Source organism: Saccopteryx leptura, chromosome 3 (genome assembly GCF_036850995.1).
Source record: "Saccopteryx leptura isolate mSacLep1 chromosome 3, mSacLep1_pri_phased_curated, whole genome shotgun sequence".
NCBI classification, from domain to species: domain Eukaryota; kingdom Metazoa; phylum Chordata; class Mammalia; order Chiroptera; family Emballonuridae; genus Saccopteryx; species Saccopteryx leptura.
In genome coordinates this window covers 106072152-106141560 of record NC_089505.1, presented here as the reverse complement: position 1 = coordinate 106141560, position 69409 = coordinate 106072152, and the positions used below count along the sequence as shown (strand labels likewise).

Here is a 69409-nt window from a genome sequence, read left to right as displayed (position 1 = left end):
AGGTGAATGTGTGATGTGAGCTGTCGTGAGATGACGGGGAGAGGTGGGGACTGTGGGGGGCTGGAAAGTGTGCCCACATGAAGGCAGTCAAAGTAAAACAGCAACACGGTTGACGTACCATGTGATCACAGGAAGCACTGAGAGCTCGCAGGCCCTGCTCTCCTGAGGCAGAAAGACAGATCACTTGCTCTTTCTCCTTGTCCCGCTGTCTCCCACACACGGCCCTGGTTGGGGAGGGGAGCCTGCAGCACCCAGGCTCAGGAAACACCTTGAGGGTCCTCTAAGCCTGGCTCTGAGAGGCGGCTCTGAGAAGCAGGGAGTGGGCCCGGCGGGCCCTGGGAGTCACAAGGTCCCCTAGCCTAGCCTTTGTGCTGGTTTAGTGGAGATTTCATCTGAACTCCAGCTGCTGCGACATGCACATCGCCTGCCTGCCTCCTGCTTTATCTGTGGCTGCTGGTTTTCTATCTCCCAACTCCAGCTGCTTCCCCCACCCCCTCTCCCTCCACGAAGCAGAGTCACTGACCACCAGCTGCTGTCCACACCCTGATGCAGCCTTGCCAACTTCTTTCAGCCTTCATAGAAGCCGAGAACCAGCTTCTACTCGTCCCAGCATTTGAGTACCAGCTCTGCCGCTTACTGGCTGTAGGTTCCTGGGCAAATTATTCAGCCTCTCAAAACCTCAGTATTCTCACCTGTAGAATGGGAGAGTAAGGTAATCCAGTCTTGCGGGTCACTGGGTTGTTGGAAAGGTAAAAGGGTGTGCTATTAAGCAGGGGCTCAGTACACACCTCTCCCCTCATTCCCAGCTCCCAGCTCTTCTCAGCGCAAACCTGGCTTCCTGGGTTTGTACCCTTTCCCTTCCAGTAACCCGGGAGGCCTGTGGACAGATATCTCTGGACGCACGCACTGTGCCTACCCTCACCCCTGCAGGGGAAGCCTCCTTTCCAGACCTAACAAACAAACAGGATGAAGAGACGGCACCATCAGGGCCTGAAAAATGGTATAAACCAGGACCCTTAGGTAACTCAGAAGAGGGACTGATCTAAAAACAACAGCATAACAGCACTAGAAAAAAAAAACATTGAGGAATATTTTTATAATTGAACAGGTACTGTAACTTAAGAGATCAATAAATTCAAGCATTTTTAAAAAGTGGTGGGAAAAACAACCCATCAGCAAATCAAAAGATACACTGTAAAAAAAATAGCTACCACTTATGTTACTGACAAGAGAGTCATTTCCTTAACATGTAAAGAGCACCTTAAAATCAATGAGAAATAGATCACCAACCAGCAGAAAAAAATAGGCAAAGCATCTGACAGTTTATAGGAAAGGAAATACAAATGGCTTCTAAATACATGAGAATATTCTCAACTTTACTGATAAAACGAGCTGAACTGCAATGCAAGCCGCTTTGCGTCTATTATACTGGTAAAGATCAAAGAGTTTGATAACTCGCCGAGTTGGTGAGGATGTGGGAAACACGCACCCTTTTATAGTGCTGGTGTGAGTATACCTTGGTACGGCCTCTCTGCAGGGCCATTTGTCAGTATTGACCAAAATTGGCGTGCCCCTATTCTTTAACCTAGTAATTCCACTGTTAAGAAATTTATCTTATGCATGCATTCAAACTTGTGAAAAGGAGGCATATGCGATGAGACCAATTACTGTTGTGTGTTCATAATTGCAAAAACTTGTAGACAATCTAACAGCCACTGATTAAAGTTTTAGTTATGAGATAACCACCCAAAGGAATACTATGCAGACATAATAAAAAGGGAACACTGTTTATGTACTTAGATGGAACAAGCTCCCAACATACCATTCAGTGGGAAACACATAAACTATGCTACCGTGTTTGGCAATGATATGTATAATGACCTACTGGTATATGCGTAGACATCTCTGGAAGGAGATGCCAGAAAGCAGGTATTACTATTACCCCAGGGGAGGGTACCGGGATAGCTGTTGGACAGGGGTGGAAATGATGCCAATTTTTCACTTTATATCCTTTTGTATATTTTTAATTTTATACCATGCGCATTTGTTATCTATTTGAAAATGATTGTAAAATACTGAATGACGGGGGCGTTACTTTACCCACAGGGGGAAGGGTTGATGGGAGAACCCCAGGCAGCCCGAGACGAAGAGGCGGCGAGGGCGGAGCGGGTCTGCACCTGGGACTCATCTCAGCATCTGTTTTCAGTCCTGAGCAGCCTCAGCAGGTCCTGTGTGGTGGCGGCAAGTATGAAGCTTTCAAGCCTGAAGCCCCCATTCCAAGTGTATTCCAGGCAAACCAGTTCCTGACTGGAGCCCTCAGTTACTTAGTGTGTCTGCCTGGGACAAGCACAGCACCCGCCCTGTCTCCCTTCCGTTTCCCTGGACATCACCGCTCCCCTCCGCCATTCCTGGGAAGCCCCCCCCGGGGAGCAGGGCTCAGTCTCCCCTCCTGGAAGGAGCGCACGGCAGCCACGGTGCTTAGCAAAGTAGCTGAGGGGTGGGGTGGAAAATGTCAACATCAGATTAGCCTGATGGGAAATAGCACACTTCTCCAACCACAAACACCCCCACGTTTCCCTCCAGCACAAGGGGGGTTTCGGGGGAACGACGAGGTGCTGAGGTGGGTGATAGATCAGTGACACCTTGAGATCTGGTGCCCCCAAACCCCTCTTGGTCAAGGTATCCTTGGGGAGGGGTGTGGAGAGCACCCCTGCAGGGCTCTGGGCCTCGTGGCTGTCCCACTCGGAGGGATCCGGAAGAGCTTTGTCTCAGAGAAGGTCTTGGGCGTCGCTGGGGAGCTGCAGGTGGTGGCAGCCCCTGGTCGGTGGTGCCGAAGAGTGGACCCTGCAGCCCTGGGGGCCACTGAGAGCGCGTGAGCCAGACGGGGCTCGTTCAGAGTCAGCTTTAGGAAGTACGGTCGGCAGGGGAGAGGCGAGGAACCGGGGGGAGAACGCATGCCTCCTAGAGGTCGCGTGGCCAGGGCAACATCCTCATTGTCTTCATCCTTACAGTAACTCAGCAGGAAAGGCCGACCTATTGTTATGGCCGCTTTACAGATGAGAAAACCGAGAGGGGCAGGGAGACTGGCCCTCAGTCACACAGCTTACGAGGGGCAAAGGTGGGATGTGAACCCAGGTTTGTCGCCTGTCAGGGTCTGCGGACTTCCCCTACATCTGATACCGCTCTCTGACGGAGGGGCCCGCTATTTTTAGATCACCAGTTTCATCTCGATTATTCCTTTTACTAAGAGGTGGTATTGTTGCCCCATCCCTGTGATGTTATTACTGGTATTGTAACTATTACTGGCCTTGGTCTTACCCAAGGTAGGTTTTGGCGGGTCACTGGGGCTGCCACCTGCAGACCCAGCCTTGTTTGGCCTCTGGGATGGCCTGACCGGGCGGGAAGCGCCCACTCTGACGTTCTGAGTGGGGGGCTGGGATCAAGCGGGTGCCCTGCTCGAATGGCGGCCCTTTTGCCGGCAGGACCTTGGTCTCGTTCATGGCTTATCTCCAAGGCCTACCACAGGGCCTGACACATAGTAGGCACACAATAAATGTTTGTCAAATGAGTAAATGATTGATGCGGCCACCTGTCAGATTAGCATGCTCACCTATACTCTCTGATGAGGACCCTGGAACAGACCCAGGTTCCCTCGGCCATAGGCCAGCGGCTGATCTGGGCGCGGGGTTGGTAGCTGCTGGGGCATCCAGAGGAGGGCTGGCGGCCCTGGAACAGCGGTGGTGCTGGCCTGGAACAGCGGTGGTGCTGGCCTGGAACAGCGGCGGTGGTGGCCTGGTACAGTAGGGTGGTGGTGTCCTCTGGTACAGTAGGGCCTCGTGGCCCAGCTTCTCAACCTGCCCAGGGCCGTACCCGGAGCCGGCAGGGAGAGGACTTGGCCACAATCGGGCTCTTCAGCCTGCAGCTGGCCAGGGACAGAGCTTTCAGCAGTTGTTGAGCGTTTATTGGCAGCGCTGTAAGGGCTGCAGTCAGGAGGCCTGGCTGGCTGGCGGGGCCTCCCAGCTGTTTACCCAGCGCTAAGGAATTTGAGAGTAGCAACAGCCCAGTCGGGCTGGAGGGGTCCAGGCGCTGGGTCCAGCTGCTCAGAATAGGTAACCTGCTGGCCCTGGGGCCCGGCCGAGGGGGGCCAGGCTTCCAAGAGGATGGCTTTGGACCCCTCCCTGATAGGACAGACAGGGAAATGGAGATTCAAGTGGGGAAATGATTGTTCCCAAGTCCCACAGGGAGTCTGTTCTCCGGCCTAGACCAGAGGCCGGGCCGGTGGAAGCATCCGCATCCGAACACAGTGACTGAGAACGTTCACTTGCTGAAATACCCTTGTTCATATGGGTCCCTGTTTACTCTCTCCCCTTCTAGAACATTCACCCATGAGAACAGGGACCTTGTCTATCTTCTCCACATTTGTGTCTCAAGCACCTAACACAAACCTCTTGTTGAACGGGTGGACAAAGTCAGAAGACCCTGGGTGCGTTTCTGTTCCTCCCATTGCACGGTATCTAGAGAAAGGGGGGTCCGAGCTGGAACAGGGGCTTATGCCGTCAGGGCCCCCACATTCTCTCTCTCTCTCCCCTCCAGTATCCTTTGGCTGTGACTTTTGTCCTCACACTTCCTGAGTGGCCGCTGCTTCCCTGGACGTCGTGCCTGTGTTCGTGGCAGGAACAGGGGAGTGGGGACGAAGGGTAGAAGGCATGTACTTACTGAGTCTGCCCGTTTTTAATCAGGGTAACCGTTAATTTCCTAGAAGTCCCTGAATAGTACAATGGCCGGAACCATAAAGAGTAGTGCTTTGCCTTTTTTTTTTTTTTTTAAACCTCTGAGAGGGATATGCCCCTTAGTAGCGCCTATCACTTTTGTTGTGTGTGATTGTTGTTGTTTTTATCTGAATAAGGAAAAATCCCCTCTCTGGGGGGAATGCCCGAATGAAGTCGTTCTGATGATGGTGTTCATGGCAGGTGTGCTCCAGTGGCCACCAGCTTCCCAGGGACCTGGATCTCCGAGGTTCTCTCCGAGGGTGGGGCTGACAGCTGGCGGGAGCGAAGTGCCGACCTTCTGGTCTGCACAGCCGCCCTGGGCACAAGGTGGCAATTCCCACTCCAGAGCTCCAGAGCGAGCAGAGGCTGGGGAGAGGCTCGAGCCTGGAGAAAGGGGGGTGCCCAGCCCCAGGGTAGGGCTCTGTTCCCCACAGACTGCGCCCTTTCTGTCTGTGGTGACAGCATTCCATAGCCTCCTGCCCAGGGGTCTTCTGCCTTCGGAGCCATGACAACATGGACAGACCAGGATATGGTGTGGTGTGGCCCTGGGCACAAGCAGTGGCCTCTGAACGCCTGGCTGAGAGGCAGCGTCTGTGATGGGGTGTGGGACAGACAGCCTCAGGGGCCCCTGCTGGCTGTGGGACTGACTGGCTGGTTACTGGGGGGGGGGGGGACTGCTGTCCCCAAGGCCAGACCTGTGGTCTGTCCTTGCAGGCGGACCCTCTGAGGGACAGGAGTAGGAGAAGGAGCCCGAGGCTGCATGCTCGGGTCCCAGCCCCCAGTGAGCATGCGAGGCTGGGGGGCAGAATAAGGGGAGGGAGAGCTGTGTGATTGCTTGGATTTTCCAGGCTGCAACCTCAGGTGTCGCAGGTGGGAGTGAGCTAGGCGGTCAGGGCAGCGGGGAGGGAATTACAGGCCAGTGGTCTGGCAGGAAGCTTGCCCTTCAGTCTTGGCAAGGTCCAGAGGGCACCCAGGAGCTCCCGGGGGAGGAGAGCCCTGGCACTATCTGCGGCTGCACCACTCACACGCCTCCCGAGCAGCTGTCCCCGAGCAGACCCGTGTTCTCGTCCCGCTGCTGACCAGCTGTGCCCGCCCGGTGGCAGGCCACACTGCCCTTTGGGCCTGCCAGACGCTGATCAACGCCTCTTTGCTGCCTTCCTCTTTGGGCGGGGACAGGGGAGGCTCGGCTGAGCTAGGAGCTGGGAAAGGGCTGAGGTAAGGACAGAAAGGCTCACAGCAGCGGCCATCTTCAAAACCGCCCCTCCTGCTGAGTCCAGGCTCTGAGCCAGACCCTCTGGTAATGGAAAGGACACAAGACTCTCCAACTCTTTGTTTAAATGTGAAACTTGGCAGAGCCGTGGGTTTTAGTTTAACCTTCAGGCACGTGGGTGAAGAGGGAAGTTCTGGCTTAACAAAGAAAACTCGTTAAGTCACTTCCTTTGAGACACTTAGATTATCTGCTGCCATATTAATGTTACCCTGACAGCAAATGATTAAACAAGACAACCAGCCAGAACTTCAGCATCACAGACCATTTTGGATGAAAGATGACTTTCTGGGATATGCGAATCACCCTGAAGTCAGTGAGTGGGTCTTCAAAGACTCCTTTGTCAGAAGTAACATTTAGGAGGACAGTTTCACAGGCAATTTCAGCTCTGTCTGGCTCTGACCATGGAAACATGGAACATGTCCTCCTCGTCTGAAGTTTTTAGGGGCCCACCAGTTGAGAAAGAGCGTTTTAGAAGGAGTCTGGAAGAGCTCGAGACTTGTCACTTGTAACAGGAAAGGGCGGAATAGAAGTAAGGGACTTGTGCGATTTTGCCCCTCCCCCCTCCATGGCATTTTCTTATTGAATCCTCATAAACTGTGAGTGGGTTTGATTCCCGCCCTACACAGGAGGAAATGGAGGCTCAGAGAAGTCAACAACTTGCCTGAGCTCACACAGTGAGGAGGTCAAGGGCAGCGCCTGTGAGGGCGGGGGGGGGGGGCAGGGAGGGTGCTGTGGCTTCCGTGGGGTGTGCTCAGGCTCCGGTGTCAAGAGGCCCGGCTCCACTGTGCACTCTGCTGAGGAGCTGTATGCGTTTACAGTTGCTGCTGTAACAAATTAGCCACAAAGCCAGTGGCTGAAACCAACAGAAATGTATTATCTTATAGTTCTGGAGGTCAGAAACCCAAAACGGGATCCAGGGGTCACCAGAGCCACAGTCCTTTTGGACAGGAAAATCTGTTCCTTTGCCTTTTCCAGCTTCTAGAAGCTGCAGGTCTCCCTAGGTTTTGGCCCCTCTCTCTCTCCATCTTCAGAGCCAGCAGGTTAGCCTCTTCTGAGATCTGACTCTGATATTTCCACCTCCCTCTTTCACACATGGGGACTCTTTTGACTTCGTTGGGGCCACCTTGATATTCCAAGATAATCTCCCTATTTTAAGATCCTTTACTTAATCAACCTGCAAAGTCCTTTTGCCAGGTAAGGTGACATATATTTATAGGTTCCAGGAATTAGGATGTGGGTATTTTTGGGGGGAGGGGGTTTTCTCTATTTTGCCTACCATAGTGGGCTTGGCCAAGGGGCATGATCTTTGAGATAACAGCCATCCGTTTCTCAGGAGGTTTGGAGGAGATGAAAATGAACAGGATTGGGCTTCCATCCATAGGAAGTGACTGAGGCCACCATCAAGGGACCACCAGCTGTTCCAGAGGCTGGTGACCCAGTGAGAAACAGGTGATCCGTCAGAACTGTGCTTCTGGGAGGGAGACAGTGCCTGGGAGATGCCACTGGCTCAGGGAGAGGCTGCCCGCGTGGTTCCTGGCTCTTCCTGCAAGCGTGGCCCGGGACTCAACATCAGACAGATCAGGGTTTAAATCCCACTCTGTCCCCTCCCAGCAGCCCGAGGATGGTTGGGGGCAGGGAGGGGAGCAGGGGGAACTAGGAAGGGAGGAAACAAACAAACATAACCTCATTTCATGTCACCAAGGTGGAGCTTCCGCCTTTGTTTTGCAGATGCGGAAACAAGGCTCAGAGAGATCAAGCATCTTGTCTGAGATCACACAGCTACTGTGGGATTTCTCACCCACCAGGATTCCTACACTGGTGGTGCCCACTCCACCTCTGTGGCTGCCACATCTGCCTGCCTCTTGGCCTGTTGCTGCCTTGGTATTTTTTTTTTAATCAACTTACTGCTTTTTAATTTTTATTTATTTTTTTACTTACATGTATCTGCTTTAAATAGACTTTATTTCTTTTTTTTTTAATTTTTAAAGACTTTATTTATTCATTTTAGAGAGAGAGAGAGAGAGAGAGAGAGAGAGAGAAGGGATGAGCAGGAAGCATCAACTCCAATATGTACCTTGACCAGGCAAGCCCAGGGTTTCGAACCGATGACCTCAGCAATCCAGATTGACGCGTTATCCCACTGTGCCACCACAGGTCAGGCCTGAATGTATCTGCTTTAAAATGAGACCTATATTACTCCCATAAATAGAAAAATCACAGAATTCATGAGCTAGTTATGTGTATTTTTATAACACACATAGAAATGAATCTATCACCATAAAAATGAAGTGTTCATCTGTATAGCATGTAAAATGATCTCACATTCCAGCAGTGGGTTTTGGCCTTCTCTTTGGGAATTGTCCCCACACCTGCTCTGATTTCACCAAATCATAGCATTATCAATGGCTATCATTTATTATGGTATTACAGTTCCAAATGGTCTCCTAGCATAATTAAATCCAGACTCTTCAGCATAACCTCAGGGACCTATTGGTCCCCATTTCCTCATCTCCAGTCACTCTGGTCCTGGTGTTCTTGGGCAAAGCAGAACCTTGCTTGTTGAGTTAGCTACCCGGCCAGAAGGTGCCGGGATTTGAACCTAAGCTGTGAGCCTTGGAGCCCAAGCACTTAACTACTACACTCTACAATGTGTACTCTTAGCAAAACCTATGATGAAAAAGAAACAGGCTTGAAAATGAAGCAGGGAAGGGATTGGCTGGGCCACCCCAGAACCTCATACTGGCACAGCTCCCTTCATCTCATTGGAAAACAGAGGAAGTTTTGATTAAGTCCACCAGACAAGTTTTGTGGGTCCAATAGAGTAACTCCTGTCAAGGGAGAGTAGCTTAGAGACCTTTTATTACCTCTCCTGGGGCTGAAGTTATGGACAGCCATAGTAGCCAATCCCAACTCCAGGATTGCCTGTGTGGGCAGGACTTCATGGCAGGCTCTGCAGGGTTCTCCACTGGAAGCTTTATTTTGCAAGTGAGCTCATTCATTGTCTGGACAGAGCAGACTTCCTGTAGGCATTTTGCAAGTGCGTTATATATTTTCTTCCCTTATTGCAATATGGATAATTTATCATCTGAGAGGGAGTCAAGATCCCCGTGTTGCTTGCCTAATAGTCACGGTTTATTAATTCCAACCTTTCCCAAGAGTGAGGCAAAAATAAAAAAATCCCTGATTGCCTGTGAGCATTGGAGGCCTTGAGGCCCACGAAAGGGGTTTCCCAAATGGCTGTGCAGCACTAATGACCAAGCTATAGGAAGAGCCTCTCTCATGGCCTGACACACAGTTGATGGATGTGCTTAGCAATGACTCTTCTGTGCTGGTTTGGACAGAACTTGGAAAGAACATGCTTCTCTCTGAGGATTGGGGGCAGAGGGAGAGTAGAGGATACGACTTCAAAGGGGCAGCCTCTAGAACCAATCAGCCCTGGTCTAAACCTCTGTTTCTCCACAAGCTAGCTGTGTGGCTTCGGACAAATCACTTCCTGCCGCGGACCAGCGCGGCTCCTAATAACGGTGCAGAATTAAAGAAACACACTTATTAGGAAAAAATGGGACCGGGAGGACTCTTCCAATACTGATGGCAATATCCGAGTGCCCCATAGCCCCAGTTTGCTTTATTGTATAGCCATATGCAAATCAAGAAAGTCCTTGATACAAAGTTACATATCCAAGGCTAAAACAGGAACCCCCCCCCCCCACCATGCATAAGTGAAATCAACCAACATCTGAACAAACAAAGAGTAAGAGGAAGAGCATAAAAATTGCTTCCAGCAACTTAAGCAAGCAAGTGAAGTGGGTGCAAATACTCAGCATCATAGCCAATATGGAGGTGGAGGGGGGAGAACTTAGCCTTTTGCTAAACCTCGAATCTACAATGGCTTTTTGCCATTTATGGTCCACAACAACTTCCCATGGCTGCACCCAGGTTCTTCCCCTGTAAAATGGGGACAATAATAGTACCTCCCTCGCCCTGGCCGGTTGGCTCAGCGGTAGAGCGTCGGCCTAGCGTGCGGAGGACCCGGGTTCGATTCCTGGCCAGGGCACACAGGAGAAGCGCCCATTTGCTTCTCCACCCCTCCGCCACGCCTTCCTCTCTGTCTCTCTCTTCCCCTCCCGCAGCCAAGGCTCCATTGGAGCAAAGATGGCCCGGGCGCTGGGGATGGCTCTGTGGCCTCTGCTTCAGGCGCTAGAGTGGCTCTGGTGGCAACATGGCGACGCCCAGGATGGGCAGAGCATCTCCCCCTGGTGGGCAGAGCGTCGCCCCTGGTGGGCGTGCCGGGTGGATCCCGGTCGGGCGCATGCGGGAGTCTGTCTGACTGTCTCTCCCTGTTTCCAGCTTCAGAAAAATGAAAAAAAAAAATATATATATATAGTACCTCCCACAAAGGGTTGAGGTGAGGATTAAAGGATTTAATCCAGGAACACGTTTAGAAGAGGTAGGAATTAGTCGACAATAGTTATTTTTGCAGCCTGCCAGACCTGGTTTGAATCCTGCGACTAGCACTAACTACTGTGAGATTTGGGATGGATGTCTTGATCTCTCTGGACCTCTGTTTCTCTATCTCAGGGGTCCCCAGACTACGGCCCGCCGGCTGCATGTGGCCCCCTGAGGCCATTTATCCGGCCCCTGCTGCACTTCTGGAAGGGGCACCTCTTTCATTGGTGGTCAGTGAGAGGAGCACATTGACCATCTCATTAGCCAAAAGCAGGCCCATAGTTCCCATTGAAATACTGGTCAGTTTGTTGATTTAAATTTACTTGTTCTTTATTTTAAATATTGTATTTGTTCCTGTTTTGTTTTTTTACTTTAAAATAAGATATGTGCAGTATGCATAGGGATTTGTTCATAGTTTTTTTTTATAGTCCGGCCCTCCAACGGTCTGAGGGACAGTGAACTGGCCCCCTGTGTAAAAAGTTTGGGGACCCCTGCTCTATCTGGACATGGTTTGGTAACAATTCCTGCTTCCAAGGGCGGTGGTGAGCGTCCAGTAGGCAGGACTGTGACACTGCTTAACCCCAGCCCTGACACACGGCAGGTAGGTGCTGACGGTGTGAGGGTCTGCCCTCCCGGGAAGCCCCTTCTGGCAGTGGCAGGGGGCCCGCTGTGGTGCTCAGAGGCAGGCTGCCCTTCCCAGCTGCCCCGCCCCACTTGTGAAGACCTTGCTCCTGCCTGTCTGCGGGGCAGGAAGGAAGTGAGGAGGGCAGCCTGCAGCTTCCCCTTTTCTGTCCTGCTCCAGGACCGGGCTTCTTCCCCCTCAGTGCCTCGGAGGAGGGGACAGCAGCACCATGGCTTCCAGCACGGCCATCCGCCAGACTTGCTGCTGCTTCAACGTGCGCATGGCCACCACCGCCCTGGCGATCTACCATGTGGTGAGTGCGGGGCCGGCCCAGGGAGACCGTGCGTGCATGTGTGTTTGTGTGTGTGAGAGAGGGTCCCGTCTACTGAGCCCCCTCCTACTGGACGGCCACTGCTCACCACCTTTCTGTGGGATTCTGCTTGAGTCTCAGTGTCCCGCTCTGTCGCTGCGGGGGAGGGGACTGTCGCAGCCACCTGGGCAGAGCAGTGGGAGAAGGAGAGGTGCTTATTGCAGGAGAACCCAACTCACATTCTCTTTGAAGCTTGGTTTCTGCCTCTGTAAAATGGGACAAAATTGCAGCCACAGGGTCATCCGGGTATGAACAGAACCTCAGACGGGAACGTGCGTTGGGAGGCAGCAGCCTCAGGAGACACGGAGGCTGGGACTGCTGCCAGGATGTGGGGCCAGGCCCCGGGTGCAGCCCGGCTCTTCCCCGCAGCGGGGCCTGCGCTGGCAAGTGGGAATCTGCCTTTGTGCTTCTCACGGGAGGTTAGAACCGTTAGTTTACAGTTCGGGCGAACCACTGCCTTCACCCCCTCAGGAAAACTTGAGGCCTTGTGCTAACGGACAGGGGGTTTGCCTGGCCCAGTCTGTTATGGGGCAACCCGAGGGGGACGGGCCCAGCGGTTCTGCTTTGGAGGCTAATGTGCACCTCCTGGATGTGGAGCCTTGACCCTGGGTCAGTCACAACCCTCTCCCCAGGGCCAGAGGTCCCCCCATCTCCGTGGCTGAAGGTCAGGGTCTCTGCTCTGTCCTATTTAAACCCCCTCCCCCACTGCACAACTCCACGCCATACCCAGTTCCCTCAGGCCGGGGTGCCTTCTTCCAGGGTGACTCATGGCCTGTGGTTAATGGTGCTCTCATGAGCCTGGAAGGACTTCCTCAAAATTAACCGAAGTCCGCAGACAGGGGTGGGCTGCTGTAGACGCTGCAACCCAGCTGCCTCTGCTTCCCGTTGCAGGCTGGGCAGGCAGGGCTGGGGCAGGAGCCTGGCCTTCAGAGGGCAGCGCCGGTGTGCAAATCCTGGCCTCACCCCTTCCTAGCTGTGCAGCCTTGGGCTACTTGCTTAACCTCCTTGGCCCTCGGTTTCCTCCTCTAATCAATGTGCATACGGCAACCTCTGAGAGGCTGCTTGTGAGGATCAAGGGTGCTAACTGCTACAGGCAGTGCCTGCCACAGCGTGAGCACCTTCTCATCAGTCCTGTGCATCAGACACGGAGCCTCCTGCCGGCACACCTGGAGTCAAGCTGTCAGACCCAGGAACGCTGGTTTTGGGAGGAGCTCGGAGGTTGCCCTGCCTACCTTCTGTCAATGCAAGGGTGATTCTCAGAGAAGCAATGGCCCCTGGGCTGTCCCCACACCAAGTCCTTAGGGCCCCTTCAAGCTCTAAGATGGTGCAGCATTCTCGGATGGACAGTGTGGTACTCGGAGAAGGCCCCATGGGAAGCGGCCCCTGGACCCTCACCCACGCTCTACCGCTACCTGGATCCTCACCCACACTTTACCACTACCTGGCTGTGTGACCTCAGACAGGCTTCTCTCTCAGGCCTCAGTTTCCCTTTCTAAGATGAAGGGTGTGGAGAGGGTGTGGACTAGCTCAGAGGTCTTCAAACTTCAGTGCCCCCAGAGGCCAGACAGGTCAAGCGAGTGAGAATAGCAGGGCAGCTGGACCCACGGTGACCCGGGGAACCCATTCTGGGTCCACTAGTGGCTGCTTGGTTTCCACTGATTGTTGCCATGAAGGAATGTGGGCCCTGGCAGAGACTTCTGATGCTTAGAGAAGCAGGGAACACAGGCTTTGATATCATATTTTCTGATGTTTCTATGTTGGCGACTGATTCAAGGTAAAAAAAAAAAATCACTGTGAAGGCCAAGCGGGACCCAGCTGCAGGCTGCCCAGGCCAAGAGACTGCCCTATCAATTCCAGACTCTGTGACTCTCAGGGTTTCTCTTTGATCACGCCATCTGAGGTCCTCACCTGCACATGACATCAGTGACATGACATATATGACATGAAGTGATATCAGTGCCTGTCCACAGAGCTGGAGAATCTGTGGGCAAGTGACCAGGGAAGGCTTCTTGGAGGTGGCGCTATGGGCAGAGACATAGAGTTGGGTGGTGGAGAGTATGGATGGGGGAGCAATGGTTGTGCAGAGGTGTAGAAACTGAAGGACAGCGGCTTGTGCAGGTGAAACTACACAGACCAACCGGGCGGCTTCAGGTTGGATAGCAGGAGGTGGGAGGGGCTTGGAGTGACAAGCGGAAAAAAATATGGACCTTCACTGTTGATATTTTGGGCTGGAGAATTCTTGGTTGTAGGGACTGAACTGGGCATGGTAAGATGTTTGGTGGCACCCATGGCCACTACACACAAGATGCCAGTAGCGCCCTCCAGTTGAGATAAACCAAAATCCTTCCAGCCCTTGCCAAATGTTCCCTGAGGCAAAATCGCTCTCAGTTGAGAAACAGTCCATGAAGTGAGTCGTAGGGAGCCATGGGGTGCTCTAGAACAGGAGGCATAAGAAGAGAGGAGAAGCTGTACGACTGGCTCAAGCAGTCACGTCTGGGCTGGGTCCTTAGGTGATTCCAGTGGGGGATCATCCTCCTGTCCCCTCTGTGACAGGTGTCTGCGTCTTCCCAGAAAGGGTGGGGGCTGGGGGCTTTCCTGTGGCCCAGCAGTCAGATGCCAGGTGTGATATCAGGGCCTTGGACATCTGGATGAAAAAGGAGAAGCCACTCTCCAGATGTGTCAATAGTATTGGGTTGGTTGCCATCTGGAGCCAGTCAAGGGTGACAACCCTGCATATTGAGAGCTATTCGTGGACTTGGCCCCTCTGGGGAGGGTTAAATCGAGCCCTTGGTGTCTTGAGACAGCCTCACACATGGAGTCATCAGGAGCGTTATTACTGGAGGACGGTCCAGTGTCCAATGGCTGGAACGGCCCTTCTCAGAATTTTTCTGGATTTGGGTAGAAGATTTCCTGAGTCACAAATGATTCTAACCCAAACTTACATAGGAGAGTTAGAGAACTTTCTTATGAGACTGATGCGCTGCCTACTGCGCTAAGGAGGCAACTGAGTTAGAGAACTTTCTTAAAGTGGTAACCTTGGTCTTGGCTTGTCTGACAACCCAAAGCATGTCCTAAGTCAATGGCAGGAGATGGGGACCATATAGAAGACCCCTCTGCCCAGGAATTTCTCCCTCCCGAGCCTCTTTTCTCCAAGGCACCTTGAATTCCATTAGGAATGCATTTCCTGAAACCCCCTGCTGTGATTTCAGCCAGTGAGCAACAGGATATGGTGAGGAGGGTTGGCATTGCCCTGGCTGTCTCTGGGGTAGAGGATGGGGAGCTCCCATCGTTTTCCCTTGTTCTCTATTCTCCGTACCTGGTACAATGAGCATTACTGCTTTTTGGAATAAACTTTTCATTTTGGAATGGTTTTGGATTGGTGGAAAAGTTGTGAACACAGTACAGAGTTCCTGTGTACCCCACGCCGGGTTTTCCTCACGGCTCACACCTTACATGGAATAAGGCACCCTGGTCACAGCTGATGCGTCGACAGCGTACACTATGATTTACTGGAGTCCAGACCTTTTGCAGATTTCCCGAGCTCCCTCCTAATGCCTGTCTTCCACTTCAGGATCCACGCAGGTTCGCAGGTTCCATCTCGTCCTCGGGTTCCTCTGGTGCCGAGACAGTTTCTCGGATTTTCCTTGTTTTTGATGACCTTGACAGTTTTGCGGGGAATGGGTGTTGCATTTGTTAAATATTCTTCAAAGGGACCTGTCTGATAGTTTTCTCGTGGCTAGACTTGAGGAAGGTGTTTTGGGGAGGAGGACTGCCGAGGCCAAGCGCCATTCTCAGCACAGCACATCACCGTTGATGTTGACCTTGATCACCTGGCTGAGGCTGTGTCTGTCGGGCTTCTCCACTGTAAAGTTACTGTCCCCCGATGCCCCCCATACTGTCCTCTTGGGAAGGAAGTCACTATGCACAACCCACAGTTAAGGAGGGAGAAGGTGTGCTCTCCTCCTTCAGGGCAGAGTGGCTATATAAATTATTCCAAATTCCTCACGGGAGAGATTTGTCTGTTCCCCTCATTTATTATATATAAATAAATGATTTATGTTTTTGTCAGCAGGGACTCATGGATATTTATTTTATACTTTGAGTTATAATCCAGTGCTACTTTATTTATTTGGTTGCTCAAGTGTACTAATTTTTAAATTGGAAAAAAAAGGAAAATAAAGCAACCTCTGTTATTTAAAGGAGTCTCTAGTGAGTGCAGATATGTTCTCAAACACTTCTTCGTTTTTTTACGTGCTGAGCCCCAGGCCGGGCTCCAGGCCCGAGTCATTCATGGCCTGCGTCCTCCGGGGGTTCTAATCCGTCCAGGAAAAACTGTGATTCTGTCTGTGATGGATGACAGTGCTGGTTGTTATGGGGGCACGGATGAGGGGGTCTTAGCCCAGCCCCAGCAGAGGTGGGGGATTCAGGCCAGCCTTCTCAGAGGAGGCCTGAGTGTTAAAGGTGAGCAGGACTTCGCTTAGTATACCGGGAAAGAAAGGGCATGCCCGGCGGAGGGAACAGCATGCGCGAAGGCTTGGAGGTGGGGAGACCACGTGCTCTTTGGGAAGCCCTGTGGAGCTGGGCTGGAGGAAGGGATGGCTGTGAGGTGTGGCGGGGGAAGCTGGAGAGGTCAGCAGGGGTGGGGCTGGACCAAGTCCCTTGCTTCTTTCAGGCTTCATAGCTACCGTGATGCACCTCTGCTTGGCCCAATTCTCGCTTTTAACGGATGAGGAAACAGAGGTCTCAGAGAGTCCCTGGCTTGCTCCAGGTCACACAGAGGGGGTGAACAGGGGCTTACTCCCTCCTGGCACACAGGCTCCACTGTCACACAGGTGTGTGGCATAAGCCGGTGAGTGAACAAATGAATTCTTTACCCAGCCCACGGGTCAGGGGTAGTCCGAGTTCCATGAGGCCCTTCATGTCTTCTTTATGGTCCATTTCACAAGAAGCTTCCTCCTCCAGGAAGCTTCCCCCCACCCCAAATTTGTCTTCCTTAGAATTTCAGGGGTTCCTCTCTCTGCTCCACTTTGGGACAGAAAAGATCAGAGACTTGTTCTCATCATGTACTCTTGATATAGCCTTGAGCAGGGAAGGGACCTTGCGATCTGATCTCAGTTTCCTCATTCATTAAAGGGGCTAGTGGTACCTGTCTCAAGAGTAACTGTTTCAAAGTATTGAGCTGATGTGGCTCCATTGGAGGGTGGGGGGGGGAGCTGGCAGGCAGTGCCCAGAGTAGGCCCTGAGAGCAGACCACAGAGAACATGCTCCTTTTCAAATATCAGCTGTTTGGGACCTTAAAATAGGCTCCAACTGTCAAATGGGGAAAGCCCCGGATAAGAATCTGCTACATTCGTCGCCTTCATGCTCAGTGCTCCCGTGTGGGGCAAAGACACCTTCACGCCCGCTGCCCACGTGTGGGGCAGAGAGGCCTGGCTCTGTGCTGCTGCTGAGGGTTTGTGCCCTTCCCGGGAGGGTTGGGGAGGCTGGAGGGATAGCGTGGGAGCCTCTGCCTCTCTCCAGCACCGTGGCTGAGGGAACCGCGTTGTGCTCCTCATCTCTGGGGTGGGCATCCCACCCTCTAGCTTGTGAAACGTGGGAGGCCCTCTAGGTCACTGGACTCATGAGGCCAGTGAGGAAAGGCAGGCAGGAACTTCTGTGAGCAAAGCACTCTTCATGCTGCACCAGGTTTGGTGGACTGGTGACAATGGTCCGTCACCTGTGAGAGGTGAGCCAGGAAGGACTAGATTCAAGGCTGGGCCCATCCTGTCTGCCACTACCTGCTTCTCAGGCCCAAAGGAGGGGAATGAGAGGCAGGTGGCGGTTCTGGTCATCAGGGGTCACCTTGGTTGGAGGGACTCACTGCTGTCAGAAGGCCATAGCCAGGGTAGGCACCAGTCTGGGAGAGGCTCCTCCTTGGTGCAGGGGCTGGGAGGGACCCTCACCAGATTAGCTGGTGGCTAGAGGGCAGGGCCTGGGCAGGCCAAAGCTCCTCAGGAAGTGAGGCTTTTATTTTCAGCCCAGGGCAGTGGTCTGGAACTAGGACTTTGTTCTGAGGGCACAATGACGCCCGTGTTGGTCTCCCAGGGGACCATCCTGCCAGGGCAAAGTGGGGGGTGGGAGCAAGAACGCCTGATGAGGCCTGACGCTTACCAAGGAGCTGTGCAGAGTGAGGGAGCTGACTCCTGCCCGCCCAGGTCTCAGCCCTGCTGTGTTGCCAGTGCCCCCTTCCATCCTCAGTCTTCTCCCCTGTCAAATGGGGCCCAATCACCATGACCTGCAGGGTCATTTGGAGACTTAAAAGAAACCAGGTATGAGACATACCTGGCACTTCCTGAGCACCCCACAAGTGGCAGCTGCCACCAGAGCGTTCACTTGACAGAAGAGGAAACTGAGGCTCAGTGAGGCTCCAGAATGTGGTGGGGGAGGGATTTGGGGTTGAAGGGATGTCCGCTGTAGTAGCTGGGAGCCTTGTTCTATTAATTTTTTTCTTTTAAAATATTTTCATTTAAATATACAGTGTGTCCGTAAAGTCATGGTGCACTTTTGACCGGTCACAGGAAAGCAACAAAAGACGACAGAAAATGTGAAATCTTCACCAAATAAAAGGAAAACCCTCCCAGTTTCTGTAGGATGATGTGGCAGCATGTGCGCATGCGCAGATGATGATGTACACCGTGTATACAGCAGAGCAGCCCACGGCCATGCCAGTCGAGATGTGGACGGAACAGAGGAAAGTTCAGTGTGTTCTGTGGCTCGCTAAATTCTAATCCGTGACCAAAGTGCAACGTGAATATCGATGTGTTTATAACAAAGCACCATCATTACTCGGTGGGATAAGCAGTTGAAGGAAACCGGCAGTTTGGTGGAGAAACCCCGTTCTGGTAGGCCATCAGTCAGTGACGAGTCTGTAGAGGCTATACGGGATAGATACCTAAGGAGCCCTAAAAAATCTGTGCGTGAGCCCACATCGAACTGCACTGAATAGGTATGAAACTGGGAGAGTTTTCCTTTTATTTGTTGCAGATTTCACATTTCTATTGTCTTTTGTTGCTTTCCTGTGACCAGTCAAAATTGCACCATGACTTTACGGACACATTGTAGTTGACTTGCATATTATGCTGGCTTCAGGCGTTGACCATAGTGATTTACATTAATATACTTGATGATGTGATCACCACAATATGCATAGTAACCATCTGTCTGTCACTGTGCAGAGTTATTACGATATTACTGACTAAATTCCCTGTGCTCTACACCAGTGGTCCCCAACCTTTTTTGGGTCACGGACCTGTTTAATGTCAGAAAATATTTTCACGGACCGGCCTTTAGAGTGGGATGGATAAATGTATCACATGACTGAGACAAGCGTCAAGAATGAGTCTTAGACGGATGTAACAGAGGGAATCTGGTCATTTTTAAAAAAAAATAAACCATTGTTCAGACTTAAATATAACTAAAACGGAAATAATGTAAATTATTTATTCTTTCTCTGTGGACCGGTACCAAATGGCCCATGGACCGGTATCGGTCCGTGGCCCGGGGGTTGGGGACCACTACTCTACACTACATCCCCACGTAAATAATTTTACAACTAGAAGTTTGTACTTTTTATTCTGGGAACCTTGTTCTCATTAACATGGAGCCCTCATGGAAAGATGCAGTCTCAACGTCACCTGCATAACGGGGAACAATGGGGCAGGTAACAGAACCTGCCTCACAAGGCTGAGGTGAGGGTGAGGGGGGTGTCGGTGCTCAGGGGAGGGCCTGGCCTCTTCGGAATGCTCGGGAGTATAAATAATAATAATGCTTATTGTCATGGGGTGGGGCTGGGTTTGTTCTGAATGTAAACAGGGAAGTAATGGCTTGTGGGGCTAGTTTGCGGGGTGCAGGCTGCTTCCCTGCATATTCAGAAAGTGGAGGAGGTTGGATGCGTAGGCCAAGCCTGAAGGCTGAGCCTGAATCTGTGTCCCCAAATGGCTGCCCATAAAAGGAGGTTTGATGACTTACTCTCCACCCCCAAGAGTGGCAGAGGCCCCTGGAACTTTACCCTCAGCCCCCCCCCCCCCGGCTTTCCCAGATGGTCCTGGGCCAGAGCTAGCTGCTCCCTGTCCAGTGCTCCTGCCCTGGCACTTTCTCTGCGGCAGGGTAGCAAACAGTGGTGAGCGCCATCTAAACTGCGTGCTCTGTGACCCCCTGGCTTTGCACGAGCTGTGTTTTCTGGCCCGAGTGTTTTCCTCCTGTCCCTGCCTGCCCCAGAGTCACCACCTTTGTAAAACCAGCATCTCCTACATCCTTCCACCGGCCCAGCCACACGCCATCCACCATTTCCTGGGGGCCTACTGTGTGCCTGGCACGTGAAACACCCCATGTCATGGTTTCCCCGAGAGAAACTTCTTGCAGTTTCCTGAACGCATCTCACCCATTTTTGCTCCTGTCCCTGCCACTCCCTCTGCCTGAAACACCCTTTCCATTGTCCTTTTGGAGACATCTTTAAGACTTGCCACCTCTCAGGAATGGAAGCCCCCCACTCCTGGCCCTGAGCTCCCAGGGCCAACCCCCCCCCACCCCCCCACCCCCCCCCCACCCCCCCACCCCCCCCCACCCCCCGCCCAGGCAGCCCCCCCTCCCGGGCAGCTCCCCATCCCTCACCCCCACCCCTGCAGCGGCTCTGTGATCATGGTCTGGAAGCCCAGCCAGGGTTTGGCTGGCCTGTTTCATTTCTGTTATCTCCAGGGTCTGACACAGACTAAGGGCCAGCAAGTCTCTAATTCATTTTACTTTTGTAAACCTTTTACTGATGTGTAACTGGCATATCGTAAGGACACATCTGGATGAACTTTGACAGAGTGAACACACCCGTGTCGCCTACGCCCAGATTAAGAAATAGGACAGGACCAGCACCCGGAGGCCCCTAGTGACCTCTCCTCATTGACTTCTTCCAACACGTGCGGTTCTAGGACCACACGGGAGTGAGATCACAGCGCGTTTGTGCCGGCTCCTTTCTGCCAATGTTATGTCTGTGGGCTTCCCCCCATGTGGCTGTGTGCAGCCAGCTCAGTCCCCTGCCCCTCATCAGTAAAGTACTCTGTTTCATGAATATCTGACAATGTATTGGCCGGCTCTCCTGGGGGGGTGGATGTGTTAATATTGGGTTTCCAGCTGGGAGCAGTTAGAATAGAGCCGCCGCTGCCACGGGGACCTGCCGTTTACTTTCCACACACAAGCGCTTCGGCTGGCCAGTCCATCTCCCAGAATCTTCATCTCTGGGAGCAGACATATCCCACCTCACCTACTCTACACCACCGTCCTACTAGAGGATGGATCCTTCTCTCTGGTTCTGCGGATGAGGCAGCTGAAGCACAGAGAAGTAAAGCGGCCTGGCGGAGGGGACACGGAGAAGTGGGGCTCTGCGAGGGGGCGCCTGGCGATGCTATCTGGGCTGCTGGGGGTGTGCTGGGGAGACAGTGCTGCTGGAGAATGGCCCCCACCTGGTTGCCCCCTGATAGGCTGTGACAGGAAGTATGGGGTGGGGTGGGGGAGGGGAGCTTCCTCTTGCTGCTGACACATCTGTTTCTTTTCCCCCAGACAAGGGGGAGGGGGCGGGGAAAACAGGGTGGGCCTGGGAGGTTGATAGTAGTAATGACGGTGGCCTAAAGTGTGCAGGAGCCTTTCAGTCCCTAGACCCTCAAAGCGGAAGGCCAGGATGAAAAGGGAGAGGGGCCAGGAAAGGGTGTGCACTTGGGACGCATTTTGTAACCCGCCGTATCTGTAGGGGAAGAGTTGAGGACAAGCCTGGGCCTGATTCCTTGTGCAACCTCTGCGAAGTCGCACACAAGCCCCGCTTTCCTCGTAGGAATGGGGGGGGGCACCCTGACCTTTCAGACTTGTTAGGAGAAGGCCGTGAAGTTCACGGAGGAGAACGTGCTCTCGCACTGGCTGGCACGCAGTAGGTGCTTACTGAGGGCTGTGTTCTGTCCGTTTAACCCCCTGAAATCTCTTGAGGCTGGGTCCTGAGCCCTCCCCCCGCCCGTGGGTCACGAGAGAGGGCCCACATTCTGGAGAGGGAATGGGTATTTTTTTTTAATAATAATTTTATTTTTTTAATGGGGTGACATCAATAAATCAGGATACATATATTCAAAGATAACAAGTCCAGGTTATCTTGTCGTTCAATTATGTTGCATACCCATCACCCAAAGTCAGATTGTCCTCTGTCACCTTCTATCTTGTTTTCTTTGTGCCCCTCCCCCTCCCGGGAATGGGTATTTGAACCTTAGAACTGAGAGGATCTTTGTCCCCATGGTTTTCATCACCGCCATGATATCATGGTGTCAGCAGCACCATCACCATCAGCAGCAGGATCGAGACTGTGTGATCACGGCCCGGTAATCGCCACTTCCCGGCATACCTACCGGTGTTACCTCTGTCACCGCCACCGCGGCCACATCCACTGCCGCCTCTTCTGTCACCACTCACATGCTTATAGCTGTCACCACGCTGCAGACCCAGTGACATGCAAGCCAGTCTCCACCTCAAGCACGGTCACCACTGTGAGCCTCACCTGCTCAGAACTTTCATTACATTCAGCCATGGCGTTGCCGCCATCATGGCCGTGGCCGCGGTGGGTAGTGCCCCCACGTCCCCCACTGCCCCGGTTTTCCTCTCCTCCTAGGAACCCCTGCCCCCTTTGCTTCAGCTCGAGCTGTGGTTGTTCTTCGGAGCCACCATGAAAACAAATAGAGGATCTCCCGGCGTCCTGGCCACTTGCCCCACTTCTCAACTTAAGGAAGTTGTGCTTGTTATTGAGAAAGAAGGAACAGGGTGGGGGTGGGAGTGGGAACAGAAACCAGGGAGAAGCAGAAAGGAGAGATAAAAAGGGGAATGGAGAGTGGCGGTGGCAGTGAGGGTGGCTGGGCACGGCTGGGACAGGCACGGTCACACAGCCTGAGCCCGGACTTGGCCTTGGGAGAAGGGAGGCCGACTCCGGCCCTGCGACAGTCTTGCTGGGTGACCTTGAGCTGCTTCTGTATTCTCTCTGAGCCTCATTTCCCCACTGGTAACATCCCCTCTCTTGGGGCAGAGGCATTGTCGCCCCAAGGTCCCTGGATCTGCAAGGCCAGGCTCCGGACCTTTGCACATGATGTTCCTTCTTCCTGGAATGCTTTTCTCTCTTCTCTGGTGAAAACTCCTCTTTCTTCTTTAAAGCCATGCTCAAGCTTCTCCCGTGTTTGAAACACTCCCTGAGTCTTCCAGACAGTGATGATCACTCCATCAGGAACCCTAAACCCCCTGAGTGTCCCCTGTCATGACTCTGAACATACTGGTCACCCATCAGGTTCCCCCCAGGGACTGTGACACCTGCAGGCTGGGGTTAGTGGCTTATCTAGATAGCGCCTGGAGGTGGTATGTGCTCAGAGAGTATTTACTAAGTGAACAAACAAGGGAAAGAGTGAATCCACACAGATTAATGAACACTGCCCGACAGTGCTAGTTTATGGAGTGCTTACTATATGCCGGGCTCTGTACCAGATGCCATTTGACTTGATAGCAACCTTACAAGGCAGGTCCAGTTATTACCCCCATTTCTCAGACGAGGAAACTGAGGCCCAGAGAGGTTTGTGGCTTGCTCAAGGGTATATATCTTAGGTCCGGGACTATCAAAATCCAGCACCCCAGCTCTCAACACCATGATCTCACCATGTAGAATTAAGGAATAGTGAGTGAGAAGATGCTATAATGGAGGAACAAGTGGGTGAGTGATGCTGTATGCTTGGGCTTTGTAGGAGGAGTGAAGCCATGTTCCAGGAAAGTGAGGGTCACCGCCCAGCCAGGCCCTCTGAGCTCGGGGAGGACAGCACTGTATCTAGGTGGAAGCCTGGTGGGGGTAAGAGGGTGGAGGGAGGCGAGGGGAGAAGGAGGGCCTGGGAAGTCGGGACTCCTGGGGTTTCCAGGCCTCTCCTAGTGTACGCTGTAGGTAAGCCAGGTACTTTTCCAGAACTGTAAATGACTCTTGGTTCCAGACTTGGGCGGAGCAGAGCGCAGCTCCGGGCTGGGAGCCTGGCTGTGACGTGCCACAGTGTGCAAAAGTTCCACTCCTCTGACTCTCCTGTGGCCCTGGGTGCAAATGGGGTGACTCTGCTCACTGACGGGAGGGGGAAACTGAGGTCAGGGAGGAGCCAGGACCTGGCTGTGCAGGACAGCAGGGAGGCCGCCCATCATACTCTAGTTCTCTGTCCTGAGCTCTGAGCGTCCAGGGCTGGGGGAAGATGGGCAGAGGGTTGGTGGCACCAGGGCTGGGTCCCTGAGCAGCTACTCAGCCCTGAGTGGAGCCCTGGACCCTGGGAGCACAGGCACCAGGGTTCAAATCCCAGCCAGGCCACATGACACAGAGCCCATGGGTTCTCTCTGAGCCTCTCTTTCCTCACCTGTAACACAAGGAAAATATTGCCTTTCTCACAGAGTTTGGGAATTTACATGGGAGTGGGGAAGGGGGCAGCCCCAGGCAGAGCCAGGAGCCCAGGAGATGCTGGGAGGACAGAGGAGAGGGGATGAGAAGGAGATCAAGGGCCCTTCAGCCTGGGTTTGAGTCCCGTTCCTGAAGACTCCGAGCCGGGAAACCTTGGACCTCTTTGAACCTTACTTCCCTTATCTTTGAAAAGGGGGTGAGAGAATTAAGACTAGTCCCTTCACTGGGTTGTGGGAGGATCCTTGGAAGGGTGTGGGCGGTTCACCTGGCCCAGGTGGAGTCAGGCTGTGCGAATGTCCCTTGCTGGGGTCACAGGACAGTCAGGAGGGGTGGTCAGCGTGCTCATGGCAGGACTGCAGGCACGGTGGCGGGGTCTTGAGAGATGTTTAGGGTAAGAAGTGAGGAACTGGGGGGAGGTGAGAAGGTTTGAGAGTGAGCAGTCGTCTTTAAAATGGGATGATGCTCAAGGTGAACACTAGGGTCTCAGGATGACGATATTAGAATTTATAAAATATTCAGTCATATTCTTTGTTAATCTCTGAAATTTTTTTGTATGTATGTTTCATGATGTTTATGATAAACCAGGATAGTAGCACGTACATGTAATTTAGAAATGAAGAAATATAGAGGAATGTATTGAAGAGGTTCACTGACATAGGTGTGTGATCAAAATATCCGAGCCGTCTGGGGTCAGGGCTAGCGGGGGGGTTTTGAGGTGTTTTGGGGGACAGGGAAGGCACCAGGACAGCACTAGGAGACTTAAGTTTCACTCTGTCCCAACTTGCTGTGTATCCCTGGGCAAGTCCCCTAACCTCTCTCAGTTCATAAAACAAGCAGAGAGCGCTTATAAAATAAATGGACAAAAGCTCTTTTGAACAACTGGAGGTTGGGATTGTCTGAGTCTGAGCTTCATTCCAAGTCTCAGACAACCCGGGTTTCTTGGGATTTCAAAAGTCTTTTTGTGCCACACCTAGGCTGGGGACTGGGCCTTCTGTGGAAAGTTAGGGGCCTTTCTAAGCCCTGCTGTGACTCTTCTGTGTTCTGCTTGCACACTCCCAGGGGTGAGGAGCTCACCGTCTTGCAGGGAGCTCTGTTCTGTCCTGGACCGAGTTGTTGTCTGGAGGGGCTGAGGAAACAGCTGTTCTCTCTTAGGGCTGTTTCTTGTGGGTGCCAACCACAGGCCTCACCACATTTGCCTTGTGCTCTGGGCTGCTCTCAACCTTCCTGGTAAAACAGAGCCCATTTGGTTCCCCCAGTGGAGGGGGCAGCTAGAGCAAACTCGCTGTTAGCCCCCTGGTACCCTGCTCCTGGTACAGCCTGACCACCCCTTGCAAGCTCACACCCGCCAACAACAGATTATGTTTGCTGAGCATCTGTTGCCAGGCCTCATGCTCAGTTCTTTGCAAATACAATGCAATGTATTCCTTACTAAATCCAGAGATTGCCATTTTCCAGATGAGAAAACTGGGAAGTAAAGTGACTTGCCCAAGGTCACATGATGACTTGGATTCAAACCCATCTCTGTCTGACTCTGGAGCCCAGCTCTTCTTTACTCTTCTATGCCAGCCCTTTCTGCTCCACTAAACAGGATGTAACATGGCAGGAAGACTGATTGAGACCTGTGTCTGAGTTAAGACATCCCAGCAAGGAGCTAAGACATAGTCAGCAAGGATGAACAGATGATGGGTGTTGGGTTGCCATCAGCTGAGCATGAGTTACCAGTGTAGGCCAGATTAATAAAGGTAGGGCACCTACGATGAGGGAGGAGATAGTCTTGTTCTCAGTGTGGGTGGATGCCCAGAGAATTGTGTGTGTGTATGTGTATGTGTGTGGTGGGAGAAGGGCAGGACACAGACACACAGAAGATTGTGAGTTTTCTGTGGCTGGAAGCATTTAAATAGAGGCTGCACAGCCAGGATTCCTGCATTTGGAAGTGGAAGGCATAGGCAAGGTGACCTCTAAAGTCCTCCAGTTTTGTGACTGGACTTCAGCAGTTGCTAAGGCCACTCCAACACACATACCCAGCAGCTTTGCTCCTTTTTCCATTATTCTCAGCAGGGGTCCCCTATGGGGACGGGGCTTATTAGTCCATCTGTCCATCCTTCTATCCATTCATCAAATGAAACATCCAGAGCAGTGAACAAGAGAGACACAGCAACCTACGGTCCAGTGGGGATAATAGTAATACTAACAGAAAGCACAGACTGAGTGCTTATGATCCGCCAGGCACTGTAAGTGAATTATATCCCATTTGGTCCCACGACAGCCCAATGAAGCAGGTGTTGTTATTATCCTCATTGTTATTCTCCATCATTGCAGATGGGGAAATTGAGGGGCCGTGAGGGGTGTGTTTTGAAGGGCACCCTGGAGGATTCCCGGGTCGGATGTTCCCAGGCCTGTGTGGATGACTCCATGAAACTGAAGCCCTCTGCTGCTCAGATGCTGTGACTAAGGTCCCAGGAGGCACAATGCCCGTTGTTGTAAAAGAGGGTGTAGTGGAGGGCCCAGTCTCAGCCCACTACCTCCTCTTCAAGACTGGCCTTCAGCGGTCCCAGTTACCGCTTTAATGAGAACGAGTTTCTCAGGGCTCTCCTGGGATTTTCTCATTTATGCCTTGTAATAGTCTCCTAAGGTAGTTATTAGATTATCTTCATTTTACAGAGGGAGAAACTGAGGCACAGAGAGGTCAAGTAATTTGCCCAAGCTCACAGAGCTGGAAGAGAAAAGAACCACAATCTTGAGCTTGTACAGAATGCTCTACTGACCTGCTGTGCCATCTCCTCTAGGACCCTGCTCACAGGCCCCTGACTGGACTGCACACCTTGGGGAGGGAGGGGCTGGCGAGGGGCGGTGCAGGCCCCGCTGACCTACCGATTCTCTGTTCTGCCCCCAGATCATGAGTGTCTTGCTGTTCATCGAGCACTCGGTGGAGGTGGCTCACGGCAAAGCCTCTTGCAAATTCTCCCAGACGAGCTACCTCAGGATTGGTAGGTCCAGGGAACGGGAAGTGGGAGCCGGGGAGGAAAGCGGGGCCCTGGGTGGACCAGCTAGGGTTTGAGGCCCTGCCCCTTCCCCTCTTGGAGCCTCAGATCTTTCATCTGCAAATGGGCTGTTCCACCGGTCCTGACCCCAGGTGTGGGAGCAGGTCGGATGGCCCTTTGCAAAACCTAACCAACTTAGAAAGATGACTGCAGGACTGTCCTGCTTACACCCGGCCATGGCCACCCCTCGCACTAGAACAACATCGTGACATCCGGCCCCAGTCGACGGCGCTGTCTGCAGTGGTCACTTGGACCTCCAGGCTCCCTCCAGGTTTCTGCACTGACCACACCTTGTCTTCGGTCCCTGCCTGCAGCTCATAGTTACCGCTTCAGAGGCCTGTCCGGCCCTCACCCTGGTTAAAGCAGATGACCACACAGGCTGCTCCTCCCCCTACCCCAGCCAGGACCCTTTGTTATATTCCCTTGTGTTATCCAAAATGTTCCCTTTGCGTCTCTGTAGCCTCTTAAGACTGAGAATGAGGAGAGGGCGAGGCCTGGGCTTTCTTGTTTACTGTCATAGACCCAGACCAGTGGTTCCCAAAGAGTGGTCCTCGGAGCCCTTGGGGTTCCCGGGGGCACCTCTGATCCCTCACTGCTCTCCCTTGCCTTTTAGCTGACCTGATCTCCAGCTTCCTGCTCATCGCCATGCTCTTTGTCATCAGTGTGAGCCTGCTGATCGGTGTGGTCAAGGTGAGGGCCCCATTGGGGGAGCGGAAGGGGAGCCAGGACTTGGGGAGCCCCAGCTGCCCTCAGGCCCCCTCCTAATCACACCCCCTGGGTGGGCAGACTTGGCTGCTGAGACGGTGGGAGGCGGGTATTTTGGGAGACTTCACCTGCAGCCTAGAGATCATCACAGGTGACTCCTTTTATAACACAGATGGAGGCAGGGAATTTGGCTAGACTAGAGAAAGGAGGAAGAGCCACTTTGGGGAGTGAGGAGAGGGGAGAATGCAGTGGGTTTTGTCATACGTGAGCGGAGTCAAAGCAGAGGGGAGAGTGTAGACACATCCAGCTCAGTTCCATCTGGCGAGTGGCCGAGAGTGAGACAGGCTGTGGCTCGGCCTCCTGTGAAGAGGAACCACCGGTCCCTTGGCCCCAGGGCGGCAGGAAGCCAAAACCGGAAACAGGGCCTTCCTGGGCAGACAGAGGCTGGCACTCTCAGGCCAGGAAGAGGAGTCAAAGGTTTGGTGCTAGTTTGGAATGTTTCTACCTTGCATGAAATGTTACCCTCACCTCTGGCTGAGGCCATTCTCCTAGCCCTGCACCCCCGGGATGGATTCCACCTTATGTGGATGGCTCCTGGGTGCTTAAACAGAAACGCAAACGGTCCACCTAGAAAAATGGGTTAGCCCATCCCTGGAAGCTCCGAGACTCAGTCTGGGTTGTTTCGGCCACCTCCTGAGTGATTTTAGACAACCACCTGAGAAACCACAAAACCACCCTTTCTGTGATTTTGTCTCCAACTGTGGGTTTCTAGGCAGTGATCCTTGTCACAATGGTCACTTGCTTTCAATCGAAGCAGAGGGACTTCAGCCTCAGCCGTTCAGGGCCCCTTACCATAACCGAACCAGGCTTTCCGGGAGCTCCTGCGTGCGGGAGGGTCTGACCGTTCCAGCGGCGCAGGCTGTTTCCCACGCAGGGCCTTCGCTCCTGCTGGCTCCTCTGTCTCCAGCACCTGCCCCCTTTCCCTCCTGCTGCTTCCCAGATCTACTTTGGTTTCCCCACCTCCAGGAAGTCCTCTCTGATCCCTTCTCATCTGTAAAATGGCTCATCCTGGTTGAGTTCTTGAAAAGAAATTGAGTCAAGCCTGCTCCCAGAGTCCCTGGAGCACTGACTGCTGCAGATGGGAACTTGCGTGTGTCTCCCGGGACACCGAGGCTCCTTGCCCTCAGGGCCTGGGTCTTGCCTTCTCCCTGAGTCCAGAGCCTCAGTCAGGAGAGCGTGTGGATCCCCATGGAGTAGGATCCAGGAGGGAAGGGAGCTGCTGGTGAACGGGCTCAGGGGGACATCAGGCTGCACAGGGAAGTGTGCAGGGGGCGGGGGACGCCCTGACAGTGCTGGGCCTGCCTTCCAGAACCGGGAGAAGTACCTGCTGCCCTTCATGTCCCTGCAAATCATGGACTACCTGCTGTGCCTGTTCACCTTGCTGGGCTCCTATGTGGAGCTGCCTGCCTACCTCAAGTTTGCCTCCCGGACTCGGACTGTGAGTACCCAACCCTGCCCTCCACCCACCCGGCTGGGAAGTGGGAGGAGCCCAGGTGGTGACAGGAGGCCCCCAAGACCCCTTCCTCGTTGGTGGCCTGCAGCAAGTCCCTGAGTTCCTCCAAATCGTCCCGAGCTCCTGCCTCTGTCAGATGGGCCTGTGATCCCGCCTGCTCAACGTGCCCGAGCAGCGTTAAGTGAGGGGTGTGTAGAGGGTGCTCACACGTGGTGAGCACTCAACAGATGCCGGCCACGGTGAGCCCGCAGCAGAGGAAAGGGCACAGGCCCCGTCTCAGCCCCCGGCCCTGCTTTGTCCCTCCTCTGCAACCAGGTTCTAAAGGAAGACGCAGATTAAAGCCATTCTGAGCACCTGCAGTGGGATGCCGCTGATGGCGCCCCTCTGACCTGGCTGGCTCCCCAAGGCTGCTCTCTCTCCGCACTTCCCCTGACTGTTGTCCTTGAAAAGGCTGGGCAGCTCCACTGTGCAAGGGCTCTGGGTGGGGAGTCAGGTCCCTGGTTCTAGGTCTGGGGTCTGCTCTTGGCCCTTGGTGTGATTGTCTGAGCAGTGGACATCCATTTCTTTCTGGCAATGGTGGATCAGAGGGTTTGGTACCTTCTAGCCAAGGCAGTCTCTCAAGCGGAGCCCTCCCCCTCCCATGTGCCCCACAGTACCAGGGCCTCTGGTTGGGGCTTAACTGCTGGTCTGTCTTCCTTGTCCTTGTCCTCCTAAGCGCCCCTCCAAGGTCCCACTGATGACCCTGCAGCTGCTGGACTTCTGCCTGAGCATCTTGACCCTCTGCAGCTCTTACATGGAAGTGCCCACCTATCTCAACTTCAAGTCCATGAACCACATGGTAAGTCTGGGCCAAGGGTCTACTCCTGTCACTGGCTGTGTGGCCTTGAGCAAGTTGCTTCCCCTCTCTGTGCCTCAGTGCATAGGCTGGGCTGAGTTACTTAGAAGTGAGCATGGGAAGAGGATTCTTGCATGAGAGACTTACTGAGGGAGAGTGATCAGGAAGAACCTTAAAAAACAGTGAGGGAGACGGGTTAGACACAGGGAAGAAGCCAGGCAGACATGTGGCTTTCAGAGTAGCCCTGCCCGATCCCAGAGGGAACCCTGGGGTGGGATTTGCATTGCAAAAATAATACTAATTTTTTTTTTTATTATTGTCAAACCAATTCTACCCAAGCACAGTAACTTAAAACAATAAGCAATCATTATCTCACACAGCTTTGAGGGATCAGGAATTTGGGAGCGGGAGGCTGTCCACTCCATTTCAATTCTGCACCCTGTGCATCTTTAATAAGGCTGCTTGAGCATCCTGCTGTCATGGCTGCTGGGTCGCGCCCCCCCCCCCCCCCCCCCCCCAGTGAGTATCTGCGAGACAGGAGAAAACTGCTATGTCTCGGAGGCTGCACTCACCTCTTCCACCTTCTATGATCTGTGAGAAGTGAGTGCCTAGGTTTGGCCCCCACTCGAAGGAGGGGAAATGAGCCCTACATTTTGAAGGGAGTAGTGTCAAAGAATGTGTGCACATAGTTGAAAATGCCACAGAGGCGACGCCATGGTGAGCAGTTACCTGGCATCTGTGTGTGAGCTGCCCCTAGGCGACGAGGCGATTTCCCAGGTGCTTCAGGATTAGGGCTGGGGCACCGCCAGGTAAGGGCCACCGGGGCAGGCAGCAGCTGTCTCTGCTTCCCTTGGTTTGCTCACCTGGCCCACGGGGCTGATGGTAAGTAGCGCCTGCCTCACAGGCCCCTCACAGGATCAGCGAAGATAATGGCTGTGCCACACCATGTTCCTGTGCGTGTGGAGAGCAGGCTTGTCATTCCTCCACGTGTGTCCAGAGGCACTGATGTAGCCCCCTCATCTGTTGCAGAATTACCTCCCCAGCCAGGAGGGAATGGCTTATAACCAGTTCATCAAGATGATGCTCATCTTCTCCGTTGCCTTTGTCACTGTCCTCATCCTGAAGGTGAGTGTCCCCTCTCCATGGCTCTGAGAGGGGCGGTGAGGCTGTGGGGCCCCAGCTCACCCATGCTGGGCCATTTGAAGGCAGGGAGGTGTGTCTCCTGCCGCCATCCTCCCTGCTCTCGGTTCCTTACCCAGCCCTCCCTACACCAGCTCCTCTGAGCCGGGATTCTCAGGGACAACCCATTTAGAGGAAGTGGATCTGCAAAGACCACCTGCATTCAGGTATCAGGGACTTGATGTTTAACCCAGAGAGACCCTGATCTAGGGAAGGAGGAACTGTTCTGTCTGGAATTATATTCAGAAGGACCTGGGTTTGAATCCCACCTCTCCCCTCACTAGCTATGTGGTCATTTTTCAAGTCACTTCTCTCTGGGCTTCAAGTTTCCTCTGTGAAAGGGACCTAATGAGTTATGCTTTGCCCATATCACAGTTTTATGTGATTCAGGCACCAAAATGTAGATGGGCCCTGAGGTCATGTTACTAGAGGTTTAGTGATGAGAATGAGGGAGGGGAATGGTTTTTACTATTCTCTGGGGTGGTCAGACCCAGGAGATAAAGTCCAGTTTCAGGTCCCAGTTCTCAGAGACATAGTGACAGACTGGGCTGTATTAAGGGCAGCACATACAGGAGGCTGAAGAAGCAGAGGAACTCTGTCAGCTGAGGGAGTTAGGAAACCAGGGCAGCTCAGCCTGGAAGAGAGATGACTTGGCGGGATGTGATTGCTGTTTCCAAATACTCAAAGGACTCTCATGGGAATCCTAGAGGCTGCAACGGGGACCTGTGTCCTGAAGCCACCAGGAGGCCAATTTGATGCAATAGAAGACAGGGCTTTAAAAAAGTGTTCTTATTCGACTATGAAAGTAATGTACATTCATTGTAGAAATTTAGAGACTACAGATGATCAGAAAGAAGACAATCACGGCCCCCCACCCCTCAATCCACCACCACTCCCTGAGACCTGGGTGCACTCCTCTTGGTCTTTTTGTGGGTGGGTGTACGCAGACATCACTGCCTCCTTTCTTTGGAGGCCCTGAGCAGTCTCTGGACTCACCTAATGCCAACCTGCAAACAACTCTACTCCTTTTAACCTTGCCTCAAAGTACAAGTGCGTTAGTGATGTATATACAATGAAAACTTTCCTGAAGCCTTGGGGGCAACCAGTGTGAGGGTTTACATCACACACTCAACTGGAGAAGAACTTCTCAAACCCCACCACACAACCCCGCCTCCCCCCTCTCCTCCTTGGGTAGGTTGGGGTTCTCTCTGGGCCCCTCACTCTGCCTCACTGGCCACCCTCCACCTGCTTGATCTTCCCTGGCCCTTCATACTTCATTCTTTTGTAATTCATTTTATTTATTTTTGCCCCATTAAGTCCCCATCATGAGACTCCATAAAACAAAAGACCTTCCAGAGGACAGGACCCGCGCTTCTTCCTGTGGGGCAGAGAGGAACTGTTGACTCGTTCCCTGAGCATGCCCCTGGGACTTTGTCCTCCACACGGAGCTGTCTCTGCAATTCTTACGTCAACTGCTAAGAGAAAGCAGTTGTTTACAGCCTTTAACATATATCTATATCTATATATATATAGATATAGATATATATATATCTGTACATATAATTTTTTTTTGCATTTATAAACATGGGGTATTATTGTCTACACTGTTTTGTGATCTGCTTTACAAGATAACTTATCATAAACAATTTCTTTTTTTTTTTTTTTTTTTTTTTTTTTTTTTATTTTTCTGAAGCTGGAAACGGGGAGAGACAGTCAGACAGACTCCTGCATGCGCCCGACCGGGATCCACCCGGCACGCCCACCAGGGGCGATGCTCTGCCCACCAGGGGGCGATGCTCTGCCCCTCCAGGACGTCGCTCTGCCACGACCAGAGCCACTCTAGCGCCTGGGGCAGAGGCCAAGGAGCCATCCCCAGCGCCCGGGCCATCTTTGCTCCAATGGAGCCTCGGCTGCGGGAGGGGAAGAGAGAGACAGAGAGGAAGGAGGGGGGGGGTGGAGAAGCAAATGGGCGCCTCCCCCATGTGCCCTGGCCGGGAATCGAACCCGGGTCCCCCGCACACCAGGCCGACGCTCTACCGCTGAGCCAACCGGCCAGGGCCATAAACAATTTCAAACAAACCTTTTCCAGTCCCCAGGGGCGGACAAGCAGGATCTGTAGGACTATTGGCAGGGGGGTTGGAAGGGAGCTCAGAAGCCTCCAGAAAAGCCCTTCGTGCACTGAGTCTGTGGGGCAGTAAAAAGGGAGATACCTGGAGGACCTGGCACTGGAAGGTCAGGCACTGCTCAACCCGAATAAAGGTCCGAGCAGCAGCCGCTGACCGCTGCCTTCTGGGGTGAGCCGGGACGCCCCAGGAAACGCCTGGCACTGTCTCAGGCCTGCTGGGGCAGCGAGGGGGACGGTCGGCAATGCGCAGCCTGACCCGGGCCTTTTCCAGGTCTACATGTTCAAGTGCGTGTGGAGATGCTACAGGCTCATCAAGTACACGAACTCAGCGGAGGAGAAGAGCAGCCCCAAGATGCTGCCGAAGGTGAGCCTGGTGGGGGAGACGAGTGTTAGCTCTGCCGCCTACTGCGCCATTGAGGGGCGAGTCTCTCTCCCTTGCTGTGCCTTGCTTTCTCCACGTGTAAGATGAGGGTTTGACTAGAAGAAATGTGAAGATATCATTCAGCTTTGATATAGTCTAGGGTTCTTTCATTCACGCACGCATGCAATATTTTTTGCCTTTTACTCTTTGTTGGCCTCATATCCAGCCCTGGGGGTAGAGAGAAGACTAAGATTCTACCGCATTCTAGAGGGGTGTCTAGTCCAGAGTGAGTCCAGACACAGAAACCTAATCACAACTCAGTGAGATGCACGAGGACAATGGGAGCTGGTTTCATCTGGGGTGTCAGGGAAGGCTTCCTGGAGGAGGTGACATTTGACCAAGTCCTAGACTGTCAGATGATACAAGTTAGCTGGAAAAAGGGAAGAAGCCTTCAAGCAGAGGGATGAGGTGCACTTAGAAAGAGCTGATTGGAGAAGTGATAGGAAAAAGGCAGTTGGTTTAAATTATTTGTAGCTCACTTCTCTCATCTGAAAAATGGGGATTGTATTAGTCTCAAGACTTTTTTGGTTGCAAGTGGCAGAAACCCAACTCAATTTGACTTAAGTTGAAAAAGAGAATTTATTAGTTCATTGAACAGGCTTGGGCCTGGCTGAGTCCTGATATCTAGTGATCTCACCTTTTCCATTTCTTGACTCTACTTTTCTCACTGTTGGCTCCATTTTCAAGCAGCCCTTTCCTTCTTTCCTCATGGTGGCAAAATTGCTGCCAAAACCCCTAGGCTGACATCCCACCTTCTCAGCAACCCCCAGCAGAAAGGAAGTCTGAGAAACATGTCTGATTGGACCAGCTTGGGTCACAAGCCTATCCCCAAACCAGTGACCATAGATAGCCAGGGGGATGAAATTCTAGTTTGAGTGGTGCCACCTAGGTCACATGTCCACCCCTGGATGGGGTCAATTTCTCTGAAAGTACATGGACCGAGAATGTTTTTCCAGGGAAATTGGTGTGTTATCCAAACAAGGGGCCTGATGCTGAACAGGCTAGAGGCAAGTCTGTTCACGGCAGGAACAGAAATTGTATCTGTCTGGTGCATGCCATGCCTAGCACACAGTAGGTGCACAGGCGTGCTAGTTAGTCATCATCATGCTTTTGTCAGAGGTGTAATTCCTTCTGGCCAGTCCTCAACCCTCATCTTTGTCCCTCCCAGGTGGTCCTGCCGTCCTACGAGGAAGCTATGTCTCTGCCACCCAAGACTCCGGAGGGGGGCCCGGCGCCTCCCCCATACTCTGAGGTGTGACAGCGCCAGGCCCCAGCCCTGGTGCTGGGAGGGGCGGAGCTGCCGCCTCACAAGCAGCTTCTTCCCTTTGGGGGCCCCTGTGGCCTAGATGAACCACCTGGCTGACTTCAGGACAATCTGCTTGTGTACCCCTCGCTGGCCTGCTTTTTCTGCGGGGCCTGGGAGATGCTCACAGTTGGGTCAACTCTTTAGGCTAAAGAACTCCTCGGATCTCTCAACGATTCAGTCCGACGACACTTGGCTTGTTTTGATCAGCTCTGACATTTGTTTAAACAATTGGTTATTCTAAATTCATTGAGTTTGGTTAAATAACATTCAGCTGGACCAGTCTAACCAAGTGGCTGACAAATTAACAAAAAAACACAATTTGTCAGTTCAGTGAAATAATTTGGTCAAATTACAATAGTCCGTTATACTGGTTTGTAAATAATTGTCAATTCACACAACAATTCAGTGAAGTAATTATCAGTTATTCCTCCCCACAAAATCCATATGCTCAATTTCTTCAAATAGCTTCCTTAAATAATTACCAAGTCAGCCGACCCAGTCAATTTAGAATAGGGATTATATTTAATACTAAAAATATCAGATTACCCCCCAAACCATCCAATCCAATAACTGGCTGCCCACTCTGGTCAATTCAGTACTTCTGAATAGCTAAATAATTGTTAATTCAAATGAAGAGTCAGTCAGACCATTGCCAAACCATCATTCAACAGCTAGTTTCAGGAAATAACAGTACTTTTCAGTAATCAACAGTCCCTTTGAGCACACATTGTTTTGCTGAAGAGTTGTCACTGTCAACAATCAGTCACATGTGGTCAGAGCAGTCACATAGCAGTGGGCTCCGTGAAATGGGTCACTCCAACCATGGTCATTTCTAGTAACAAGTCATCAGTCCATTCTACCTACTCCATCCGTCACCAATTTGATTGTAAGTGACCCGGTTCTGCCTGATGCTTGTGGTCAAGCAGAAATTCAGTCCTAAAATCAGGCAAATCCTTTTTTGTTGGACTAAATCCACAAATGAGTTCAGTCAAATCAGGCAAACCTTTTGTGGGTGCAGACCATGCTGTGGGGGCTCACGTTGGTGGTGCTGTAAGGAAGGTTTTTGCCCCAACACCCCCTCTTTCGCTTGCTTCCCTGAGGGCTGGGGTTCCTGAGGAGCGGACCCAAAGGCGCAGGAGGTAGGGCCACAGAGGCAGGCCCTCGGGTTTGTTGGCGGGCCCAGATGGAGAGGGCGGCGCACGAGGCTCCCCGCCAAACCTGCTCCCGTCATTGCTTTCTGTGACGGGGAAGAAGTTTCAATAAAGCAGCAACATGCTTCTCTCGGGTTGGTGTGGCTCCTCAGATATGGAATGGGGGCCTCTATCACCCCAATACACACGCACGCCTGTTTGTTCAGTTCAAAGACTCAGAGGGGGACGTGTCTAGCTGGGGAGTGTCGTGACCTGGCACTGTTTCTTATTACGAGTCACGGACCACGTAAGCGCGTGGTGTCTTCCAGGTAAGGTGTGAACTCTTCGCACCTGGAGAGCACCCACCTGGGTCCAGGTGCTCTGCTGGGCACAGGGGGTGATTGTGATTGGTCAGACTTGCCTCCAGTAACCCCCAGTCTAGTGTAGGTGAAGACAGACTCATCACTAATTATTAGAGTTCAAGGAACAGCCAACACCACGATGGGGAAAGTCTGAGGGACCTCAGGCAGCCAGAGAAGGGGAAGAAGTTTCACCAAGTGCGTCTGAAGGACGAGTGGGCAGCAGTAAGCAAAGCGGGGAAGGATGTTTTAGGAGAAAGTAGCCAGAGATGGAAGGGCTTGGTGGGTGTGGGGGAGGGGAGCAGGTCAGTTTGGCTGAAAGTGGGGAGGGGTTGGAGAGGAAGCTGGTGAGGTCTTGGGTCCTGGGTCAGGAAGAACCTTTGCATACTTGAGGGTTCTTTGGCTGCAGGCCTGCTTTGGCTAGCTTCAACCTAAAAGGGCATTTACAGGAAGGAGATGGTTGCAAGTAACAGGAACTTTAGAGAATCAAGTTTATTTTTTTTTTAAAAAAGATAAAAAAGGTGGTCATGATGCTTCTTGGTTCACATAAACGTAAAGTGCAGGGACTGTGGCTTCAGGTATGGCTGGATCTAGGAATCAGATTCTTCAATAGTCTTTCTCTCTCTTCACCTCTCGCCCCGTTCCTCCTGCGCGGAGCAGCTGCGAGTCTTCACCCTGAGGGTGAAGTCCGCGAGAGCCCGAGGCAGTCTGAGTTGGGCTCCCTCACTGGAACCCAAGGAGACCTAACGGATCCTTGAATGCCACACCCAGGAGTGTAGCCTTATCTTGGGACAGGGAGAGTCTTTGAAAGGTTTTGGTCCAGGAGTTCCAGGGTCAGTTTGGGTCTGGGTTTCCGGAAGGAAGAGACCAAATGCAGACCCCTTGGGAAGGCTGGCGAAGTTGTCCTGCAGGGAAGAGGGAGGGGTGGGGGGGAGAGGTGCTGTCACCCTTCTGGCTTGGCAGCTTCTCTTGGGGGTAGCAGATTTCTTCATGGGTTTCATCTGTTCTTTATCAGACCCCCCAGGATCTGATAAAGCGAGCGAGGCTGTGACAGAGATGGACAGCAAGCTCCCATCTACACATGAGGGCATCAAGACCCAGAGACGTCAAATGACTTTTCTGAGGCCACACAGCGGTCAGGGATTAGACCAAGGGCTTTTTTTCCTACTCCAAGTGGAGGCTGTTAAGAGGGTCTGGGGTCCAGGCCCGAGTGAGCTCTTGCTTCCTGTGCAGGTCTGTATGGAGAACCCCCCCAGGCCCCCATAAATGGGGACTAGGGACAGAGGTTATCAGAGGAGGAGACTGCCCTCGTCTCCAGCCCCACACCCTCATCAAGAGGACACTAAGGGGACATGGCTTTGTGTCCAGAGGAACAGCCGAAGTGATGCCCCCACCCCCATCCCTGGCCTGCAGCCAAGAAATAGGCTGCGATGTATAGTGGGATTGTGCCCTGCGGCCAGGCGGCTGGGAGGGGGCCGGCCCAAGGAACAGGAAATAGTTGGGTTTGGGGAAGTCGCGTGGACCGGCCAAGCCAAGCCAGCCCGCGATCCGCTGGGCAGCTCTCGCCACGGCCCCGTCAATGCCCTGTTTGAGGCTCACACAGGGGTCCTTTGACGAGGCCGGGTTTGGACCCACTGAGAGGGCTTGTTTGAGCTAGAAGCCCTGAGAGGGGCTGGCCCCAGGAAAGAGGGGACTGTGAGGCTGGGCAGGTGAGGGCCACCCGGACAGCTGTCTCTTGGGGAGGAGGAGAGCCTGCACAATCCAAACCGGGCTGCCATGCAGGGGCAGCTCTGTGCTTGGGGCTGTGATGGTGGCAGGAATGGTCCCGTGACTGGGGACCCTTCAGTGTGTCCGTCTCTGTCACTCTCCGACGGGCCCCACAACGGCAGGTGTTGGGCGATGATCATTCCTCAGGCTCAGTGGGCAGGCCACTTGCCCCAAGCCACCGTCGGTTGAGGGGCAGAGCCGGGGTTTGACTCCAATAGGCCTGACTAGAGCCTGAGCTCGTCCCTCTGGTCCCTCCTTCCTGCCCCGCGCCATCCACCTCAAAGGGGAGCAGAGTGATGTTCTGACTTTAGAACCTTGGAACGTCCCTTGGAGATGGGGCAGAGGCATCCTCATTGCTGTCTGCCTGGCACGGAGGACAGGCCTGGCTCAAGGGCTTGTGATGGAAGACAGGGGTCTGTTGTGGGTGGGTGCAGGGCCCAGACAGGAGGCTGATGGGGAGGTGGCCCAGGGGAGGAGTGCTGGGGACATGAACCAGGCAGTGGCTGTGGGGCTAGGTAAGTTTAAGAGGCATTTGGAGGCCCTGGCAGGTTGGCTCAGCGGTAGAGCGTCGGCCTGGCGTGTGGGGGACTCGGGTTTGATTCCCGGCCAGGGCACATAGGAGAAGCGCCCATTTGCTTCTCCACCCCCCCCCCTTCCTCTCTGTCTCTCTCTTCCCCTCCCGCAGCGGAGGCTCCATTAGAGCAACGATGGCCCGGGCGCTGGGGATGGCTCCTTGGCCTCTGCCCCAGGCGCTAGAGTGGCTCTGGTCGCGGCAGAGCGAGGCCCTGGAGGTGCAAAGCATCGCCCCCTGGTGGGCAGAGCATCGCCCCTGGTGGGCGTGCCGGGTGGATCCCGGTCGGGTGCATGCGGGAGTCTGTCTGACTGTCTCTCCCTGTTTCCAGCTTCAGAAAAATACACACACACACACAAAAGAGGCATTTGGGAAGCAGGGCCTGTAAGACCCAGACATGGAAGTGAAGAAGAGGAGGGTCAAGGCTGGTGGCCAGGTTTGGAAAGCATTTGGGGTGATGCAGGCCACCACTGAGCTAGGGACACAGGCTGGGCAACAAGAGAAGATGCGTTGAGTTTTGTTTACATTTGAGCCACTTTGGGGGACATATGATAGGAATGCTTGGGGGCAGCTGTGTCAATAGGTCTAGAGTTCATGAGAATGAGGAAGGAGGGAGAAGGGATGTGAGTGTCATTTGTGGTCACATGGGAGTGATGTCACCAAGGCTCATGGAAATATTAACACATCAACTGAACTCCATGCTGACATGCCCTCAGATGAAAGTTCATGAGTTTTTGCCCTGTCCAGCCTCTGGCTTCCAGCCTGCCTGACCACTTGCAGAGTCTGAGACCAAGACAGCACGTGTGAGGTGCGATGAACCACATGAGGGACCTCATACATGGGGGCTGTGGCCGAAGGGGCCCTGTACCGGATGGGCAGCCCAGGACACAGCAACAGCCTGGGCAGTGGGGTGTGTACCCACTTCACAGATGAGGAAACCTTGCCCTGTGCTTATGGGCAAGTTCTCCACTTTCATGGGCTCTCTGCTGACTGTTGGGGAGACTAGAGATTCAATGTCTCCAGTGTGCAATGAAATAGTGTTAAGTGTCAGGTTAAAGGAAGTTGGGGAGGACCCACCCTTGGGCTCACCTAGGGTTTCTGGTTGGCATTTAAGAAGCAGCTATTGTGGGTCTCTGTGGCCACAGGACCCCGCCCACCACCTGCCCAGATGGGCTTTCTGGGAGCCAGTGCCCAGATGCTAGTCCCTCTCCTGGGACTCCTGAGGAAGCCTGCCTAATTAGCTACCAAGGGCGTCCGACGGGCAGTGGGCTTGGCGGGGAGCAGCCAGCGCGAGGGAGCCACAGCCCTAAACAAACAGTCCATCTGGTAAACAGTTTTGCTGCCACCTCAGGGGCCCAGGCGTCAAGCAGGACACTGTCCTTACAGCTTCTTCTGCTCTACCTGCTGGGGGCACAATCCAGGCAGAGAGACAGCCTGGGCAAGGGCCTGGAGACGCAGCCACGTGACACAGGGTGGCTCCAGGCTGGGAACCCCGCTTCGGAGAGCTGGATCCTCGTAGAGGGCTTGGGGAGAAAGGAAGGTGCTTATTCTAAAGCACTTCAGGTGGGACAATGAAGGAACGAGGAAGCTGCCAGGAGTGTGGGAAGGAAAGATTTTTGTGTTTCTGGGGTTGGACAGCCCCATGAAGACTTTAGGTGAAGTACCCGTGACCCTCTAACATTTCTCGGTTGCCTGTAGTCACTCCGTGCGTGCATCACAGGGCCAGGCCTTGTTTTCAGGTCAACAGACTCCACCGGGCGCGCTTTCCCACCAGCCTTCATCGCTGGAGGCTCCCCAGAGGGAAAGGAGACAAGAGTAACCAGCAGGCAGTAGTTGGGTATGTTAGTTAGCACCTAGTCCTTCCTGGACTGACCTTGAAGCAAACCCCAAACTGAAAAGTGCTGTATTTCCTTGTCCTGCCCTGCCCTCCTCCCTCCCTCCTTTGTTCTATGCCCAAACATACCGCTTGAGGTAGGCAGAATTCTAAGATGCCTTCCCATGACCTACGACCTTATATAGCTCTTTCTTCTTCTTCTTTTTCTTTTTTTTTTTGGTATTTTTCTGAAGCTGGAAATGAGGAGAGACAGTCAGACAGACTCCCGCATGCGCCCGACTGGGATCAACCTGGCACGCCCACCAGGGGGCGATGCTCTGCCCCTCCGGGGCGACGCTCTGCCGCCACCAGAGCCACTCTAGCGCCTGGGGCAGAGGCCAAGGAGCCATCCCCAGCACCCGGGCCATCTTTGCTCCAATGGAGCCTTGGCTGCGGGAGGGGAAGAGAGAGACAGAGAGGAAGGAGGGTGGAGGGTGGAGAAGCAAATGGGTGCTTCTCCTATGTGCCCTGGCCAGGAATCGAACCCGGGTCCCCCCCGCATGCCAGGCCGATGCTCTACCGCTGAGCCAACCGGCCAGGGCCTAGCTCTTTCTTCTTGAATGTGAGTTGGAGCCTGTGAATCTGATAGTCACTCTTGGGATTAGGTTATATTACATGGCACAGTTAATTAAGAATGGGGAGATTATCCTGGGTGAGCCTGACCTAATCAGTGGTCCCTGAGAAGGGTCTGGGCTCCTCCTGAAGAGGGGGACTCGGCATAGGGGAGATCTGAAGCATGAGGAGACCACATGGCAAGGAACTGTGGGTGGCCTCCAGAAACTGAGAGTGGCCCCCGGTTAACAGCCAGCAAGAGGATGGGTGTGTGTGTGGGGGGGGTTAATCTGACATCTGCAAAGAACTCAATTCTGCCAACCACTGTGTGAGCTTGGAAGAGGACCCTGAGTTCCAGGAAAAGTGCAGCCCAGCTGATGTCATGATTTCAGCCTGTGGGCACTGAGCAGAGAGCCCCGCTCAGTCGTGCCCAGACTTCTGACCCACAGGAACTGTGACGCAACGCATTTGTGCTGTTTTAAACTTCTAAATTTGTGGTCATTTGTTACTTAGCAAAAGAAAATGGAAGCACCACCTTTTCCTGATTTGGGGAAAATTTTATTTATTTCCCCCCTTAACCATCTAAGTGGCAGCAATAGCAATAAAACTGAGTGTTTGAAATCTTGGTCCATGTAGACCCAGAGTTTTGGACTTGAAGAATGAAACAGGCGAGCTGAACACTGTTCACGTATCTTCATGTGCTCTTTTCGGGTCTCCAGAGGCTGTATTGAGGCTGAGGGGAAACAGCAGGGATTTCAGGCAGCACAGATAGAGGGTAGGTACGTTGAAAAATGTGAGAGGAACTGTATTCTGTTCTGCTAGCTGGAGGGTTATATTAAATCCAGAGCACAACTCTCTGCAAGTGGGAAAGAGACAAGTTGAACTGCCACTGGGAGCTGGCACTAGGATGCCAAGGGGCTGAAATCTACGTGTTAAAAAAGATGTTTGTGCCTGACCAGGCGGTGGCACAGTGGATAGAGTGACAGACTGGGATGCGGAGACCCAGGTTCGAGACCCCGAGGTCGCCAGCTTGAGTGTGGGCTCATCTGGTTTGAGCAAAGCTCACCAGCTTGGACCCAAGGTCACTGGCTCCAGCAAGGGGTTACTTGGTCTGCTGAAGGCCCACGGTCAAGGCACATATGAGAAAGCAATCAATGAAAAACTAAGGTGTCGCAACGAAAAACTAATGATTGATGCTTCTCATCTCTCTCTGTTCCTGTCTGTCTGTCCCTATCTATCCCTCTCTCTGACTCTCTCTGTCTCTGTAAAAAAAAAAAAAAAAAAAAAAAAGAATGTTTGTAAGAAATAAGGATGTTTTCAGGGGGGAGGTATCAGCTCAGTGGAGGCGTGACTATGACCTTCAGTTCACTGAACACGGTACAGCAGCAGATGTGCTCACTTCAGAGTGGATGGAACACTTTGGGGGATAGCAAGCTCCCTCTGTAAGAGGTGTTCCAGAGACAGAGGGAATTTACATTTCGTTTGGGAGGTTGGATGAGATTGGTGGTTTAGTTACAGCAGAACTACCTGGAGAGCTTAGAAATACAGATTTGCTGGGTCTGAGATGGGGCCTGAGAACCTGCATGTTCTTTTGGAAAACCTTAACCAAACCTATTACCAGGTTGGAGGTAACTGAAGGAATTATAAAACAGAGAGTAACTTGGAAGTGCGTCTAGAGGAGGATGCTTATCCTGCTGGGGCCCTGCAGATCCCAGCCGGCCCGAGGGTCCCTGCAGACACCTCCCTCCCTTCCTCTCATCTGCCCACCTGTCAGGGCTGCTCTCTCCTAAGGGCACCCCAACCAAACATGGCCGTGCCTTGGACTCCCACACTTGAGAACGCTTTGCCTTAGCTTCGTGGAAATTCCTCCAAAGCAGATCCTGAGACATGGACTTGGGTGCAGGTCGTCTACTTGGGAGAGTGCCCCGGAAATACAGAGAGGGGAGGGGAGGCAGGGGAGGGGTGGAAACCAACAAAAAATGCCACGGTTCACCTCTGTGGGTGGCTGGGGCTCATTCCTGTTGGGGACCCTCCGAGCGACCAGGACAGTGAGGAGCGCATCTCAGGACTGTCCAGCAGGGGGCACTGGGAAGCTGGGGTATTTGTTCACAGCGCCACCCCCTGCTGGTTGAGGGTTGTCTTCCAGACTTGAAATGCCCAGGCTGCCTTGCTCCTGTCCGTTTCATGGGGATTGCCTGCTGCAGCTGGGGCTGAACCCAGAGGTGGGCCAAAGGCCTGGGCGGGGGGACCCACTGGGTCGGCTCTTCTTCCTAACCCTCCCTCTGCAGGCTTAGTCCCTCTCAGCCTGATTGACAGTGGGCGCCCTTCCCCATGGAACCTCTGACAGTGGCCCCCAGGGCTCTGGGCTGACCCTCCAGACACAACAGGGCAGCCAGCCTGGTGCACCCTGTGTTTTTAACCACCTCCCGGGGTGAGTACGATGGCGGCAAGCTGGGTAAACTGTCTCGGTGGTGTCTGAGTTTCCTTCAGAGCCCGAGATTCAAGATTTTATGTCCCCTCCCAAAAAAACCCCCCAAAACGAGCCACCATTTACTGAGCGCAAACTCTGACAGTGGCTGGGCGGGAGGCAGTGTCTCAGCCTTCGAGGCGCTCAGTCCCCTGGGGAGAGAGTCACCGAAACCAGTCAGCAAAATCTGAAATAAAATCTGCTGCAATGAAAGCAATTCTGTGCTAAAATCGAGGACACTGTGACTCACTCTGGCAGAGGAGAGGGTGACAGAGGAGGAGAGGCAGAGGGCTGGCGGGGGCCTGGGGGGCTTGGGAAGTGCCACATGCCCAGCTAAGTTTGAGTTTTCATGGAGAGGTAAATAGTGTCCACAGAGGCCTTCTTCACTGGTCAGGGTCACTGCTCACTAAGTTCCCACGTCCATCCCTCGACTTCCAGGCAGAGTCAGGTGACGCATACTCCTCGTTTGAGGTAGTTAAGAGAGACACTTGTGGCCTTTCTCTTGTCCATGTGGCTGGAGACGCAGGACACGGTGGGACAGCAAGATGGAGGCAGCCTTGAAGGCCAGCACGGGGAGGCGCCCGCCCAGCCCCAGCCAGTGTCACCAGATGGAAATGCGCCCTTGTGTTAAAGCCATGCTGACCGGAGGGCCTGTTGTGACCGCAGCGTAGCTGGGTCCGTCCTGACTGAGACAGGAGGCCTGGTGAACACCGCGCTGGAGCAGCCTTCAACACACCTTCTTCTCAACCCCACTGCGACCCTGCTCTCCAGATCCCAGCTACGGACATGAAGCCCAACAGCAGAAAAGTGAGGGCAGCCGCCTGAAGTCGGCACAGGGGCAGGTGCCCGGCTCACACCCAGCTCTGTCTGATCCCGAGCTCGTTTCGCTTCCTGGGATTCCTTCAAGGCTGGCCTGCACGCCGCTGGCAGGGCACTAGGTGGTTCTGGGGCCTACGTGGACGAAAACGTTAAATTTAATTTGTTTCAAATTTATTTAAAGGCTCATTGGAATAAATATATAAACTATATCAAATCAGTGATTTCATGGCTGTTATTTCTTGGGAGGAGAAGACTTCTCTCCCCCCCCCCCCCCCCCAACAAATAAGTGAATTGAGAGTTAAAGAGAAAGATGAAATGAATAAAGGGAAAGGTGTATGTCGATCCAGGCAAACTGTGAGGATGGTGGATGCAGGACAAAGGGGACATGCTGCCCTAGACCAGGCTGCATCTCTTGTCGTAGGAGCTTGGGATAACCAGGTTTGCTCTTTTGGAAGGAAACCGAGACTTGGGACCGGGAAGGAGAAGGGCTGGGGGTGTCCTGTGCGCTTGCCACTGAGCAGGGGCCTCTCGATCACAAATGCTCTCTCTCTCTGGGATAAAACACTAAAGGCTTTAAGTTTCTGGAAACCCGAGGTGTGTGAAAACAAGGAGCAGGAGCGGCGGGAGCCCTTCTGACTGCTGGGCCGCCCGGAGGAAGGCCCCTTCACGCGTTTTTTTCCTCTGGCCAATACCAGACACACTGTTCCCAATTTTGATTCCTGGGGAAAATGTTTCACATTTTCAAAACACAAATATTTATTTTCTTTCCTTAATGTATACGCTGAACTTCCAGGTCTCCTTCCCTTCGAGCCCTTGCTCTTGCTAAGGAATGTGAAATTAGAGCTGCCCCATTTTTGGGGGAATCCATCTCTGTTCCTGAAAACTGACCTATAGCATATTTCTGTGGCTCTGCTAATGAGCGGAGAAGTGACCCAGAAAAGGCGCCTGTGTTCCTCTGAGGAGTCCATAGAACTGCCATTCAGAGCTGGAGCTGAAAGAGCTGTTTCATGGACCCAGCTGCTGTCCTGGCCAAGAGAGCTTTGTACCCTGAGCTTTGGACACAGCCCTGTCCACTGGGGAGAGGGGGCGGTGGGCGAGGGGACTCGGGCTCACGTTCTCCTCGTCCACCTTCAGCGGGGGGGGGGGGGGTGGGGACCTGGGCGAGCACACTGCCTCTGTCATCGTCGGTCACCATTGCTGACTCCAGTCTGAGCTTTTGTCATTAGTCCCTTCTTTTAACTCATTTCTTCATCTGCACACCAGATATCCCGTTCCAAGCACCATGCTAAGTCCCCGAGATTCAGTAGTGACTGAGACAGGCAAGAGCCCTGCTGGGAGGAGCTGACACACTTGGGGAAGGCAGGTAACACGTGTATAGCACAATTTGCAGAAGGGATAAGTACCACAGTCCTCATGTCTGCAGTGCCTCTGGAGAACTATGTAGAAGTTGCAGAGAGGAAAGAAACTAGCAGCCTCCTGGTTTTGGGAATTGGGGAGAGCTATGAATTACATGAGTAAATAAAACTTAAATGAGGAGAGTGGGAGGGAAATGCTTTTAACTTCTTTATTCTCTAAAACTGGGGCAAAGGGAACGGAGACCTGCTTCAGGCAAGTCATGAACTTCTCTGGGCCTCAGCTTCCTCATCTGACAAATGGGCTAATGTACTTGGATCTGCAGGCATCGCAGGCTTGTCAGGAGAACAAAGGAGTGTGGCGATAGAGTGAGTGACTCTGCCGTGACTGGTGAAGGTGGTGAGACTGTCGGTTGTTTCAGCTGTGCTTGGCAATCATTTTAAAGAAAATGCCTGTACATTTCCTTTTATTAAGGTGCAATTTGCATAGAGTGCGGTGCACAGGTCTTAAGTGGTAATGATTCTGCTCCCTGGGAAGATGATAATTCTTTGACCCCCCCCTACTTCTGTCTTCTCATTGCCTCCTTCCATGGTCCCAGTGAGGTGGGCAGGCTAAGTACTGCCATTCCCCATTGCATGATAACAAGCCAAGGCTCAGAGAGGTTAAGTTACCAGCCCCGGGGCACACAGCCAGTCAACAGCAGAAGGGGATTTGAATCTGGGTCTCTCAGGTGGCCAAGCCCAGGCTCCTTTTGCTTCATCCCATCAACTATTGGACCTAGCATCAATGGCCAGGACCATTCCTGGTTATGTTTCTTTATTTACAAGTCTTTATTTATGCCTTCTGCGGACCCTGGGCTAGGCCTGGAAGCAGAGGTGAATCAGTCAGATTCTCACCCACTCAGGGCTGAGACCCACAATGCCCAGAAGCCCAGGGGAGTGGGGAAGAGGTGGGCACAGAGAAGGCGCCCCCGCCAGGCTGCACCTGAGCAAGCTGGGTGGCTGAGAGCATCGGCCTGGGGCTCTATCCTGGGGCAACGACGCTTCTTAGCTGTGTGATTTTGGACAAGTTACTTACTCCATCTCTCTCTCTCTCTCTCTCTCTTTTTTCTCCAGTTCCTCATCTGGGAAATGATAGTAATAATAGGAGCTGCCTCACAGAGTTGTCAAGAGAATTAAATGAGATAGTTCATATAACTCTGCTCCTCTAATAAACTCTAGGAGGGAGGCACCGTTAGCATCCACTTCCGGATGAAGAGCTGGAGGCACAGAGAGGCGAGGTACCTTGCCCACAGTCACACGGGCAGTACCCAGCAACTCCAGCTAATCTGGCTCCAGGTCTGGGCTCTTAGCTGTCTTCTCTACCGCCTTGCACATACCAAGTACTAATGCACATGTTACCCCCATTATGATCTTGAAAGATTCTGTTTGGCAGAGTGAGCGAGAGGATTGGCATTCTGGGCAGATTGCCCTGCACGTGCACAGACTTGGACGAGAACTCTGAGAACCCAGGTGTAGCTGGAGAGTAGGGCTTTACGCGCAGAGGCAGGGCTAGTTGAGGCTGGAGAAGGGGAAGTGTGTTCAATGAGAAAATCGGGGGGTGAAATTGCAGGGAAGAGAAGAACCTGGGTGTGAGATGAGGGTGCGGGGCAGGGCTGGGGCATGAGGCCGTGGAACTCAGGTTTCCCTGGCCGTAGGGTTTCCCTGGCTGTAGGGTTTCCCTGGCCGTAGATTCATAGCTTCAGGTCAGTGTGGGCTCCAGCTCCTGGAGGAGACACCCTCCACCCACCTGAGATTTCCTGAATTGCAGCTGCAGCTCTGGTTGCTTCTGGAGGCAAAGGAGCCCTTGTGGTTGGAGGGGCCTCTCCAGCCCAGGCCGGGCAGCTTACTCCCTTTCCCAGCTCCCTCCCTTCCCTCTCTGGAGGGGGGAACACACACACACACACACACACACACACACACACACACACACACCTCCATTTAGCTGGGCCCCACCCCCCAAGGAGGCAAGGGGCAGGGCAGGGCCTCCTGGCTGGGAGGCTGGGCAGCAAGGTTGATAAGACCAGGATCCTACTGGCCTCCACAACGGTGCCGGCCGCTGCCCGCGCTCCTAGGACCATGACGGTCATCTCCGGTGCCAGCCTCGTGCTCTGCGGTGCGCTGCTGCTGCTCCTGGCCCCACGCACACTTGGCTTTGCCCCCCAGCCCAGAGGTGAGGGGGCCTAAATGAAGTGGGGGACACTGGACGAGTGGCCCCTGACCAACAGGTTGGGGGACTGGGCACCGAGATGGGCAGAGATGACATGGGATCCAAGATGAGGAGAGCGGCAGGGAGGCAGGGTGGCCAGCAGGCTAGCCCAGGGGCGGACAGAGATGGTGACGCTTATCAGGGCCAGGGCTGGGGTGACCCTCAGTCCGTTCTGTCAGGGGACGTGTATGAGCTTCTCTCTGGAGCCCCAGAATCTTTCCTGGGGTTTCTCAGCGCCCAGGCTGCCTTCGGGGACCATGCATGCTGCAGAGACCGCTGTCTTTTGGGCCACTGAGGGCAGACACTACACAGAGAGCTGCTGAGGTCTGGAGCTGCACCAAGCCCAGCGCTGAGCTCACCACTCTGTGATGAGTGTCGCTCTGGCCGGGTGGGGGGAGGGGCAGACTCCATGTCTGTCCACAGCCCTTTCAGCACATCCTGGGTTGGGCTCCCTACACGCTGCGCCACTCTCGGAGCTTCCGCCTTGGGTGCCCAACTCTTCCTCTACAGGTGGGGAAACTGAGGCTGGAGAGGGGAGGACTTAAGACCACACAGTGAGAGAGCCCAGAGCCTCCTGGCTTTTGATCTGCTGCTTTGCTCTGTCCATTTTTCTCTCCCTCTATGGACCTCAGTTTACCCATTTTTTGTGCCCTTAGCTACTGGGGATTAGGGAGCAGCTGCAAGGCCATGTTTATGGTCCCTTGAAGAGCTCTGATGCCTGGGTTTAGGGAACAGTGGCTGGGAGCTGGGACAGCCAAGCACATGCTCCCATTCCTAAACCTTCCTGCATCCTTATTTGGGAGAGGCTGTGCTCAGCTCAGACTCAGCTCAGACTCAGCCTGTGCCCTGAGCCCTGCTGGCTGCTGGCGCAGGCCAGTGACTTCATTAAGCAGTCGCCTTTCTCCTCACTGAACAGATGAAACGGCAGCTCCTAAAAATGCGATGACCTGCCCAGGGCTACCAAGTGGCGGAGCTGCGATTTGAACCTCATCTACCTCACTCCAGCTCCAAGCACTTTCTGGCACATGGTGCCCGCCTCCCAGGGTGTCTGGAAAGACATCTTTCCTTGGGGGTGTGTCTTGGGGGACCACTTGGCCAGGCTGCCAAGGTGGTTAGAAGTTTCTGCCCCTTCTTTCTGCCCTTAGGCACCAGACAGCAGGCCTCACCGGCTGAGGGAATCTGGGTCCACTTTAGTGATTTACTTTGATGTTCGGATGAAAGAGGGCATGTTGACAGGCACTGTGCTGGGCCGCAAGTCTGCGTCCGCCTTCAGTGCCCTGCTGCCCAGCTCGGAGAAACAGCGGCCCCTTGTTTGTGGAGCCGCTCAGGACTCAACCCTGAAAGTGGGTTTTACAGGCCGCCCTTGCCTTTGCTGACCCTGAATACCACTGCACGCCCAGCCCTGAGCTGGCACCCTGTGTGCACTTTGCTCGTCCTCAAAGGATTCTGTAAGGAAGGGATCACCAGCTCGTGGTACAGACGAGGAAACTGAGGCTCAGTGAGGTGACATGTTACCCAAGGCCAGAATTTGAACCTCTCTTTCCCAGGAGCTGAGCTGGGAGGCCTTTAGCAAGTTGCTGGGTTGAGTGCCCACATGCTAGCAAAGGCTCAAGTCCAGTCTACTCCGCCTGAGGCCTCCGGTCTGGATGTAAGCAGCCCCTGATGCTCTGCTCCTCTGCCTGGAGCTCTCGGTCCAGCCTCCTGACCTCCCTCCGCTGATCTTTGCTGTCTCCCTACTTCTTCCCCCAGGGCACCTCTGTCGGACCCGGCCCACCGACCTGGTGTTTGTCGTCGATAGCTCACGCAGCGTTCGGCCTGTGGAGTTTGAGAAGGTGAAGGTGTTCCTGTCCCAGGTCATCGAGTCGCTAAACGTGGGGCCCAATGCCACCCGGGTGGGCGTGGTCAACTACGCCAGCTCGGTGAAGCAGGAGTTCCCGCTGCGGGCCTACCTCTCCAAGGCCGCGCTGCTGCAGGCCGTGCGCCGCATCCGGCCGCTGTCCACGGGCACCATGACCGGTCTGGCCATCCAGTTTGCCATCACCAAGGCCTTCAGTGATGCTGAGGGCGGTCGTACCAGGGCCCCCGACATCAGCAAGGTATGTGCCCCCTCCCCTGCCCCGCTGGGGTCCCGCTGTTAGCAGGCTCCCACTGGGTGCTGAGAGCTTTGCCTGCCTACACTTGAATTCTCCTGACACGCCACGAGGTGGCCATTTACAGTTGGGAAGCAGACCCAGCTAAGAGAAGTGGCACAGCTGAACCCATCTGTCCTCACCCTTCTGACCCCAGGTGAGCACTTGAGTATTTATTTCAGTTTAGTTGACCTTGGCTTCCCAGCTGGTCTCTGCTCCTCAAAGGCAGAATGAGACAATTCAGACGCTTACATGATGGTTCAGGGTGTGGACACTGCTACCAGCCTGTCTGGATTCAACCCCCCCCCCCTGCTCCACCATACTAGCCGCTGAGCAAGTTACTTCATCTCATGTGACTCAGTTTCCCCACCTATATAATGGGAGTAACATAACACCTTCTCCAGGGGCTCTTAGGAGGACTAAATAAATGAGTTCCTGAGCAAAGGGCTCAAAACAGCACCTGGCACCTAATGAGCCCCACATAAGCGTTAGCTAGTTTTTCATTTAATAAGCCTTAGGGAGCAGGGGCTTATAAAAACGAGGCAACGTTCCCCAGGTCTCACAGTCAGCGAGGGCTCCAGGCAGAGTGCTGTGTTTTCACAGACCTTGTACCCACTGTAATTTCTGAGGAATCAGCCCAGAGCCTGTGGGTCCAGTCAGGTGTCCTTTCCCTCACTGGTCCTCGTGCTGGCCCCTGCACCTCCCCATCACCACCCTTGTTAGACTGGGGACTCGCCATTTATCTGCCCAGGGCCCCAGCCCAGGGAGGCACTCTTTCTCACCCCCTCTCCACCCTGCTCTCTGGCATGCAGCATAGGACTGAGACATGGGTGTTGAGTGAATACAGTCCTGCCCAGAGCTGGTGTCTCCGGTTTATAGGTGAGAAGTCTGAGGCACTGGGAGCTGAAGCAGCTTGCCTGGCTATTAAGTGGTAGAAGTGTTCACAGACAATAGCACAGAACCCTAGCTATTACGGCCCTCAAAGAAATGAGGCACTGGGTATCCTGTTGGTCTTATTGTGTGGTGGCCACTTACAAGTTCCAACATAAGGTGACTGGGAGGATGTGGTGGCCCCAGGGAATCCAAATGGAGAGAGGTGAAGGGGATGGTGGTGACATCTGGAGTTGTCACATCTCCAGAGTTAACCGTTTCACCCCAGCTCAGGCCAGTGGTCTGGGGTGGGCAAGTGAGGAGAGTTCCCCTATTACCTGAGACAGAGACAGAGGTCTGGGGAGCCGGAGTCAGGTATTAGGTGTTCATCCTGGAACTCACCTGTGGGGAATCCTACAAGGTGGGTAGGAAGTCCCATAACTGGGTTGAAGGGCGGAACTAAGGACTCAAGGAGACAGCGGGCCTCCGAGGAATGCATGTGGCAGTGAGGAGGGAAGACATTGTGCAAGTTCACTCCCCAGGGGACCTAGGGCAACGATACTACAAATAATAGACCCCCTTTCTGGATTCTTACTCTGAGTCATTTCACCTGGACCTCACCACACTCTCCGATGATGAAACGGAGGCTGGAAGGTGAGCTGTAACTTGTGGGGCTGCATTTCTAACCCAGACCTGTCTGAACCACTGTACTCCAGGACACAAGACCAGGGTTGGGCACCCGGCCATGGCTGGGGACCCAAGAATCAGAAGTAGATCCAGACCAGAAACAGAGAAGCAGCCAAGGGTGCTGGATGCCCAGTCCCGGACTCTGGCAGAGCTGTGAGGACCCAGCTTTGGGACAGGCTCAGAGAGGAAGAGGGTGATGAGGGCCAGACTCAGCGCTAGGGTCCGCTTCTGTCTCCGTTTCCAGGTTGTAGAACGGAGAAGGCTTATGAGAAGACAGCAGACAGTCTTTTCTTCTGTGGAAAGGACAGGTAGCATCTGGGAACTCAGGGCGAAAAGGTGGCATCCTTCTTTTGTTTGTTGGGCATCTAGGTAGGAATGACTCCTTCCCTCTGTTGCCCTCTGCTGGCCAAAATGTAAAACTGCACGAAGTTGGCCACACTGGCTTCTCCAGTCTGGGCGGGGGAAGACTTCCTGATCTCTGCCTGCTTGATGCCCGAGACACTCAGAAGCCCTAGTCAGAAGGGAGAACACCTCAGCCTTGTGCCTTTCAGTCAGAGGAAACCTGTCTTTTCCTCTAGCCTTGTTCTCTTTCCTGGGGCAGAACCCTGGTGGGGAATCGGATCCACCTGCAACCAACTACCTAGGTCCTGGGGTTTACGGGAGGGCCAAGCGCCCAGTCCAGCCTTGCGCGGTAAGTAGGGGCCGCTCCTCACACGTGTCCCCGCGTATCGCAGGTGGTCATCGTGGTGACGGATGGCAGGCCCCAGGACAGCGTGCGGGACGTATCTGCACGGGCCCGGGCCAGCGGCATCGAGCTTTTCGCCATTGGCGTGGGCCGCGTGGACAAAGCCACGTTGCGCCAGATCGCCAGCGAGCCGCAGGAGGAGCATGTCGACTACGTGGAGAGCTACAACGTCATCGAGAAGCTGTCCAAGAAGTTCCAGGAGGCCTTCTGCTGTGCGCGGCGGGACGGGGCGGGGCCAAGGCGGGGGCGGGGCCAGAGCTGGGACAGGGCATAAGTGTGTTTGGGGAAAGGTTGGAAATGGAACCCGGGTCAGAGCGAGGAAGGACCAGGACTAGGGGCGCGGGCTGACCCGGGAGGGAGGGGCGAGTCCCTGGCCCCGGCTGAAGGAAGTTGGGGAGAGGCGATGCCAAGAACCCTTTTATGTAGCAGGGTCCTGGTAGGGACCAAGGAGGGGTTGGAATCCCGTGAAGACAGGGACTAAAAAAAAAGCTGTGCGTGTTTGGATGTCGAGGGTTTTAAGTGCCAAAGTGTTCTGTGATGCGGGAGGGTCCGAGAGGCTTGGGCACTCGGCAGGACAAGGTTTAGAATCCTTGGAAGAGACGAGGCTGGCCAGTGGGCAGTCTTTGGGATGTGACCAGCAGAGTGAGCGGGGTCTCCAAGTAGGATGGGGCGGAGCCAGGGCCAAGGTAAGGACTTCTCCCCATTTGTAAAATGGGTCCAAGGAGAGCATGCTCCTTATTGTGAGGATTCAATGAAATACCGCCTGTTATAGCTCTCAATACCTGGTGGACAAATATTTGCTGAGCTTCTGTGCAGGCTGTGTTCTTTGCTGCGTGTGTTGTTCCAGACACTTGGGATACATCAGTGAACAAAAGAGCACAAAACAAGATCTTGCCCGTGTAGGGTCTTTATCTTTTTGGCAGGAAGTTTTAGTTTTTTATCATCAGTATTATCACCTTCTTCAGGGATGTCAGCCCCGGGTGCAGTAACTCCTGCGCTGGGCTGGGGATGTGGGGCCTAGACCCCGCCCAGTTGGGGGCCTCAGTTTCCCTGAGCGTGTGAGGGCCCATCCTGGCTGAGATATTCAAGGCCCTGTGACTGAGATTCTGAGTCTCCTCTTGTCCCCACAGTGGTGTCAGACCTGTGTGCTACGGGAGACCATGACTGTGAGCAGGTGTGTATCAGCTCCCCGGGCTCCTACACCTGCGCCTGCCGCGAGGGCTTCACCTTGAACAGTGATGGCAAGACCTGCAATGGTCAGTGAGCTGGGCTCAGGCAGCCCTGGGGAAGGTGGGCTAGGGAGGGGATGGGGCCTCGACCACTCCCCGGCCCATCTGAATCTTCCCACACTTTGTCTCTGGACCAACTTGCAAAGGGGATAGATTCCTTCTAGAGTTTGACGGCGGCCAAAAATTCTCTTCTGATTTCCTTTTTAGAACCCAATGGGTGGTGGGGTTTAGCGTGGTGAAAAGAGTCACATAGTTTTGAGTTCAAATCTTGGTGCCACTACTTCTGAGCCCTGTGAGTTTTCAATGCTATAAAACTGGCCAGAAACTTTGGCTTTACAGAGAGAGTTCTGAGAACAAGATGAAATGACCCTGAATACAGAGCTTGGTGTGTGGTGGGTACCCAGCCAGCGGTCAGACAGATAACTGTCTGTAAGCTCATCTCCTGGCCTTCTCACACTCCTCAGTCTGCAGTGGTGGTGGTGGGAGTTCGGCCACTGACCTGGTCTTCCTCATCGATGGATCCAAGAGTGTGCGGCCGGAGAATTTCGAGCTGGTGAAGAAGTTCATCAACCAGATCGTGGACACGCTGGACGTGTCAGACAAGCTGGCCCAGGTGGGGCTGGTGCAGTACTCAAGCTCTGTGCGCCAGGAGTTCCCGCTGGGCCGCTTCCACACCAAGAAGGACATCAAGGCAGCTGTGCGAAACATGTCCTACATGGAGAAGGGCACCATGACTGGGGCTGCCCTCAAGTACCTCATCGACAATTCCTTCACTGTGTCCAGCGGGGCTAGGCCTGGCGCCCAGAAGGTGGGCATTGTTTTCACCGATGGCCGGAGCCAGGACTACATCAATGATGCTGCCAAGAAGGCCAAGGACCTTGGTAGGTGCTCCCTCCTGGGCCCCGGACACCACTGATGGCCAGGGGTACATGGTACCTCCCAACCGTAGTTTATCTTAGTATCTCTTCTGATTAGTGCCCTAGACCCAGGTTCAATTTGAATGAGGAAGGATTGACAAAACTGAGGCCCTAGAAAAATAAATGGCTTGTTTTGATAGTCCTTTTGTAAGAGAGGCTTGGAACTTTTCCATTTGAATATTCCCAAGAACATACCAACTGTTGGAAAGCAGCCCACTTTGGGACAAACCTGAGCCTTAGTTTTATTGCCTAGTGAATGAAAATAATAATAGTCACTAGATGATGCTTATTAGAATTGAATGAGATTACAAAGGTCCCAGGACAGGGAGTCAGCACAGGTCTGACATATAATAGTAGAATCTCAATAAAAGTTTATTTTCTCCATCTTTTCCCCAGGCAATGTGCCTGCAATTCCAGAAGCTGCCACCAGGAGGTATCTGGTGTTGATTTCCTGGGCATCCTTCAAGAAGCTCAGCGGTGGCTGTCTGTCCCCACCGCCACGCTTACTGGTTTTGTCCCTCTTGGCAGGCTTTAAGATGTTTGCCGTCGGTGTGGGCAACGCTGTGGAGGACGAGCTGAGGGAGATTGCCTCGGAGCCTGTGGCAGAACACTACTTCTACACGGCTGACTTCAAGACCATCAACCAGATTGGCATGAAGTTGCAGAAGAAGATCTGCGTGGGTGAGTGAGGCCAGAGTTGGCATGGATGGGAGGAGCAGGTGGGGCTTGGGGGGTGGGGCATGGAGCCAACCTGGAGCTGGACGTGCGTGGGGAAAACAGGAGCTGGGTGGCACCAGGAGTTGGCAGAAATAAGAGGTGGACTGACCAGTTTAACTCTTACTAGTAAACATATATTTATTGAATGCTTGTGACATGGATGACACCATCCTCAGTGCTCTCCTGATATTAGACCGTTCAGTTCTATCTGGTAGGAATATTTTTATCACCACTTTACAGACAGAATAACCAAGGCCAGAGGGGTAGAACAATTGTTAATAACTGAAGGAGCTGGGATTTGAATCTGCCACCTCCCCGATCCTGCCTGGTGACTTTGCCAGCTGGTCCCCAGTGGTGGAGCACTGACTCCAGAGCCAAATGTGCCCGTGCTTCCATTTCTGCTCTGAACTAACTCCCTGTTGACCATGAACAAGTTGGTTCACATTGTGGGTTTTTCATTTGAATGATAGGATTAATGACTTCAAACCCAGAGGATTGGGGTGAGGAGTCACCAAGATGATATAAAGGCTCCGACAGCAGTATCCTGCACATACTAGGTGCTCAGTGCAACGATGCTGTGTTTGGCATTCTTTATCAGGGCTTGGGGGCATCAGGAAGACATTCAGGGCTCTCCCTCCATCACTGCTGGGAACTCTGTCTCAAGAATTCCACAAAGCTCTGCCCCAAGTCTCCCTAGTCCTGGCCCTGGGCATTGACTGCCTTGCCTCCCTGCCTGGCAACCGCTCACCATCCCTTGTCTTTCTGTACTTCCTGTCTGCTCCAGAGGAAGATCCGTGTGACTGTGAATCCATTGTGAAATTCCAGACCAAAGTGGAGGGGCTGCTGCAGGCCTTGACCCGGAAACATATCCTTTCCCAGAGGCCGATGCAGGGGAGGGGAGGGGCAGGGGGCAGGAGATGGGGCAGGGGCCGGGGCAAGGGCAGGGACCAGGGTCTGAGGGGAGATGAGAGGGAGCCATGCCCTCTTATGTGGTGGGGTCAGGGTGGGCTCCTCCTTTCCTGCTTCCTACTGAAGATGGGCTGGAAGGGGGGCACGCTGCAGGAAACCGGAAGTGGGGGTCCTGAGTCCGGGTGCCCCACCGTCACTGCCCTGCTCTGCTCCACCTGCGCCTTCCCTTAACTCCGAGTCCACTGGAAGCTGTGAGTAAGCGGCTGGCCATCATGGAGAACCGGGTCATCTAAGGCCGCTTGTCCCCGCCGTGGTTTCTTCATCCCCCACCCCAAGCACAGCCCACAGAGTCCTGTGTGTGTCCCCTGGAGCCCCGAGTGTAGTCTAGCTTTCTCATTTTGTGAAGGGGACTTGGGGGGGGGCAGGCCCCTGGGACGGTATGAGGCCTCCCCCTTGTCCACCAGCCTTCGCGCCCTGCTCGGGGGAGTGTGTCTGAGTGTGTGTGCTGGGAGTGCGTGAGCGTTTGGGACAGTGTGCGTGTGTGTGTGTGTGTGTGTGTGTGCGCCTGAGGGTGAGCGTGTGTGTGTGTGTGTGTGTGTGTGTGCGCGCGTGCCTGAGGGTGAGCGTGTGTGTGTGTGTGTGTGTGTGTGTGCCTGAGGGTGAGCGTGTGTGTGTGTGTGTGTGTGTGCCTGAGGGTGAGCGTGTGTGTGTGTGTGTGTGTGTGTGCGCGCGTGCCTGAGGGTGAGCGTGTGTGTGTGTGTGTGTGTGTGCCTGAGGGTGAGCGTGTGTGTGTGTGTGTGTGTGTGTGTGCGTGCCTGAGGGTGAGCGTGTGTGTGTGTGTGTGTGTGTGTGTGCGCGTGCGCGCGCGCGTGCGCCTGAGGGTGAGCGTATGTCTGGGAGCAGTGCAAGAGTAAGGACTCGAGGTGAGTGTCACTGGGACTGCGTTTGCATTTTTTAACCCAAAGCTTAATATATTCCTATTTTCAGTTAACCTTTCATGACCACAAGTGCTGTGAATCTCTTCTGATTTCTCTATTCCTTTTTGAAAAACAATTAAATGTGATTTAACTTAAGCACTGAGTGGGCCAGAGGCAGTGTGGTTATTTGGGGAGCAGGAGAAAGGATGGATGAGGGTGGCTGGTGGTGAGGGTGATGGCAGGAGGGTGACAGTGGTGGTGACAGTGAGGACAGTGATGACTCCAAAACCCAGAACCCGCTCACGCTGGTCCTGCCTTCTCAGCCACGCATTCATTTCCATGATCTCGTTCCATCCTCCCAGCGACTCTACCCAGAGCAGACTCGGGTCAGCCCATTTCACAGGTGGGAAAGCTGAGCGTCCGAGTGATGAAACAACTTGCTCAGCACTGGGTCCATTGGAGAGACATCGCATCCAGGGCTCCCAGATATCAAAAGGAAAAGGCACAGAGAAGAAGGGCAGTGGCTTCCAATCAAACTCATTCATCCATTCATTTATTCGTTCAGACAAGAACACTCACAGAGCATGTACTCCATGTCAGACAGCGGGGAGACGGTGGCCTATGACACAGACGTAGTCCTTGCTCTTTTTTTATTTTTTTCATTTTTCTGAAGCTAGAAACAGGGAGAGACAGTCAGACAGACTCCCACATGCGCCCGACCGGGATCCACCCGGCACGCCCACCAGGGGCGACGCTCTGCCCACCAGGGGGCGATGCTCTGCCCATCCTGGGCGTCGCCATGTTGCGACCAGAGCCACTCTAGCGCCTGGGGCAGAGGCCACAGAGCCATCCCCAGCGCCCGGGCCATCTTTGCTCCAATGGAGCCTCGGCTGTGGGAGGGGAAGAGAGAGACAGAGAGGAAGGCGCGGCGGAGGGGTGGAGAAGCAAATGGGCGCTTCTCCTGTGTGCCCTAGCCGGGAATCAAACCTGGGTCCTCCGCACGCTAGGCCGACGCTCTACCGCTGAGCCAACTGGCCAGGGCTTAGTCCTTGCTCTTAAAGGACTTAAAGTTAAGCCGGGTGCCCTGTCACCCTCATGTAGCTGGAGGAAGAGAGAATGGTTTTAGGCTGTATAGGAGGTGAGTGTGTGTGTGAGAGAGACAGAGAGGTGATGGGAAGGGTCCCAGCCCGAGCCTGGGCTGGTCCAGGTGCTCCTGTTGGAGCCCTCTCTGTTGGTTTCCTGTGTTTCGGTAGCTTCAGCCCCACCTCCAACACAGACAGCTGCAGCACCCCCCCCCCACACACACACACACAGGGACAGCATAAGGGGAAGACAGCTGACTCCCCAGGCCCCGTGACCCCACCGGGGGGCTGCCAGCCTCTTCAGGCCCCTTTGGAATTTCAGTCCCTCGCCTCCCAGAGGGGGAGGTGGGGTGATTTTCTGAACTCATTCTTGTTTAATGGAGCATTTTAGTGTTACTACTAGATTCCCACTTGAGAGCATGTAAAAGACTTTTACAAGAAGCTCAGAGCATCCTGGAAGGGCTTCCTCAGAGACAGTTAAGGAGGCAGAATAATACCACCAGCAACTCCCAGGGGCCACATCATACAACAGACAACTTCACAAGAGCAACGGAGTAGTCACACAACCACCCCGGGACGGGACCTGCCCACCACCACGCACATCTTTCACTGAGTCCTTTCTTTGTTCCAGGCCCTGGGCTGGGTTTTTTTCTGCCGTTTGAGGAGGCTCCTTGTCACACACCCTTGTGGCGACTGCTCAGCCCACACTTTCCTTCTGAGATTATCTTCCCTCCCCACAAGGCCTGCTTCTTGGACTCAGCTGATTGGTCAATGGGTAGACAAGTTGGGCAACTGGTGTCTCTCTTCTGGGAATTTGGACATGGGGACCCTAAGTGGCTACCTGGCCACTGGTCCTGGAGGTGGGGGAGGTCTATATCTTCTTCTAGGTGTACTAAAAGGCAGAGATTGGAGGACATCATCCTTAGGAAAGAAAAAAGCAACATTTGCTGGGTTGCCGATGGCTTTCCAGTCCAAGGTGTTTCAGCTATCTGTTGCTGTGTAACAAACAGCCCCAAAGCTTACCCTCTGTTGGCTCCAACAATCCTCTATTGTTGTTGTGATTCTGTGGATTGACTGGGCTCAGTGCTCACCCATATTTTGCAATAGTTTGGGGTCTCAGCCAAGCTGGGACACTCAGCATGGCCCACCCACATGACCTCGGCCTTCATGGAGATGGCTGCAAGGCTGGGTCTCTCTCTCTCTCTCTCTGTCTTTTTTTTTTCAGTGTAGTCACAGGGCCTTACCTTCTCCATGGAGTCTCTCCAGCAGGGGAACTGGACTTCTTACATGACATCTCAGAGCTTCCAAAAGCTTTTCAGGTCTGGGACCCCCAAATTGGCATTGAATTACTGTTATTGCACTTTATTGGTCAAAGAAGTTCAAGGCCAGCCCAAATTCCCGGGGTGGGGAGATAAACTACACTTCTCTGTGGGGGAAAGTAGTAAGGAATTTGTGGCCCTTTTTAATCCACCCATGGGGTTGTTCACTGATCCCCCTCAGTGGGCCTGGTCACAGCCTTGGCCACCCATAAGACACCCAGGGAACTTTCTCAGCAAAGCTAGACACGGCTGAGTCAGTTTCTGTTTCCTGTGGTGCGACAGCTCTAACTTAGCTGTCCTCTCAGCTCCATTTCCTTCCGCCCACATGGGTGGCCTTGGGGTCCTGGTTCTTGTCCTTCAATTCTGGGGAGTGACTGGACCACCCTGGGTTCCAGAAGCACTCCTCAGCTACCTGGCAGCTACCTGGCGACAGGGCAGGGCCTTCGCCTCTTCATGGTAAGGATAGACGGCCCCGCCCCGTGGCGGTGGGGGGGGGAGGGGGGCTGGGGGAGGCACAAAGAAGATGCTGTACGGGAAGTGCTCAGCACTGCGTCACCCACACTCTGCACCCAGGGGGAGTTGGTGTCACTGCTGCCATTTGGAGGGTGGTATTTGGGCCTCAGGGACATACCACATCTGTCAGTTTCTCAACACCTCCCTTGCTCCCATCTGGCACTGGTGTCCCTCAGGATGTGGTGGCCACCTGACCTCCGGAGTCTGTGCTCATGGAGGACCAGTTACCTGCTGGGAGACCACCCCGAGCATGCACATGGCTCTCGGCAAGTCTCCTGCTCCTCAGCAGAGGACCTGCACCGTGCTAGCGGGTACCAACCTCCCTCTCCTCCAGGAGGCAGAGACCAGACGGCCTTGCCTGCGCTTAGAGTGAAGGCAGCCTGAGCGTGCGAAGGCTCAGGCAGGTGAGGCGTGGAGCGTGGTGTAAGCCTGCAAGCTTCCGGGGGCAGCTGGCTGGCTCCATCGCTCAGTGACGCGACAAAACATTATGTTGCATCCTAAGCCAGGCCCTCCTCTAGGCACCAGGGGGTAGAATGGGGAACAAAAGCAGATAGAAGACCCTGTGTTCCTGGGCTGACACTCCAGCCTTGCTTTATTCCTGGCCGTGTGGGCCTGGACACGGCATCTCGTCTCCCCGTGGGCCTCAGTCTTTCACCTGCTAAATGGAGAGATGATCCGAAGCAAGAGTAAGGAGGAGAAATTTCCAAGGGGGTGCGTGGCATGTGCTTAAAGACTGACAGCTGCCGGTGCATCTTCTATGAAGTCAAACAAGATAGAAAGTGCCCGGGACACCAGTCTGGCCCGGCAGAGATCAACACCAGGCTGAGTTCCAGGAAATGTCCTGTGGGGAGGTGATAGCAGAGGGTTAGTGGCCCTGTCTTTGAAGTCACATGGCCCAAGTATGAGCACCCATGGCCTCCTTGCCTTAGACAAACTCCTTTAACCTCTGACCTCAGCTTCTCAGTGGTAAACAGGGAGAGACACTCTCTTCACAAGTGGTCGTGCTGAGGGCGCCCAGACAGACGGAGGGCTTGGCGTGGGAGTGGCCAGCCCCCAGGGCTCCCTGGAGGAGCCAGAAGAGGTGGATTTGTAGGGAGCTGCAGGCTGGGCTGGCACGGGAAAGCTGGAAAGTGAGGGGTGTGGGGAGGCAGAGGGGCTGGAAAGGGGCATATGTCTGGGAAGGAGGTGGAGGAGCAGTGACATCAGAATGTGGGGCTCCAGGGGCAGCTCTAGCCTTCCTTCCTCCCCCCCCTCCCCCTCCACATCTATTAGGCATTGCTAAAAGCCAAGGCATAAACGAGGTACTAGGGATAAAATAAAAAATGCCGAGGGTCTCTGGCCTTATGGCACTCACAGTCTAGTGGGGCAGACGGGCATTAAACAGAAAGTTGCACGGGGAATCCACTGTGATAACAAGATGGAGGAATCGGGGCGTGCTGCAGGGTGTACAAAAGAGGTCCAATCAAGGCGCAGTGGGGTGGGAGGCATCCTGAAAGAGGTGGACACAGTGTGTATCTGAAGGTAGTTTTGGAATTAGGAAGAGGAAGGAGGTGATGGGGAAGAGCATGTCAAGTGGAAAAAGCAGTACACACAAAGGCCCTGAGGCAGGAAGGCATGTGGCCCTCTCAGGTCCTGAATACAGCTCCAAGTGGAGAGGAACAGGGAGGAGGCTCAAGACCAGATCGGGCAGGGGTTTGATCTGGGAGGTGGCACAAAGCCACTGAAGTGTTTTTGTTTGTTTGTTTTTAATTAGAGAGGGAGAGAGAGAGAGGCATTCATTTGTAGTTCCACTTAGTTGTGCACTCATTGGTCTCTCCCCATATGTGCCCTGACCAGGGATCAAACCCTCTTACCTTGGTGTTTCGGGACAACGCTCTCACTGACTGAGCTAACTGGCCAAGACAGCCACGAAAGAGTTTTAAATAAGAAAGTGATGTGACCAGAGCTTCCAATTATAAATAGGACTCGTGTTTTCCCACAAACCCTGGGATGGGGTGTGAGGCAGGCTGTGCAGAGGCCTCAGCTGGGACGAGCAGGAACCAGACACCCACATCACACACTGAGGAGGCCGAGTGGCTTGGAGGCTGGCCCCGCTGGGTCCTGTGCAGATGGCTGACCGGCAGTTGGGGTGAGGCAGTGAGTTCCTGGTCTGAGTTCAAATCCTTCCTCGCAGGGAGAGTTGAGAGAAACTGTGCATGATGGCGGCACTGAGGGCCATGATGAATCCTTTCAGTGACCCTTTGAGTTAGCAGTAGTGTCACCCATTTTACAAGTGATGGGACCTGTCTGAGTAAGCGGAGAAGCTGAATTCCTAGGTGTACCGATCACGAAGGCCTTTTTAACAGCAGCACGAACCCAGCTTTGCTGCCTGTGGCCGCGAGTGCCAAGCCCTGGGGACCCAGTGGGTGCTCAGCGGTCCCTGGCTGCTCTCCTCCCCACCTTTCTCCCAGGCAGTCAGTGGGCTCACGGTCTGGCAGAGGGTGGACCTGATCCTGGAAGCCAGGTGCTTGAGGGCAGGGGCAACAGGGTTGGACCCCGAAGGAGGGGCAGGCAGGGGCGGTCAGGGAGTGAGGGCCCCACCAAGCAAGCTGGGGGTTGGAGAAGCTGTTGGACAGAGACTGACCAGAGCCCAGGGCCAGGGAAGGACCCATGGAGCATAGGCTGGGGGGAGGCCACAGCCCAGAAGTTTAGAACTGGTGGACCCGAGGCTGCGATTATGCCCCCCGGCCTGGTCAGGCCCGCTCAGTCCCCACGCCAGCTGAGCTGAGCTGGGTTGGGGGATCCGGAGCCTTTGGGGCTGAGCCTCAGGATTTTCCCTGAAAACAACAAACTAAAGGGCCTGTGCTCAGGGCTCAGTCATCATGTGGGGGCAGTGCTGCTTCCCGGTTCCGGTTCTGGTGCTCCTGCTCCAGGACAAGGAATCCTGTGGCAGGAGGGCCAGGGCCAGACGCAGCTGGGAGGAGAAGCAGCACATGCACGCAGCCGTCTGGAGACGGGACCACAGGCACACGGGTCAGACGGGGCGAGGGAGGGCCCCTGGCCAAAGTGGCAAAGTTCACACAGCCAGCTCGAGGCACAAGAAGTGAGCCGATGGGACCCCACGACTGAAGGTGCTGGCTCAGCAATGTCGCCAGGCCTCTTGACGCCGGCCTCCACCGTGAGGACCGCTCGCCCAGGCAGGCCCTTTCCTCTGGAGGGCCCACCGCTCCACACTCACACCCTGCCGGCTCCGAGTTCACAGAATTCAGCCGCACTGGCCCGGCTTGGGTCCTGTGCCCGTCTGTCCGTGAACAGTCACTGTGGCCCCGGCCACACAAGGCTCTGTCGGCCGGGCTGGGCCGGCTCTGCTGTCCCTGGAGCCAGGCTGGAATCAGCGACGTAAGACCCCTCAGGACAGAGAAGCCTCAGCAGGGCTTCCTTCAGGAGAGAGAGGAGTTGTTATCAGATGCCAGCCCCTGGGTGTTGGGTGGATAGGACCCAAGGGTGGGGTCAGGGGTCAGGGGTCAGGGGCGGGCTAGAAGCCCTGTCTGGACTAGATCCTGTGGATCTCGCTCGCTGGTCCCTGTATCTGGGGAGCTAGCTCTTACAGGGTCTTGTTGCCAGGCTCTGAGGAAGGTGGAGCAGCATTTGGGGTTTTTCAAGCCCAGGCTCCTGCGGCTAACTCATCACAATTCTCCCCACAGCTCCCCAGCTCCCCCACACCCCAGCAATCCGCCCTCTCCATGCCATTCCCGGTTTGATTAACAGGAGGTAATAAGCAAATCCCAGAAAGAAGGAAAGCCGGCATCTCCCCAGGGCATCCAGTTTATTGACAGACAGCACATTGCTTTGGAACAGACATTTTTGTTTTGTTCTTGTTTTTTTTATATAGATAAACAGGATTAAACTAATTAGGATTTTGTTTTCTTTCTTTCCCTGGGTCTTGGATGACAATGGGAGTCTTTAAACCCCCCCCCACCCAAGTGAATTGGTTACCAGGTTTCAATAAGGGGTTTGTCTTTGCAATTACAGTTCATTAATGGATTAACAAGGGAGGGAAGACGGCAAAGTCCGCTAAGGGGATTGTTCTGCATTTCTCCTCTTTTAATTACATGATTTTCTCCTGGACCAATGCTCTGTGAAAAATGGGTGGAGGGGGGAGTCCCAGCATGCCATCTGTTTCAGATGCAAATGAAGTTGCTACTGGAGGAGTTGGGAGGGGCTTCCTGCTATCTGGGGACAAGCCTGCCTCCTCTCAGAGCTGCTATGGGGCTGGGAGGCTGGGCCACCAGAGCTCAGTTGGCATCTGGGTATGTTGACATGGGGACAGAACAGGTCTGCTCATGGAGAGGGACATGGCAACCTTTGAGTATTTGGGGTCAGAATCAGATTTGGGTCACTCACTGCGTCACTATTTTGTGATCATCCTTCAGACGCTAAGTGATAGACATATACTATTTCTAACTCAGACTTCTCAGTGATTTATTTAATAAATTTGTTTCACAAAAAAGGAAACCAAGGCAGCCAGTTATAAAGTGTCACACAGCCAGTAAGTGGCAGGGCTGGGATTTGAACCGTGGAATCCTGACTTCAAAGTCAGGGCTCTTTCCAGAACATTGCCTCTCTGAGATTCAGACTCATTATGTTGATGGGGAGTTCTAGTCCTTTCTCCACAGGTTGGGACTATAGCAGGATATTGGCCTTCCTGCCTTCTTCTTTTTTTTTTTTTCTTTTTTCTTTCTTTTTTTTTGTATTTTTCCAAAGCTGGAAATGGGGAGAGACAATCAGACAGACTCCTGCATGCAACCGACCGAGATCCACCCGGCACGCCCACCAGGGGCCACGCTCTGCCCACCAGGGGGGGATGCTCTGCCCCTCCGGGCATCGCTCTGCCGCAACCAGAGCCACTCTAGCGCCTGGGGCAGAGGCCAAGGAGCTATCCCCAGCGCCCGGGCCATCCTTGCTCCAATGGAGCCTTGGCTGTGGGAGGGGAAGAGAGAGACAGAGAGGAAGGAGGGGGAGGGTGGAGAAGCAAATGGGCGCTTCTCCTATGTGCCCTGGCCGGGAACCGAACCCGGGTCCCCCGCACGCTAGGCCGACACTCTACCGCTGAGCCAACCTGCCAGGGCCTCCTGCCTTGTTCTTTACAGTATTATACGCATTGACACTAGAGTGATGGTCCTACAGTGAATCTCTGATCAGGTCACACCCCTGCTCAAGAACCTTCTCTGGCTCCCTATTGTCTCTAAGATAAAACTCAAACTTAGTTGAACACCCTGGGTGAGAACTGTATGGTCTGGCTGTTGCCCAGCCTGTTGAACTCAAAATTTCCTACTCTTCCCATTCACCCTTTGCTGCTACCTACGTGACCTAGTTTCCCTATTTGTGAAAGGATCCCTTAACACTGTACCTTGGAGTCCAGTGATCTTAGTGGGGCCAAAATCACAGGCCTGGGCTGCTATGAAGGAATATGGCCACAGGATGGCACCATTGGCCCAGGAATAAGGTGGTCGGGCCCAGCTGGGGGATGGGGTTCAGCTATTGTCACTGAACTGCGCTAGTTTCTGTCACTTGTAGCACCTAACATAATCCCTTTAAACTGTCTCTTTCACACGAAGTGGGGCAGTGACTTCCCTCCAGGGGCAGGCCACGGGCGTGGGTCTCCGCAGAGATGGTTGCTGTCTCCCCTCACCAGCAGGACACTTTCCTGTCGCTCACTCTGCAGTGCCCTAGGAGGGGCCCTGGCTGAATGCATCTCTAGTCTCCCAGGCCCTGTCCAGTGGCTTTGCTGGGCCAGGGAGTGGTAGCTCAGACCTGAATGTTGGGGATGGGGTGGGCAGCTAAGTAGGAGTGTCCCCAGGAAGTATCTTATGGTCCCCTTCCTCTTTTGTTTCTACGGGCAAATGTCCGAGTCCTTTGTCTCCAAATTAGAATATAATTATTTCGGAGCCAAGATAAATACAGCCTGGTGCTGGAAGAGAAGTACTGGGGACTCTGTAGTAGAGATGACAGGGTGTGTGTGTGTGTGTGTGGGGGGGGACCTAGGAAGGCCCTGCAGGCACTCTGGAGAGAACACAACTCCACAATCCGAAGAGCTGGGGTGAGTCCCAGCCCTGTCCCTGGTGTGCTGTGTGACTGTGGGCACGGGACCGCCCCTCTGGGTCTCAGTCTGCTCACCTAGGAGGTGGGGAGAACATTCCCTCCTCGCAGTAGCGTGGGGACCGCAGTGAGACTGTGTAAGTGCCCAGTGCAGGGCAAGTGCCGTCGGTGCTCATGGCGGGAACAGCATCATTGCGAGGTTTGTGCCAGGTGCCACCTCAGTCACAGGTCCTCCCCCCCCCCCCAGGGTTTCCAGATGGAGGCAGCAGCTCCCCCAGATGGAGAACTGACTGCCCTTTCCTCCCTCATGGAAATCTATGAACAGGTCAGCACGTGTCCCCTCCCATTGTCCCCTGATGTTCGCAGGGCCTTCAGTGGCTTCTTTTTTTTTCTTTCTTTTATTTCTGAAGCTGGAAACAGGGAGAGACAGTCCGACAGACTCCCGCATGCGCCCGACCAGGATCCACCCGGCACGCCCACCAGGGGGCGATGCTCTGCCCCTCCAGGGAGTCTCTCTGTTGCGACCAGAGACACTCCAGCGCCTGGGGCAGAGGCCAAGGAGCCATCCCCAGCACCCGGGCCATCTTTGCTCCAATGGAGCCTTGGCTGTAGGAGGGGAAGAGAGAGACAGAGAGGAAGGAGAGGGGGAGGGGTGGAGAAGCAGATGGGCACTTCTCCTGTGTGCCCTGGCCGGGAATCGAACCCGGGACTTCTGCACGCCAGGCCGACGCTCTACCACTGAACCAACCGGCCAGGGCCAGTGGCTTCTTATAAAGCACAAGCAGCTTCCCTACTCAGTGACCATGAGGAGAAGTCTGGGGGCTGCAGGGGGTGGTGCCCAGGGCCCAGAAATGGCTGCACACTCAGGCCCGGTGTGACCTTGGCAAGTTTTCACCTCTCTGAATCTCCTTTCATTGACAGCACCTCGTGCTGTGCCAGGCACACAGTAGGTACTTTATCCATGCGAGCTGACCTTGAAATCCCAGCACCCTCACAGCTACAGCCCCTCCTGCCGTCTTTCCTGAGGTGGCCGCCCCGACGGGGTGTGACTGCTCAATTCTACCGCAGAATGAGCTCCGCTTCCCAGGGTCTTGATACACCCAGGTAGGTTTACAGTTGTTTGTATGGAAAATAATACCATGGTTAATAAATAATAATGCAAGACTAAACTCTGTTCCACATACTCACAACTGTAAAACCACTTTTGCCACACCTGTATATGGATTGAATGAATCCGTGAAAGAATAAAAACATTGAGGCCACACAGAACATATCTGCTCTGTCTGTGTCCCGTAGCTGTTCAGTGGTAGTATGAATACATAACTCATGAATAGTGATTTATAGTATCTGCAGTATATATAGTATGTTACTTACATGTAATACTTATGATATAGAAATAAAAATAATATAACCATATAAATAATAAGTATAAAATATAAATATATTGTTATATTATATATTTATAGTATATTATAAACTGTAAGTAGTAATTTATAAATATATATCTATGAATAGCTAATATATATATATCAGTACTTACTAGGAGTATAATATTGTCCCAGTAGTGCTAACTAACCTCATTCATTCTTCACACTCACTTTGGGAGAAAAGACTATCCCCATTTTAGAGGTCTGGCAAAGTGAGGCTCAGCAGAAATAACTTGAAGAGGCAAGTGGAGGCTCTAGGACTTGCACCCAGGCCTATCAGCCCCAATAACCCCTGAGCTTTCCTTCCTTTGGGAAGAAACCCCTTTGTTGCCTTGGTGCTCTTTGGGGTTCACAGGTTAGGGTCCTGGCCCTGCCTCTAGACCCCTCCAGCTTGGCCACATCCCTCTACATAGTGCGGGCCGGCGCAGACCCCTTGCCTGGTGCCTTCAGCCCCCACTCCCGTCTGGAGGCCTCCCTTTCTGCCTCCCGCCCCTGGTTGGCATGGCTGCTGCTTGGGCATGTGGCCACAGCTGAGGAAACTATTTTTCCCTCTTCTTGGTATCAGATTTTCCCTAGCAGTTTCCTGCCTTCATTCCTGGCAGGAACCCTGGGGCCGGAGGATAGCAGGCGCCTCCCAGCCTCTCTCCTGCGGGTGGTGCGGAGCCAGGAGCTCTGTCCCAAGCCTGGGGTTTCGTCCAGGAGCCAGGACTGGTGGGAGTGCACGTGGTGGGCCCTCCAACGTGACCCCATGCTCAGGGGCCATGGGGGTCATCACAGCCCTCTGATCCTTTCCCCACGGGGCCTCTGCTCACAGGGTCTGGGGCAAGCCCAGCCCCCTCCAGCTGTGACAGTGTTTCCTTTGCTGAGGCCCAGCCTGGGGGCAGCAAATGAGGTGGGGTCTCCCCAGGAGAAAGAGAAACCCCACTGTCCTAGGCTGGGCTGGGAGGGGCCAGGCCATGTCCACTAGCCAGATGCCACCTCCTCACCCTCCTCCCGGCCTCCCCAGCAGCAGGCCTGAGCCTCTCGGGAGTGGGATGTGCTCACTGGGGGTCTGAGAGGTGACTACGGGCGGTGCGCAAACAAATGTTAACATTTTCTGTTTTAGTAGCCATGTATGTATATTAATGGGTATCAGAAAACCCCACAGCATTAGTGCGTTGAACCCTCGCTATCATGGATATTCTCGCTCAGGGTGAGGCGAATTGAAAAAGGGAGCCCATTTCAAGTCACTTTAAAGGGAGGCGTTGAGTCTGCCTTGTGCAGGAGGAGGGTGGCGAAGGCAAGAAGCAGGGAAGGACCAGAGGAATGGCCCGAGCTGGGGGGACACCAATGAGGCCCGTGAGCCCCACGTGAGGTTCCCCGGGGTCCAGCCTGGCTCTGCCTGTGGCCGAGGGACCTGGGCAGTTCACTGCACCTCCGTGAGTCTTCACTTCCTCCTCAGATGAGGAACCTGAAGGTGAGAGAGGCCAAAGGCCACACGTGGGGGAAGTGAGAGTGCCATGGGTGAGCCTCAGTTTCCCCACTCAGTCCAAGGCCATCCTGGAACTCAGGGCTGTGTCCCCGAGTGCAGAGCTCGGTGCCTGACAGTCCCTTTCATTGTTGGTTATTTCCTGTCTGTGTTGATTGGGGCACAAGACAAATCACATACTTTAGGGCCAGACAGG

At 53.8% G+C, this 69409-nt stretch overlaps 2 protein-coding genes across 2 annotated transcripts; both read left to right on the top strand.

The window, feature by feature from the left end:
- The first annotated feature begins 11232 nt into the window (after window positions 1-11232).
- LAPTM5 (lysosomal protein transmembrane 5) lies at window positions 11233-36353 on the top strand. The gene is made up of 8 exons (XM_066375668.1): window positions 11233-11420; window positions 26837-26930; window positions 27598-27674; window positions 29059-29187; window positions 29918-30040; window positions 31067-31162; window positions 33613-33705; window positions 34931-36353. Exons 1-8 carry the CDS (start codon window positions 11337-11339, stop codon window positions 35018-35020), a joined length of 786 nt encoding a protein of 261 aa, XP_066231765.1. The 5' UTR covers window positions 11233-11336; the 3' UTR covers window positions 35021-36353.
- An 11694-nt stretch (window positions 36354-48047) lies between these two features.
- Window positions 48048-56900, top strand: MATN1 (matrilin 1). Its single transcript, XM_066372085.1, has 8 exons — window positions 48048-48170; window positions 49956-50302; window positions 52627-52849; window positions 53768-53893; window positions 54331-54747; window positions 55312-55464; window positions 56285-56365; window positions 56653-56900. Exons 1-8 carry the CDS (start codon window positions 48077-48079, stop codon window positions 56700-56702), a joined length of 1491 nt encoding a protein of 496 aa, XP_066228182.1. The 5' UTR covers window positions 48048-48076; the 3' UTR covers window positions 56703-56900.
- The last annotated feature ends 12509 nt before the right edge of the window (window positions 56901-69409 follow it).

Excerpts from the sequence above, each read along its gene's own strand:
- LAPTM5 (XM_066375668.1), top strand. The coding sequence starts at position 11,337 with ATGGCTTCCAGCACGGCCATCCGCCAGACTTGCTGCTGCTTCAACGTG. Across the intron at positions 26,931-27,597 it reads GACGAGCTACCTCAGGATTG|CTGACCTGATCTCCAGCTTC; the intron begins GTAGGTCCAGGG and ends CTTGCCTTTTAG. Across the intron at positions 31,163-33,612 it reads TCACTGTCCTCATCCTGAAG|GTCTACATGTTCAAGTGCGT; the intron begins GTGAGTGTCCCC and ends GGCCTTTTCCAG.
- MATN1 (XM_066372085.1), top strand. The coding sequence starts at position 48,077 with ATGACGGTCATCTCCGGTGCCAGCCTCGTGCTCTGCGGTGCGCTGCTG. Across the intron at positions 48,171-49,955 it reads CTTTGCCCCCCAGCCCAGAG|GGCACCTCTGTCGGACCCGG; the intron begins GTGAGGGGGCCT and ends TTCTTCCCCCAG. Across the intron at positions 55,465-56,284 it reads GCAGAAGAAGATCTGCGTGG|AGGAAGATCCGTGTGACTGT; the intron begins GTGAGTGAGGCC and ends TGTCTGCTCCAG.